At 48.0% G+C, this 72,089-nt stretch overlaps 1 protein-coding gene across 1 annotated transcript; it reads left to right on the forward strand.

Moving 5' to 3' along the window:
- Positions 1–17,154: 17,154 nt before the first annotated feature.
- On the forward strand, positions 17,155–58,606 carry LOC147691903 (uncharacterized). The gene is made up of 4 exons (XM_086938185.1): positions 17,155–18,238; positions 32,076–32,391; positions 41,914–42,177; positions 55,630–58,606. The coding sequence occupies exons 1-4, from the start codon at positions 17,927–17,929 to the stop codon at positions 57,006–57,008; spliced, it is 2,271 nt and encodes a 756-aa protein (XP_086794311.1). The 5' UTR covers positions 17,155–17,926; the 3' UTR covers positions 57,009–58,606.
- The last annotated feature ends 13,483 nt before the right edge of the window (positions 58,607–72,089 follow it).

Below are 72,089 nucleotides of genomic sequence, written 5' to 3' on the forward strand. Positions count from 1 at the left end.
CACAAAATGAGAACTGGACTGGGCCTCAGTCATTGAACAGCGGTGGCTCCTCCGCAGTGGCAGAGGAGCATCGCCCCACTGCAGAATGAAAAATAAAACGATAATAAAAAACGTTATTATCATTTTATTTTTCACTGGCAGACAATCATATTGAGTCTAGAATGCGGTGGGGCAAGGCAATCCTCTGTTCACAGGCCAGGGACTGGAAGAGTGGAGGGCACTTGTCAGTGTGCATGTTAGTTTGGCCAGCTGTCTTAGGCCAGCCAAACTAACATGCCCACTTAAAATTTCTCCACCCAGCTGTACTGGACAGCTAGGTGGAGAAATGACACAGGCTACCAGTCCCTTCATGAGCAACTAACCAGGCCACTCCATACAATCCAGGTGCTGCTCTCACAGCACGAGAGCAGCGTCTAGATTGGGTGGGGAGTCTGGCAGCTTGTGCTGGCCCAGGGACTTCCGGAAGATGGGAACACTGAGGCAGCCGGTAGACGGAGTGGTAGCTGGAGAAGCAGGTAAGTGTGTTTTTTTATTATTATTTGCCGCCACGCTGACCCACCACCTTATTTTGGCAGTAGCCACTGCTGTCATTGAAGTGGGTATGTTGTGGTGGGGAGGGTCTTTGGAGGTCTCAGGGGACATTGACGACTACCTGCCAGAGAAATGGAACATATACGACTCATCAACTGTGCCTTTTTGTTTGTACTTATACCAAAAGGGAGTTACCATTCCTGAGTAGAGAGAGAAAAAGAAGGGAAGTAAGAGGTACTCTTGTTGTGTTCTACTCTAATTGTGGGGGGCAGTGTGTCCTCATCTTGATGCCCTCACGCACCCCCAAGGATATCATGCTTCATCATTGGGCTTTTGCTCCTCGTCGGGCCGGCACTGCAATGCCCTACGTGTCCCCCGAAGGGTCTCTTTTTCTGAGATCTTTTGATGACGCTGTATGGGTGCGTGGGTGTAAGTGGCAGTGAAGACCTAGAAGGTGTATTAAAAAAAGGCTGGAGGTAGAGTGATTAATTTTTATTAAGGTGATCTCTCTGTCATTATTAGATCCAGGGCGCTTTGTGAGGACCGAGTGAGAAAGTTGTATCTACAGCCTTTTATCACTCACATTCTCTTGCATTCTGTTCACTGGCTTGATTTGTTTTAGGCTGTGCAGCTTATGTTAGTCCTTCCTGAGGAGCATAGCCGAATTATCTCCTCCCTGGTTGGCTCCTTTTATTCTTCCACGACTGCTCGCTTTCTGTGAACTTTTTAAAATCTTTTTTGTAAAGCACTTCATGAGAGTCATGTTTTACAGCTGCTTCTCCTTACTTGCTTCTCCTCCCTCCACCGCTCTCTGTATCCCTCCGTATCTTCCTTGCTTATCCCCCTTTGGGCCTTTTTATTAACCTGAAACGGGGCATTGTTTCTGAGAGTGTTTACCCGTTACGATTACTTCATGCCACCTATTATTCTTGGCTTCTGTAGGGCGTTTGGTGGATTCTGAAGTCACTTTTACCTGAAGCGGTTTTGTTTTTTGAGGCACATTTTGTTATGCATGAAAATGCATGTTTGGTTTAGAGGTCGCTTTTCAGAGGGCGTGCTTCACTAGCTGCCCCAGCATGTCTTCCACAGGGATGGCAGGAGTTGTTGTTTTGTTTTTACAACTGCTAAGAATTGTAGGCCGTTTAGCCTGTGGAGATGCCCATTTGCTGCTGGTTTGATTGCCTGAACAGACAGTAAAGTGTATAAATTGTCCTAATGTTTTCTGCTTCTGTTTACTTTTAAAGTTCTTAGCACTGGTTATGAAATGTGCTCTTCCAACACAAAATAAAGCACATGAACACGCTTTTTGTATTTTTTTTTAATCTACCGATATTTTGAAGTGCTTAACAGTTCAATTTAGCTTTCCATTGTGATGCCTTTCTGTTGGATGCTTTTGAACTATGAGCAAGCATTTCTCTGATCTCTTGAAATGTGCTTTCCACTATCTTCAACACTTTAGCTTGAGTTGAATAACTCAGTTACTTTCATTTATTCTTTGGTAAACGAATATGCTGAAAGTCTAATTGTACATTATTTTGATTTTCCCAACACACACAATTTTGCATGTGTGCTTTTTTTGTAAGAAAAACAAAATCAAAAAATCTATTTGTCCTAGTTGGCTTTGAACCCGTCATGTAAGAGAGACCATGTAACGTTGCGGCGAACACCCATGTTCCTCTAAATAAACCCCACAATATTTGGATTATTTGGAACCACATATAAAATAGAACATGTATGCCGTCGGTGAAGGAGCCTGCAGTACACAGCAGCTCAAGGGTCACATCTGCCTCTTGTCCTTATGCCAGTTTATTATTGCTTTTGGGGTAGCATTTCTCTGGTACAGATTTGCAGCCTTAACCATATTATATAATCATGGTCAAAAGACTACAAGTTCAAAATAATGTTTTTGGGGGATTTATTGGACCAATAAATGCATGCTCTGTTATAGCTCTCCGCTATATAACAGAGAGCTTCATTAAACAATTGTTATATTGCGTATGATAACACTGTAGTGAGTACTTCATCAATTCTTTTCCATATGGGATTTCCTGAGTAGGATGCTTCAAGTATATACAAGGAATCTCTCTTGCCACGGTTTAAAAAGCAAGCACTGCTTTGCCCATTCATCAGATTGTTATGGTCATTCTGTTAAATGAATGGGAAGATCCAGAACGCATCAATATGCCTCGCTTCATGGCAAAACTTTATCCCTGGGAGGGGATTGAAGAAAAACTGCCAGAGTCAGATCATGTGGATTTGATTGTGGCCAGAATGGTGGGGAGCCCTTTAATGGCTGAAGAGAACATTCTTAAGGAATGGGCTGACAAAAATGATGGCGCTCATCTTGTCCTTCGTTCTGGAGTATACAGGGCATATGTGGCACACGTGTTACTGTCTGACTTTAAGACTTTGTTCAAGACAATGTAAGAAGGTGGGCAATGTCTAGATCTTGTGGAGTCTATGGAAAGACAGACCGAATTCCTGTCTGATGTTGCTTTTGATTCCATCAGGACATTGGCTTTGTCATGTGGCGCCTCTATTGCGGCCAAGCGTAACCTATTCCTAAGGGGTTGCAACACTGATTCAGCACAACGTATATGTACGTGAAGTAGTGTGGCTCACTGGTTAGAGGCGGCAGACCCGAGAGCAGAGAACGGCCCGGGACCAGGGTTCGATTCCCGACGCGGCAGGTTTCTGGACCAGGGTCAGCGGACTCGATAATTCTCTCGCCTCGGTGCCCACTCTGATCAGCGATCACACTCGGCAACTCTGGGCACTAGCTTGCCTCATCTTCACTAACGGCCCCCCCAGACCGCCGGGGATGCCTGGTCTCACCCTGGAGATACCCATTAAGGGACCATCTCTCAGGGAAGCCAGGAAGGGTTTTGCAGCGGTCGAAGCGCGGAGGTACCCCTTCGGGAGTGATTCCTGCGCTATATAAGCAAATCATTAATTATGTCTTTAAGAATGCATTTACAGGACAAGAGTAGTTTGGCGAAGACCTTGAAGACAAAATCCATAAAGTATTCAAGGAACGGAAGTATTCCTTTTTGTTACGGAAACACCAGCAGACTAAACAATATTTCTTCTCTTCTTCTACTAAATCGTTTCGGCAACCAACTTGTAGACAACAGAACCCTTGAGGGAGGTCAGAAATTCCATGGGAAAGGTCTCCAAGGAAAATTTCTGAAGAAACACCAGCAAGATCCAGGGAATACTAGTCATCGTTCCTGATTATGCCTCCATGAAAGTTCTAACTGGTGGGATACAAAAGGTTTATGGGAGACTTCATTATTTCCTGGAGAGGTGGCGTTTCACGACAACTGACAAGTGGACGTTGAGCATTCTGAGAAGGGGTTACCCAGTCAAATTCTTGTCCCTTCGACGATCATCAGGAACCATTTGGACGCCGCTTCTGAAGGATCCATTCAGATGGAAAGCTTTGAAAGATGGGATTCGATCCTAAGGAAGGCAATTGTTGCAGTACCAAAGACACAGCAGGGACAAGGGGCTTATTTTATTGCATTCCTAGTCCCAAAGGTGACAGGTGGTTTCAATATTGTGATCAGCTTAAAATCTCTGAACAAGTTTGTTCAGAAAATTATGTTCAAAACAGAGATCTTACAACACATCATTCAATTGATCCTGGCCGGATATGTGATGACGGCATTGGATCTCATGGATGCATATGGATGCCATGTCCCTATGGCATTAGGTTTTCAACAGTACCTGCAGTTCTCTGTACAGGGGCGCAATTGGCAGTATTGTTTCCCGCCATTCGGCTTACAATCATCATCCAAGGTGTTCACAAAATTGGTGGCTCCCTTAGTGGCTTACCTGCATCTTCAGGGTATTTCAGTATTCCCATACCTGGATGTCTGGCTCCTCCAGGCTCCATCTGTCCAAGTTATGCAACAACATTTGGAGCAGACAATAGATACGCTAGAGAGCCATATGTTTCTTTTGAACATTCCAAAGTGCAATCTTTAGCTTTCAACTTGGAGAACATTCACAGGGGTGGAATTCGACTCTCTTCTGGGAAGGGTTGTCATTCCTCAGTCCAGGATCCAGCATGAAGAATCTCCTCTGGCATCTCTATTGTCTAAGACAGCAACGTTGTTTCAGTGGATGGAAGTACAGGGCCACATGGGGGCCTCTGTCTTCACAGTGCAGTGTGCCAGATAAAATATACGGCAATTACTGTGGAATCTTCACAGATTTGTGACATTTCCCATTCAGGACAACGACATGGAGGTTCCAATGTCTCTAGACTTTTTTCACAGTCTGCAGTGGTGGTTGGACTCAACCAACTTCAGCGAGGGGATGGTGATGCATCCTGCACCTCCAACAGTGGTGATGACGGATGCAAGTGCCCTGGGTTATGATGCCATGATGGGACATTTGTCAGTCCAGTCTCCATGGGATTGATTGGATACCAATTGGAAAAAACTTTCAGGAGTAGAGAAATCCCACTGGTATTTTGAGTCCCACCTGATCGATTGTAATGTTCTGATACCCTCGGACAACATGGTGACAGTGACATACATCAACCATCAAGGCAGCACTCACAGCCAGTCACTCAATCAGGTGGCTTGTTCGATAACGCGATGGGAGAAACTCCATCTACAAACCATATCTACTAGACACATCAGGGGCATGGGCGCAGATGTGGCTGATGCCTTGAGCCACAAATTCCCATCCTCTCAGGATCTGAGGCTCTCCAACAGGATGTTCTGACTGATCTGCAGGAAGTTTGGATGTCCAAAGGAGGATCTATTTGCTTCTAAGGCCAATGCTCTCTAACCAACCTTCTGCTCTAGGACACCAGAAGTAGGAGCTTGAGGAATGGATGCCTTCTCCATTCTATGGCCTCCAATTTTGCTGTATGCATTTCTTCCCTTTCCCCTCATTCAGTCATTACTGATGAAGATGCTGCGGGAAATAGCACAAGTGGTGGCAGTGATTTATTTTGGCAGAGGAGATCATGGTTCCCGTTATTGAAGCGGTACAAGAGGGGGTGGTGATGGACGGAGCATCTGAATCAATCAAACACTCACACCCAGTCAAAAGATCTGGGTTTAATCCATCACCGTTCTTTAGCCCACTCTGCCACCCCAGTTCAGACATGGCTATATGCAAATCAGTCTGACCCTGTGCCTCATGGGAACAGTCCAGCCCGAACTGCCAAGCCATGTCTTCCCTGGACCGGAAACAAGCTTCCGAGGACCGGTTTCTGGCATTCCAGCCGTCTTCAGCCCGGCTTGCTTGAATCTAGTGGCAAAGTGAGCAAGGGACTCACGTCTGAGCATACCCTGCCACACGTGGCGGCCAAAAGCGGTACAAAAGGGGGTGGTGATGGATGGAGCATCTGAATCAATCAAACACTCACACAAAGTCAAAAGATCTGGGTTTAATCCATCACCGTTCTTTAGCCCACTCTGCCACCCCAGTTCAGACATGGCTATATGCAAATCAGTCTGACCATGTGCCTCATGGGAACAGTCCAGCGCGAACTGCCAAGCCATGTCTTCCCTGGACCGGAAACAAGCTTCCGAGGACCGGTTTCTGGCATTCCAGCCGTCTTCAGCCCGGCTTGCTTGAATCCAGTGGCAAAGTGAGCAAGGGACTCACGTCTGAGCATACCCTGCCACACTTATGGCGGCCAAAAGCGGTACAAAGGGGTGGTGATGGACGGAGCATCTGAATCAATCAAACACTCACACCCAGTCAAAAGATCTGGGTTTAATCCATCACCGTTCTTTAGCCCACTCTGCCACCCCAGTTCAGACATGGCTATATGCAAATCAGTCTGACCCTGTGCCTCATGGGAACAGTTCAGCCCGAACTGCCAAGCCATGTCTTCCCTGGACCGGAAACAAGCTTCAGAGGACCGGTTTCTGGCATTCCAGCCGTCTTCAGCCCGGCTTGCTTGAATCCAGTGGCAAAGTGAGCAAGGGTCTCACATCTGAGCATACCCTGCCACACTTATGGCGGCCAAAAGCGGTACAAAAGGGGATGGTGATGGATGGAGCATCTGAATCAATATATGCAAATCAGTCTGACCCTGTGCCTCATGGGAACAGTCCAGCCCGAACTGCCAAGCCATGCCTTCCCTGGACCGGAAACAAGCTTCCGAGGACCGGTTTCTGGCATTCCAGCCGTCTTCAGCCCGGCTTGCTTGAATCCAGTGGCAAAGTGAGCAAGGGACTCACGTCTGAGCATACCCTGCCACACTTATGGTGGCCAAAAGCGGTACAAAAGGGGGTGGTGATTGACGGAGCATCTGAATCAATCAAACACTCACACCCAGTCAAAAGATCTGGGTTTAATCCATCACCGTTCTTTAGCCCACTATGATACCCCAGTTCAGACATGGCTATATGCAAATCAGTCTGACCCTGTGCCTCATGGGAACAGTCTAGTCCGAACTGCCAAGCCAGGTCTTCCCTGGACCGGAAACAAGCTTCTGAGGACCGGTTTCTGGCATTCCAGCCGTCTTCAGCCCGGCTTGCTTGAATCCAGTGGCAAAGTGAGCAAGGGATTCACGTCTGAGCATACCCTGCCACACTGAAGAGCATGGCCATTTTCCCCTTTGGAGCCTTCCTTTGATTCCCATCTCCTCGGAAATCTATCAGTTCTCAGCTGTGAGTTCCTTGTTTATAGGTTGAATGGAGGGCTCTAGGGAGGCAGAGTTTGCCCGCTCACATTATTTCTGTGGGCCAAGGTTCACGAAGGGATTCTACACTGTCCTCTTATTCCAAACACTGAGCTAATTTTGACATCTGGTTTTCTCTTCATAATGTTTCTCCTATTTCTTGTACAATTTCATTTAGTCTCCATTTTTTTCTGGATGGATTTGGGAAAGGATATGCGCTGTCTACTTTGAAGGGTCAGTGAGGGGCTATCAGAGTGTTCAGAGACTCAGCTTCATTTTATTCGAATGGTGAGCCTCTAGTATCCAGCTTGATTTGAAGGTTTTCTGTAACTTCACCTTCTGTGAAACCTGTTTCTTCTTGGGATCTTTCTCTGGTTCTTAACGCTCTCCAGTCTCCTCCTTTTGAACCTTTAGCATCAGTGGATTTGAAATATATTTTATTTAAAGTGCTGTTTCTGGTACCATCACATCAGTCAGGCGCTTGGGGGAAATGTCTGGTTTAAGGTGTTTCCTACCATTTTTAAAATTTATGGACGATGCAATGGTGTTAAAATTAGATTCCTGATTTTTTCCAAAAACTCACTCTGAATTAATTTTTTCACAAGATCTTCCTTCACCCTGTCTGTGTCCTTCTTATTCTCCTGAAGAACAGATGTTTTACACTTTCGATTTTTAAAAAAAAAAATGTTAACATCGTTTTTATTGCAGAACCAAATCTTACATATATCATACGGTTATGGGCATTTCACCACTGTAGCAATTAGATGGAGAATTTTCTCGAGCGAATCATTTACACAGCCAATAAGCCCACATCCCGAAGGCCGGGCGGCGTCAACTCGTTATACATCCTTCACAGTTGCCCCCGAATTCTTGTATTCCGTATGCCAGGATATCAGCGGTCTGCTTTTGCATTTTTGCCCCTCCCCCTAACTTCCCGCCCGCCCAGAACCCCAACTCTCCCCCCTCCCCCCTCCCCCCTCCCCCCCAGTGCCTGCGCCTGGATTTCTAAGTAGCGTTTGTTCTGGTTGTTGCTAGGAGGAATGTATCATTTGCTAAGAGTGTGTACCTGGTGTGCTAGTGGGATCTTCCGTTTCAGAGTCGGTGTGCCCCCCCTCCTCCTCTCCCGTTCCATCACGGAGCGCCTGCACTAATGTCTCCCATGCTGTCGCCCTTTCCAGCGCCTTTTCGTCTGCAGTGTGTCTGGCCAGTTGATACCTCAGGGTGCTTTCACTCGCCGCCCATTTAAGACATTCATTATACCATCGCTTGTATGTGGGCCCCTTCCTGGATTTCCAGTTCCTAGTGATTTCCCGCTTTGCTAGAATTAAACCCATGTCTATAAACTTACTAGTTGTTTTATTCTTGGGTGTGTGAGGAAACCAGTGCAGTACTCCTACCGCTTTAGTGTATTGCAATTCCCTGTCCGTAGCGTCATTCAATGCCTCCCGCCAGTAGTCCCGCAGTTGGGGGCAATCCCACAGCATGTGTCCCAAATCTGCCTCTACAGTATTGCATCTAGGGCAAGCCGCGTTCTCCACACCAAAGTATTTCCCCAGTTTCCCAGGGGTGAGGTATGCCCTATGGAGGATGTAGAAATGAATCAATTGAAATCTGGCGTTTCTCGTGCTCTTTCTCGCTCGCCGTAGTAGTTGCGCCCAGGTGGTGTCAGGGATCTCCATCTGGAGATCCAGTTCCCATTTAGCTTTCAGTGTTGTGAGTGGTTGTAGAGTTTCTCGTAACATTCCGGAATAGAGGCAGGTTACTGCCTTATAAGTGCCGGCTGCCATCATTGTGTACTGACATGCCATAGACGTAGTGGGTTCCTGCAACCCCTCCCCCCAGTGCTCCTGCATGGCTCTGGTCACAGCAGCATGCATCAGGTAGTCCCCTCTATGCAGATCGAAGCGTTCCTGCAGGGTCTGGAATGGGAGTAATACCCCGTCCTTGTATAGATCGCCTAACATCTGTAAACCCGCATCTTCCCAACCCTGCAGTCGCGACCAGTCTCCACCGTGAGGGAGTGCCGTCACCATACCCAGCGGGATCTCCGGTGCGTACATTCGGCGAACCTCTGCTCTCCGCCGCGCCCGATTCCAGCATAGCCTAAACGTCTGCTCCTCCAGGGATAGGTCTCTGATGAGGAGTCTCTATTGCAGGGTAATATACGCAAGCACATGCCGTGGGGTGCCCTTGTCTCTGTCCGGTTCCAGACCTCGATAAACCTTTGCTATCTCTTGTGTGAAGGCCTGTAACTGAGCCGCCAGGTAATAACACTCAAAGTCAGGCGCTGCCATGCCCCCCTCATCCTTGGGTCGAAGTAAAGTGTCCAGCGCTATCCTGCGTCTACCTGCTCCCCATAGAAAGGCTATCACCAGTGAACTTAGAGGACTGACGGAATATAGAGCCCGGTATCCACACCGGCAACGTGCGGAAGTAGTAGAGCAGCCGTGGAAGCGCTATCATCTTTAGTAGGGAGATACGGCCCGTCACCGAGAGCGGAAGAGTGGCCCAAAAGGCCATGCTTCCCTTCAACGTATTAATGCAGCGGACCACATTGCCGTCCAACATGTCTGCCGCCGAGTGGTATATATACACTCCTAAATATTGTAAACAGCTAGGCTCCCATTTGAGTATCCGGAGGTTGGCAGGTTGTTCCTCCCCCCTTCGTAGCGGAAATAAACAGGATTTGGTCCAGTTAACCTTCAAGCCCGACAGCCTCCCGAAAAGTCCGAGGAGCCGCTTTGCTCCCTCCAGTTCCTCGTCTGCATTTGCCAAGAACAACAAAAGGTCGTCCGCGTATAATGAGATGGCCTGTGGCATTCCCCTATAAATGAGGCCCTTGTAATAGCGCCCCGCACGGGCCTCCTCCGCAAAAGGTTCCATCGCCAATGCAAACAGCAGAGGAGATAGCGAGCACCCCTGCCTGGTTCCACGGCCCACCTGATACTGACTCGAGATGAGAGAGCCTATCCGGACTCGCGCCGTGGCCGCCGTGTACAACACTTTGGTCCAGCCAATATAATTATCTCCCAAGCCGAAACGCTGCATCACCCTGTAAAGATACCCCCACTCCAGGCTGTCAAACGCTTTCTCAATATCAATAGAGAAAACCAGGGGCATGGTCGTTTTCGACAGTTGGTCATCGAGTAGTCGTGTCAACCGGCGTATGTTGTTGGTAGTGTTCCGCGTGTGAATAAATCCTGATTGATCCCTGTGTATCAGCTCTGTCATATGGCTCAGCAGCCTGTTGGCCAGTATTTTGCTCAGGATTTTATAGTCCGTCGTCAACATGGACAGCGGACGATATGAGGAGAGTTTACTGCTCTCCCTCCCAGGCTTCAGCAGCGGGATCATTAGAGTTTCACGCATGGACTGAGGCAGCCTCCCTCTCGACTTTGCTTCATTATATACCGCCTGTAATTGCGGAGCTAGGAATTCCAGATATCTACTATAAAACTCTATAGGCAGGCCATCTAGCCCCGGGACTTTTGTTCCAAGCCATCTGTTTCACTGCACTCCCTATTTCCCCTAGTGTGATGTTCCTGCCCAAATCATCAGCCTGTTCTTGTTCCAGCCGCGGCAATTGCAGCCCCTCCAGAAAGGCGTCAATTTCAGAATCTTGGCCTTCCGACCCGCTCTCATACAACCTTTCGTAATATGCTCGGAACCTATCTAGGATCTCTGTTTGGGTATTGTAGATGTTTCCCCCTTCCTCCTCAATAGCCAAGATCGGGTGGCTGCGCCTAGTCGAGTTAGCAAGCCAGGCAAGCATCGTTCCCGCCTTGTCACCCTCTGCATGTGCCTTAGTCAGGTAGATATTGTGATCAAAACTTCGTAGCCGTTCCATTTCCACCGCCACTGCTTCTTTGGCCTTGCTAACTGCTTCTTGGAGCTCGGGGTGATTAGGGCGCTCCCGTTCAATTTTTCGCAACTCCTTTTCGGCCCTATCGAGGTCATCTAAGAGTGTCTTGCGGGCGCCCGCAGATGCCCCTATGCAATGACCTCGGACAACAACCTTGAAGGCATCCCATTCCGTTGCCCTGGAGGACGTGGAACCACTGTTTTCCTCGAAGTAACGAGTAAGTCTCTTGCCTAAGGCGTCCCTGAACAGTAAGTCGTCCAGGGTGTCTGGTCGCAGTTGCCATGTCGGGACTCGTGAAATTTCGGTCATCCACTTCAGGGACAGCAATAGGGAGTTGTGGTCAGACAGCGTGCGGGACAGATACTCCACGTTCGCTACAGCGGGAAGTGTGAGCGAGGAGCACAGAAACACTTCTAACCGAACGTGCAGGTCATGTAGACCAGAGCGGAATGAGTAGTCCCTCATAGTAGGGTGTAGTGCCCTCCAAGCATCTGCTAGACCCCATCTCCCCTGCCATTCTATCCTGTGTTTCGCTATTCTATGTACTGGTGATGCATTCAGTGGTGGGTGAGACCTGTCTAATGCGGTGTCTGTTACTGAATTAAAGTCCCCTCCCATGAGTATTGGACCTGTCAAGTAGCTCGCCAGCTTGCCTGATAGCTTTGTCAGAAAGGCGGGTTGATCTATATTGGGGGCGTACACGCTGCATAGTGCTATGTCCCGACCTCTGAGCTTCCCCTCTATGGCCACAAATCTGCCCTCCGGGTCTATCACCTGTTTAGTCACTTGGAAGGGAACCCCAGCCCGGACCCATATCAAAGCACCCCTTGCGAATGCACAGTATGTCGTGTTAAACAACTGTCCTCGCCATCGCCTCTGCAGCGCTATGCCCTCCTGCTTCGTTAGGTGCGTCTCCTGCAGTAGCGCTATTTGAACTCCTCTGCGGACCAAATAAGCATGTATCTTGTGCCTCCGTGCCATGGTGTGTAGGCCCCGCACGTTCCAGGTCACACATTTCAATGCGCCAGCGCTAGCCATTTCCCCCTTGCATACTCGAACATGGTAATAACAGTCGTCTTCCAGGCGCTTATGTTGGCACTTCTCTGATCCCCTCTCCCCCCCCAACAACTATTCCCAAAACCCCACCTCCCTCGCCTCGAGCCCCCCGAACTACTCTCGGCAGCCACCCCCCCAGAACAGGAACTATCTTTACCAAAGTAGTTCCCATCCAAACTTTTACCAAAAAGGTGAACCACCCCAGTCGCCAACCCTATATTCCGCAGTCTCCACTGCGGTGACCTTAGGGGCCAGTAGGGCACAGCCCGATTCCGAGGGTGCTTGTTACACTATGACACTCCTGTCTCCCCCACCCCACAATCCCCCCATGAGCACTCACGAGTCTCCATACTTCTACCAGCCAGTCTTTGGCATCTATGGGCACGGCGCCCCCATGTTCAATGTGTGGTGCAGCCCTTCAAAGTCTTTCTCCTCAAGCTTCTACGATTTCCTCCGACGTTTGTGGCGTCACGATCAGCCCTCTAGTCCCACCAAGTTCCGAGAGGTCCGTTTCTGATCCTGTTGCCTGTTCCTCAGATTCCGAGCCCTTACATGACTGGCTGCGGACTGTACCCGATAGGTCCACCACCGCTTGAAGTGCTGCCTTCCTCTCCTCCTCCGTTTGCGACGCCGTCGGTTTCCCAGTCCTTTGCCGGCGCTTCCGAAGGCGCTGCGATTTCCTGGTCGGTTGTTTCCACTGTTCCTCCTCAGCTCTGAATCGAGCTCCATCCGTTCCGGCCTTGTAAGTGTCCCACCACGCCCAGGCATCCGCCGATGTGGGGAAAAAAAGTGTTTTATCGTCCACCACAATTCTGAGCTTTGCTGGGAAGAGGAGTGAGTACTTGATGCCCTCCACACGCAGCTCCCGTTTAATCGACAAGAAGGTAGCCCGAAGTTTATGTTTTACACTTTCGATGTTAAACGTGCATTGACTGTGTACGATGACAGATCTGCAGCATTTTGGACTTCTGATAGTCTCTTTATGACTTTTACTCTTTCAGGATGCTGGAAGGCAGAGTCTACAGTGACTCTCAGTCGTTGGATTAAGGACACCATCTCCTGGACACACCAGGTTCTGATTTGCCTTGTCCTTCTAATATCCAGGCGAGATCTACTACAGCAGTTTCAACTTCATGGGCTGTTTTTGGAGGAGATTCCTTGGATGAGGTCTGTCTGGCTGGTACTTAAGGAAAAGAAAACACTTTTGTTGGACATTATCATTTAAATTGTGCTCAATCCAATCACTTGAAGTTTGAGAGTGCGTGTTACAGGCCTTGGAGGATTCTGCTCCTGTTAGACTGTTTCATTTGTTTTGGAAATGGCATTAAAATCCCTTGGGGGCGCATCATATCCTTTATATCCCTTGTTGTACTTTATTTCAGGTGTTGGCATTTGCAAAAGCCTTCATCTTCCTTGGGTGTATGCTTTGGTATTCCTCATTAGTAAGGACTGGGTCGAGGATGAGCAACGTAGAGGTAATGCTTTGATTACTTACCCGTTATCCTCATTGTCCTACTCGTATTTGACACAGTCATACTTACCACCCTTGGTATTTCAGGAAGTGCTATGCTAAGGCTAGGTATTTATAGCCCTTAGCTAGAGGGTGGGTAGGATCAGAAAGTGTTTTCTGTATTGTTTCCGGTCTCTGATTGAACATTACTCATTAGAAATGACTGGGTCGAGGATGAGTAGGGCTAAGTAGCGGTGGCGGCTCCTCCGCTAAAGATGGAGGAGCGTTGCCCCACTGCTTTTCAGCAGTGCAAAAAAGGAAAAATAAAAATATAATAAGACAATGTTAATATCATTTTATATTTCCTTGCTGAAGCCAGTTTTGGGGCAGGCCTTGGCTGTTACAGCCAGCAGAGAGAAGAGTGGTTGGTGCACTTAAGTGCGCATGACGGTTTGGCTCACTTAGCATGTTCTCCACCTGCCTGTATTGCACAGCCTGGGTGGAGGACATCCACAGGCTCCCACTCCCTGTCTGAGCCTCGAACCAGGCTGCTCAGACCAATCATGACGCTGTTGTCATGCTGGTGACAGCAGCGTTGTGATTTTTTTTTTATTGATTTTTTTTTTAGGTTTATATAGCACAAACTCGACCCAAAGATATCAGGTATCAGAACGCTTTACATGAGCACCTATTTCGTTACAGATGGACACATTCATTTTTGTTAGGCGTGGGGAGATTAAGTGATTTGCACAGAACCATAGGATGTTGAGTGTCCCTGACGAGACTTGAACCCAGTTCCCCAGGTTCGATGTCGCCAATCTAGCCGTAAGGCTACACCTTAGAGAAACTTGTGTGCTTCCTGCTTCTGAGGGGAGAGACGGTAGCCGTGCAGAGGTCAGTGGATTTTTCCACGACCCGGCACCCTTGTTCTGTACCAGACGCAACTGAGTAAGAGTAATGAGGATTACCAGTAAGCAATCAAGGCCAAAATGTGGGATAGGGCAGAGTCAGCACATACCAGAAATATACAACTGTTGCCTGAGTAACGTGTCCCGCTTCTCTGAGCCTGTGTCAGAGGACGTCCCGGACCTTTTCTTAAAATGACTTCATCTTAGGACACAGTGTAAACACACTGATACTTTCAGCATGTTCTGGCTTTTTTTTTTAAGGTAGCAGCACTTCCCATGCTGGGACGTCCAGTGACGCTTTTTGCCATTAACAGGGTGATCAGATAGCTCCATGTCAAAGAACACCATGTTTGCATTCCTGGACATTCTTTTACATATCAGTGTATTCTGGGAGTTGTAGTCTGGGTTCATTTTAACTGGACCAACACAGCTGATAACAATATGTAAGGCAAAGCCCAGCAATGGAAAGGTGGTGCGTGTGCGTGTCACACGAGCATTATACCACCAGGTCAACGTAACCATAAAGCATAAGGTAACTAGATCTAAAAGCATGCACATGCTGTTGATTTAAATCCAGGACTGGGCAAGAGGTGTCACAAATGATATAGATCCAATTAGCAGCTGCGTGCGAAGGCAGTCCGGGGGTGGGAGCGGGGAATAATGCCCATATGTCAAGCATACCTAAGGTTTACCGGATGGCTGCAGTTTACCGAGTAGTCCGTGTTATAATATTTTTTTGCGGTTTTATATAGTGCGAACTCGACCCGAAGGTACTGAAGCGCTTTTACTTGAACGCCAGTTACGTTACACAAGGACACATTTATTTGGGGGGACACGGGGGGATTCATCGATTGGCCCAGAATCACAGGATGTTGAGCCAAATCTGGGGCTCGAACCTGGTTCCCCAGCTCCGATGTCGGCAGCTCTGGTCGTTAAGCAATATCCTTCCCAACTAGGGTCTTTTGGGTCAAATGCATTGCAAATGCATTCTGATACCTAAAGTTTGACTTCAGGTTAATACTATTCGATTATTAGATCACCACTTTATAAGAAACTTCTGGGGCAGGGCCGTTGACCCCTTGGCATCATGCAGGCTTCATGAACTGCGGGGCACAGAGGTTACATTCCCAGTTGGATAGCTGAACTTGTGTCGGAGATCTGGGGACGATGGGCCTGTTGCAGAGGCCGGTGCTAACCCACCTGCTCTGTACACTTATGAACCGCAGTTAGGATGCTCGGGCGGTTAGCGCAATTGCTGCGGAGTTCGTCGGCAGGAATTCATCTGCTTGCTTTAGGTCGGTGCAAAGCCCAAAGTCTTTGTAAGTCAATGAAGCTGCAGCTCCCCGCCCAGCACGACCCCCTCCCCTGCTTGTCCCAGAGGTGGAGGGGGTTACACTACGGCTGCCCCCCGGGGGCTTCCATATTGGCACAGCAGGGTGAACACGAGGTGGGCTGTTTTTCCATTCAGCGCTCCTGCATCCCGATGGGTGATGAGGGCTCGCCTTTGTAATTGATGCTCTGCAGCGAGTAATGATGCACTCATTGGAAGGGTGATCTCGGGCGCAGAGAGGGGTAAATTGAAGGGGACAGGTGACGGGGGAGGGGGCAGAAGAGTGATCGGTGGAGGCATCATTCATGGGGAGAGAAGTGGTGGTAAAGGCCGACAGTGATGGCCTCGGGGGTCTGTGGAATCTGATATGGAGGGGGTGGGCCCAGGTAACGCAAGCTTGGAGGGGCTTCGGGCCAGGTAATGACATCCCCTTGTGAGGTGGGGGAGGGGGTACATGATAGGCAGGCTTGTGTTGTAGGAGGGGTTAAAGGTCACGGGGCCTGTGATTCCTCATAGGGGGGGTTCTTTCTCTTGACTGCACATCGACAGAGGGGTTAGGAGGAAGGGGCACAGAGATAATCCCGTGCACCTCTGAGGGATAAGTGTGTGGGTGAGGGGCGATGCGAGCTGGAAGGAGTCTGAGAGTGTTTTTCTAGGGGGGGGGGGGGAGGATGTGGGGGCGATCTCAGACGTGGTCGATCACTCTGGCAGGTCGGATATCTTATCGTAATGCTGGAGCGCAAACTGACGCCAACATTTTTTCTAGCTCGAGTAATAAGCAGTGTCTCTTTTACTCTTCCCAAGGCACACGTATCTTCCCCCATCAATCAATCAATGTGACAATCAGTCACTGGATTCAACAATGGGGCTCCCTCCATCCCGCAGTCTCGTGTAAACTTGCTATATTTGGCATGACAAATCAGACGAGCAGGCACGTTGAAAGCGCAATACGCAAAATACCACATTATATCTACTTATTGCAAACGTATATAGCTCGAACACGACCCGAAGGTATTGGGGTGCTTTACATAAGCAACACTTACGTTATACACGTACATATTCATTTTTGGTAGGAGCGAGGACATTAAGTAATTTGCCCAGAATCACAGGATGCTGAGCCGACGCCGAGGCTCGAACCTGGTTCCCCCAGCCCCAAAGTCGGCAGGGCTCTTAAGATTGTTGCACCTTTCCATTCCAGTTTGTTTTACAGACTTATTCCTCGCCCCTGCCCCCACTGTCATCTTCCCCCACAAGAAAGTTTGAAAAACTTTGTGCCTTTTGTCCTTCACACTGACCAATCAGAGGCGGGCAGGTCTTCCCGCACCACGTGACGCTCCCCTCCGCAGCCACCCTCCCCCGTTTAATGCCAGCTGCTGCTGCAACAGGAGGAGGGAGTCTGAGGAGAGAGAGCGGAGGAGGAGGAAGAAAGAGCAACAGAGAACCAGGAACCGAAACGTACTCGGGACTGGGAAAGAGGTGGAGGGAAGAGAAGGGGCTCAGGGGACACAACCAGGAGAGACAGAGAGACTGCAGTGACAGAACTAGGGGAGGAAGAGAGAACCGCAACCGAACCAAGTGACAGTGAAGCCAAAGACAAACCAGCCAGATTGTAAAAAGAAGAAACAGAGAGACAGGGCATGTGCAGAAAAGAGAAGTGAGTGCAGCTAGAGAAGAGAAAGAAACATGGGGCCCCGAGTGTGAGAGAAAGAAGACAGAACTAGAAAAGTAAAGAGTTTAGAGACGGGGCAGAGCTAGGGAGTTGAAAACAGAAGGGACCAGGGACAGCAACAGAGGCGGAAACGTGACCGAAACCGAGACAGGATTGACACCCGGAGGCGAGACAGGACTGGATTGGATCCCGTATCAGCGTCAACAATCGACCCGGAAACCTCGAGGTTACCGGGCCAGAGATGGGCTCAGGAGCACGGGACTGGGTGGAGAACCGGGGATAGAGTAGAAATCAGAGTCAGGCAAGAGCTGGACCAGAACCGGGCCCCGAGGCAGAGCTGGAGAACCAGGGAGTGTCGCACCGGATCCCGTCTCGGGGACAGAGGCAGACCGAAGCAGATAGGGACGGGCCTGAGGGGAGGTGGGGGTACCAAAGGTTCCAGGTCCCAGTCATCGGGCAGCCTTAATGTCCCGTAGAGCTGCACCCCCTTCTCTCTGGACCGGCACTGACCGGATCCGGGTCGGACAGCGGCTGCGGGCCAGTTTAGCTGGACTTCTGGAGCTAGAGGTGCTTAGAGAGAAGCACGCCGAGGGTGTACGTGGGGCGCTTGTGGGGCTCAAGGAAGGGACCCCTGAAGATGACAGGTGGGGGGTCGTGAAGGAGGTGTCTGGGGGATCTACCGACCAAGAGGACGACCAGCAGAAGGAACCCGCTAGCCAGGAATGGAAGCCCACGACCCTGAAGCCACCAGAACCAGGAGGAGGACAGATGGACCAGGTATGTATGAAAGAATGCACAATATTATACATAGATATTAATGCAACCCTAAATCAACACACCAGCAAACCCATTCAACACTGAACAAAACTTTCTTATGGTTATGACATGTACTCACCCATCTCCCATCTTGGCCTCTCCTTCTGTTCGCCTGAGTCACCTCCATACCTTCAACTTATCTACTAACCTGTTGACACGTACAACATCTTCAAGCCTTGCACAGATCTACGCTGAACTCCCATCCCACCATCACCTAGGTCAATCCACAGCCAGCATCCATTCGCAGACACATTGTAATATACAGAATTTACATACACATTCAGGTCAACCAATCCATTTTAGTCTACTTTAGAGCATCCTCACACCAAACACAATCCACTAGTCCATAATATATATATCCTCATTAAACTCAGGAACCTGCCCATCTTTAATTTAGGCCATCGCCACATCGATCTAACGGGCAGTCATCGTCCGCAATGTCAGCACACCTAACACTGTCCCACCAGTATCTCTTGTGTCTAGTTAGCTGAAACTGATCTATTGACTTGTCGCCATCCACTAAATCTTCACGTGAAACACTATCTACCAACAGTCGCCCATAGCATCTACACAGAACGATCACCCAACCCATGTCCTACCAAAGTGTCTCAACCCCCAGTACTGATTTACCAACCAATCATTGTCCACTGCATGAACATACCAAATTGTGAACTACAAAACCTATTGGCATTTATTGCATCTACTCATCTAACACTGATCTATTGACTCAACATCATTGTCCACAGTATCTACACAGCAAGCACGACCAACCAACCCATCTTCCTCCGGGCATCTCCACAGCCAACAGTGTTTTACTGACCTTTCGTCCTCCTCTATACCACCTCCTTAATCATTGATATACAACTAACAATCCTCCATGGAACCTACAAGCCCAACTCTGTACCAAACTATTGTCATCCAGGGCACCTCTGTGTCCATCACCCATCTACCAACCATCTTCATGTTGGACACCTCCACTTCAAACACTGAGCTACTGGTCCATCGCCTTCCACCAAGTATGGCCTCCAAGAGCAATTAACTCGTATTGTATGTGCTCATTGCCTTTCTGATGAGGAGGTTACCAGCGGTATACAGAGCTACTGTAGTTCACCAGTATACTAAGGGCCTGTTATGGTACACGGTAACCTACAGGTGGCAAGTGAAACTTACTGAAAGGCTGCCATGGCAACCATTCCAGGTGGCCAATTGAAAATGATGTTTCTCACTGAACCCATGAAACACACAAACGGTGATGGGGGAATACTTGCAATTTGTCTAACCACTGGCAATCACTCGGGGTAGCATTCCAACCCATCGTTCTCTTGCTCACCATGCCACCTCAGTTTGGACCCAACCAAATGCTCTTCGCACAAATTCATATCTGTATTTTGAAAACGCATATAAAAAGTGGTCGGTGTCCCAAGTGGAAAAAAACACCCACCGCGCTTTAAGTGACAAAAAAATAATATACACCTTGGTTTCTCAATACAAGAAGACGACTATTATGTAATTCAAAACGAACCTTTTCCAGTCTTTGAAAATTTCAACAAAGCTGTTACATTATCATTGTTTAATTTATAATGGTCGTCTCCTTGTATTGAGAAACCAAGGTGTAGATTTATATTTTTGTCACTCAGTGTGTTGATTCTATTTTTCACTTGGGACACTGCGCACTTTTTATATGCGTTTTCAAAATACAGATATGAATTTGTGCCATCAGTATTTGATTTCCTGATTGTATTTTGTGTGCTTCTCTCGTTCAAAATCCTTCTCTAGCATTATTAGTGATTGTGCATAATTATCAAGTGTTTTTGGATGTTTACAAGAACCATTGTTTCTCTTGTACATGTCATATGCCCTGGTTCCGTGTGAGTAGGGTTGCCTTTGTTTCCTCAATGCAATCTTTTTACCCAGCGGCACTTTGCATGCTAGAAGTTTTATTTGAATACTTATAAATGGCAAAATGAAAGGTATGCTTAATTGAATGTGAATGCAGTTGAATATTGCCCAGTGTGGTTACTAGTCAAGGCCACTGGGTCTACAGAGAGCAAGTGGAACCACCTGGGAGTAACAAGGGCTGGATAGCAGAGTCATAATATTGTGGCCTACTGTTGATGCCTTCTAGGTTAAACCTGGGCACAGAGTGCTGTCTAAAGGGTGATTCATAGTGTCAAAGCTGTTCTTCATATCTGCAGGTTACTGTTGCTGGTTTGTGAGTGGTGTTTACATGTGGAATCTGTTCTCAAAGGTCATACTGGATCTTGGTTGATCTGAGGGGAGCAGAGGGGGATCCTGTCACATTAACACCTCCACCGACCAGTTCACAATATTATCGAAAAAGGCGGAGCTTCACAGTTAGTTATTAAACAACAGGGGCGGGGTCTGGTGGCAAAGGCCCTATTGTCAACGGTCACACAAAGTTGCATATAGAAAGGGAGACAGATTTTAATCACATTTGTTGGTCTGCCATACTAACGATAGAAATTATGGTGAGTTCTGAGATGATTTTGCAATGTGAAAAATGCTGACCTTCTGCCGGAATTTCATCAAATATGTTTGAGAAAATGTGTATTCTGTGTTGAATTTCTCATTGAAGTTTTACTAAGTACTCCAGAAGCCAAAGTGAGAACACATTTTCTATAATTTCGCAAACGTCCTCCTCGGCCATGTGAGAAAAAGTCCAATAGGGTAAGTATCAAATCTACTTTCAAAAGCAGCAGCCTGCAAGTTGTTTTTATTTTTACCATTTGCCTAATTCCTTTTGTCAATAGTTAACTCTCTCCATGAATGTGTACTGGCATGAAAATCCTTTTATTCCCTTCAAATATAAGGAAATAATGCCCATAGAAATATTACACTCTGTGCATAACAAAATTACTTCATACAAACATAATTAACTAAAATGTTTTAAAATAGGTAGTATTGTAAGTCAGCCAAAACAATGTAGACACAATTTTTAAACAGTCAAAACTGTTATGGACTACTCAAGACTTGGATCACTTTAAATATATAATTGGACCAATGCAAAGAAATCTTTTCGGGGACTTGTGTATTTCAGTAACTTTTAGTGGGACGGATAAACATTTTTATCTACACATACATTTTCAACCTTTTGCCTTGTCATCACCAAAATACCAAAGTTTGTTCGGACCGCAGTTTGGTCAACAAACACTGTTTCCATGCTGATGCAAGATAGCAGCTGGTCTTTTTGTTTAGAGTCCATAAACTATACTAAGGCTTTATGGTACAGCCGGGCCTGATTTATACTGTCTCCCTCAGCCGCCTGGTAACCCAGTTCTCAGCCTTTTCTGTCATCTCAGGTTTCACCCAGCAGGGAAGAGTGTTTTTTCTCTCCTAAGCCGCTTGATTTTTGAAAGTCTGTGATTTCAGTTCAAAGACAGCGTTTCTTCCTATGTGTTTTTTTCCCCTTTAAGGATGAGCTCGTTTTATCTTCTAAAAGACCCATGTTGCTCTGGTTACGGTGCTGTGTCTCTGTGTGAAGGCTTTGCTTACTCACTCCGTTTGTTCCCTGTTTGCCCATGTCGGGCATTCGTAGGTCTCATTAGCTAGTCTCTAGGATACGAACCGCTGTTCAGCCAGCTGTAACTGTTCGTCGTGCTGCGTCAGTGTTTGAGTTTCCCAGTGGGTTACGTAAGACGTTAGCATGTTTGCAGCAGCCGTAATGCCTTCCTCGTGTTTAGTACGTTTTCCCATTTGTCGCGATTGTCTTTACTTTGCAGTTTCAGTTTTTTTAGCTTCAAAGGTCGAACCATTCAGGGGAGGGGTGCATCATTTCCAGGGTGGGTTTTCCATATCAGTAGGGGGCCTTCGTTCTAAGCGCTTTTGACAACATATGCGATAGGAAGGCGCTATAAAAATACCATTACAATACGCTATCAGTAAGAGTGCCTCCTAGCCTCGCAGAGGGTGTTTCCAGTTTCTGCCCCTCGGGCCTGGCCGGGCCTGTCCTTGTTTACCTCGGGTTGGTTCTCTCCGGGGCCTTAATCACAGGGGAGGGCCTTTGCCTTTAGAAGGCCCTTAGTGCACTTTGCTGAGGTGGAGATGTTTATCTTGGGTAATAAAATTCATTGTACAAGGTTGTTTAAGGGGTGGGCAGCCCACTTGGTGATCTGAAGGAAGTGGTTCCTGTAAAGATAACGTTGTAGTGGCGAGGGTCGGTGACCATGTCTTTGGTGAGGCCCTCCTTGCAGCCAGTGCCACCATTCAAAATACCAGTGATTTATTGTAAAGACTAAAACATGTTTGCTCTGCTACAGCTTGGTGAGATATGGTATTTCTTTCACCTGTACAGCAGAGGGGGGGGGGGGGGGGGGGGGGCTGCTATGTACAAATATGTGTAAGTGAGGCGTATTCCTGTAGAACTCCTGGCTGGCTACTGAGTTCCAGGAATAGTCCTGGTTTGCTCCTAGAGTTCATGACTCGGCCAGGAGCAGTACCAGAGCAACTCTCAGCAACATATTTGAGGTTCGAGTCATAACAGTGTATCTACCAAGGAAGCTTAGCGGATCTCTCGCATCGAGGCGCTGTGGTGCAGGCCCTGCGAGTCCTTTCTGTGACCTCATACTGCCCTTCGGCCATCTTGGCTTTGGTTTGCCACCCAGGACGTGCTGTTGGCCCGTCTCCTGCAGGTGTTCCTGTTCCCCAGGCTGGTTGCCTGCGGTCCAGGCCTTCTTTATTTGTTCATGCTGCTTGACGATAAGAAAAGTCGTGGGTAAGGGTAATGACGGTACATATAGGAGTCGGACTGAATACGTGAGGTATGCCAGACTGGGTTACAGAGATGTACAAAGAGGTTGCTGTGTGTTGAGGGGACAACCGAACACCTGTATTAGGTTTTTTTCAGATCTCATATTTATAGTATAGAGTACAAGTATGGAAGTGGCTATCAAGCTGCTGCTGATTCCATATCCTTTGTGGTACTCCCAGTGTTGTTGTCAGAGTACAGCGCCCGCCGCACCAGGCCCACGCAGTGCGCAGAGTGGCCCTGTCCATGCCATGCTCACAGTTGCCATCTCCTTAAGTTTGTGCACCAAGTCCGGGCAGGGTTCAAAGTTGCCTACCTCTGCGGTACTCGCATGAACCAAGGCTGAACATTGTTATTAGACTCTAGATCCAGATAGTAAAAAATAAAATAGTTGAACAAATATTGTCTTAAAAGAACAGAAGAATAAAACGCGCAATAAAAAAAGTAACTTATAAAAAAGGAAAGGTAAAATATATATGTAGTTTTACTTTCTTTCCTATATGTACCCTATTTAGATAACTAAACTTTAAAATACATAACACTAGAATAGAACATTAAATCCCCGTCTCTATTCCACTTAAACTAAGCACAGAACAAGGTAACTTGAAAATGGATTTATCATTCACAAACACTGCACTGAAAATACTTTGACTTCCAGTAACCTAGGTCTTTGCAAGGGCCATTTATGTATCGTGACCCACCCACGAAGATAATGTGACTAAATTAAACAGTTCCCAGGGGAATGCACTTTGTGACTTCATTTATTCACGCAACTGATATTAGCTGTATCCTTTGAAAAGCATTTGTTTGGGCTACATGCACAATGTGGGCGTTGCCGCCTGCTAGTACATGGTTATCTTAAAAAAGATTGTGCTTTGTGTTTGCTGTGCCTTTTTTCTTCTTTTTCAGACCTGGTTTTCTTTTTATCTCTGAGGTGGGTTTCCTTTGCCCTTGGTGAGCTGGTCTTTCTTTTCAAAGCTGTCAGGGAGACACTGATTCCTGATCCTTTTATCGCTATCCAAACTACAAGGAGTCCTTTCTTTACTGTAGTACTTCAGTCTGTCCTTTGTCTCAACCCCCCCTACTCTATCTAGCTGTTCCCACCTAGGATGCCCATCCAGGGTATCCAGGTGAAGGGCAGAGAGCTAAAGTTCGTATTTCCTGTTTGGGTTAGCTAGGGTCTAGAGTTAGAACTCCTGCCCTACTCCCTTAGTTACAGCGTTCAACCTCTAGCGCTAACTATCTTACCTCTTTGAGTGCCCTCAGAAAGCTTATTGCATCCCTCAGGATTGACCACCATAGAAATTCACTCACCTCAAGACCCTCGTAGCACTCCCGCTGTGGGTCATACCATCGCTGTCACTGGGTGACCCTAACAAATGCACTGTGATGGAAATGGCCAGCCCACTGTCTGACCCATACCGGCAAGCCTCCTCTCCACAAAACTAACCACATTCTCCCAGGCAGAGCCCGTAGACCTGTGTACAAATGCCGTTAATAGATTTTTTGAGGTGTAACATCTCAGACTTATGGTAGAGCCTTTAAACCCGCACATGGAAAGTGTCTGTTTACTTTCCTCAGGCCCAACGCTTTCCTCCGTGGGGTGAAGCTTGTGGAGCTGTGTTAGAATGACACAAGTGTACTACCCTGGGGCCCAACATCTTCCGCTTAGTGGTGAACTAAATGACGTTTTCCTGGTTCATAGTAGTTCTATTAGGGTTCCCACATTTTGCAGAAGGCCAAGTGATTAGTGAACACTGTGGTATATGAATACCAATCAACATAAGATAACAGGAATAACGTTAATACAGCCAGGTTTGCGAATGTTTAATAAAAGCTCAGCTGCAGTGGTCCTAGTTGTCCAGTCCTGAAAGATCTTACAAATTCGGTAGTGTTTTCTGTTCCCAGACAATGTAGTGCTTTTCGTTTATAGAGCCCATGCAGGAATTCTGCTCCCTAGATATTGTAATGCTGGTAGTCCGTGTTGTGCTCTGTTATCCTGTCTGTGCATTGTCCGGTGCTTTCAGTTTGGCAGTCTCTGCGCTGCTTCACTATGTAGCAATACCCATACAGTTCTCAATTTGCTGCAATTCTCAGTTCCCCAAACTCTGTAATGCTTTCACATCCACAATCTCTGCAGTGCTGCCAGACAGTGCAGCTCTGTCATTCATTGCTACCAGTTCCTCCATTGCTTCCAGTTCCCCACACCCTTCATTGCTACCAGTTCCTCCATTGCTTCCGTTCCCCATACCCTTCATTGCTACCAGTTCCTCCATTGCTTCCAGTTCCCCATACCCTTCATTGCTTCCAGTTCCTCCATTGCTTCCAGTTCCCCACACCCTTCATTGCTACCAGTTCCTCCATTGCTTCCAGTTCCCCACACCCTTCATTGCTACCAGTTCCTCCATTGCTTCCAGTTCCCCACACCCTTCATTGCTACCAGTTCCTCCATTGCTTCCGTTCCCCATACCCTTCATTGCTACCAGTTCCTCCATTGCTTCCAGTTCCCCATACCCTTCATTGCTTCCAGTTCCTCCATTGCTTCCAGTTCCCCACACCCTTCATTGCTACCAGTTCCTCCATTGCTTCCAGTTCCCCACACCCTTCATTGCTACCAGTTCCTCCATTGCTTCCAGTTCCCCACACCCTTCATTGCTACCAGTTCCTCCATTGCTTCCAGTTCCCCACACCCTTCATTGCTACCAGTTCCTCCATTGCTTCCAGTTCCCCACACCCTTCATTGCTTCCAGTTCCTCCATTGCTTCCAGTTCCCCACACCCTTCATTGCTTCCAGTTCCTCCATTGCTTCCGGTTCCCCACATCCTGCATTGCTCCCAGTTTACTCCCTGTCCTTGCACTGCTCAGTCCTTGCATTTCTCTCCGTTCCCAATTGCATTACATTGCCCTCACCTCCCCAGTCCCTCCTCCATTGCTCCTAGGCCCTGCTTTTCTCTCCACGTTTTCCCAGCTCCGCTATGCGTCATTGCTTCCTTCCACTTCCGCATTCCTTTCTTGCCCCAAGTCCCCACATTGCTGCCAGTGCATAGCGCGTGCAGAGGCTCATGCTCCCGGGAATCAGGTGTGTGGCGTTGGGGGTGAGGTGTGGCACTTATCCATGGACTCCCAATCCAGTATAAAGTATTTTTATAACTGTGAGATATGAGATACGATACTGTTCGGAATGTCCCGCCGTTTCCTCGTGACGCTCCCCTGGTTTGATTGTGCGGCTGACAGAGGTTGTGAGAAAAGGTCAGCCGTGGCGGGGTGGTGTGGGGGGGTCGGTCGGGCTGACGCCGTAGTTTCTGAGCTGTTGGTTTTGGGCTTAGTTTTGGGGGAGGAGAGGCAGCCGCGGTGGGAGTAGGGGGCAGCAGGGGGGATGCTGACGCTTGATATTTTTAGCAGCCAAAAGTCATGAGAAACCCAGGCATCACACTCGGCCCTCCATTACCGCTACGTCGGAGCACTTCTTGACGGCGGCCGCGGACACTCTTCACACCATTTTCCCAGCCTGGTCCCATGAGGCCCTTCAAAGCCCACATTGTATCTTCGCTTTCTGCTCCATGAGGCCCTGGATTACCGCCAGGTGGTGGAGCCAGGGGTGTTCTAAGTGTGCTCTGAGCCCGGGTGCAAAAACACGGAAATGGAGCCTACCCTTTCCCGTGGTTTTGTAGTGAACGACAGGGCTAACTGGGGACAGTGGCTCCTCGCACGCCAGTGACTTCCCTGTGCCACTGCACCTGCTGCACTGTTCGTCACGGTTGATAGCCCAGATGTTCTTTAAAGCACAGTCTCCCCTCTTTGCTCAGTGGTACTTTCCACAGCCTATTCCACCAATTCAAGAAATACTGTTTTTACCAGTGCGAGGAGAAAAGGTCAATTTCTAGACCCCTAAAGGTGTGTGGGCAAAAGCAGACCGGATATAGGCAGGTTAGACAGGCATGTAGCAGACCTTGGTTTCAAAAGTAAAGTTGGAGACTACGTTGAAGGAAGCGGAATGATGGGAACAATATGACGTTATTGGACAAAGTGGATGGGCCCATTTAGGTACAAGGTTAGTTCTACAAAACGAGTGTAAAGCTGGGGATGGCATAGTGTGCTATACTGTCTGTGGTTAGAAGAAGGGTAGGGAATGAGCAGACCCGACGAGCCTGGGGCATGTAATAAAAGCAATGAGCATCCCTGTACCCATAGATCCCTATAGTGTGGTGTCTTGATATCCTGGTGTCCCACCATCTCCACTTTAGGGAAGACCATTTGTTTAAAATACAAGTAGTGCTTGCTTGTCTCCAGGGGTTGTACAGTTGCTATTACTAGATGTACTCAACCATCTTCACCTCATCACTGGAGTTATAGTTCAGTAAGCTGAAACGCTTGCAGTGTAGCAAAACTGTGGGTTCTAATCCTGGAAAGGCTAACTAAGCCTTCCATCCTTTTTAAAGTCAGAAAATTGAGTATCAAAAGTGGGTAATAGTAACATTTGTAATTTAGAGTGCTTACGGAATGCAGAAGGGTTGTGTGAAACGCTGTCTAATGAAGAAAAAAAATTGTCAGCATTGCCACAAATTTGATAAGGTAATCTTCACTGTAGGTGTGAGCAAATAGGCATTTTTCTCACATATGTATCAGCCTCACACCTTGCTGGAATTCAGCTATAAAATAAAGTTGCTGCTTCACCGTAAAGTCTTTAAGGCTTTTTGACAGAAAAGACTGGGCTGTACTAAAACTACAGTGCATTATAAGGGCAGTACTGGAGACCGCGCATGATAGCATGTAGAAGATGGACATGTTGTATGGCTGTTGGGTAAACATCAGGTTTGCAAAGCTAAAGCTTGAGTTTGCAAGGAGTTTGTGGTCTGCAGGTCAGAGGCAGGCCGAGAATACGTCTTGAGAAACATTAGGACTTACTACAACTTCGACATAGTCGAAGGCTAGAGACCGTGTAGGCCTTTATGAGGAGTGCCATGGATGGACTGGCAATAGTTACTTCACCTAGTAAAATCTAATTCCCCATAGATTGGTATTTATTGGGTGTGATAATTACAACTATTACAAGTTCACCCATCAAAATGGGACACCAAAATCGTTACAGACTGTTTTGCATCTGGTTAGTTCTGGCAGATTTGATTTAAAGAAATTTGACAGGTGTACAGACCTTATTGTACCTGGTACTTGCTGGGTTACCATAACGGTTTCACAACTCCCAATTCTGACTTGTGCGTAAACAGGGGGTTATGCAGGGGACACATTTTCCTGCTCACTTGAAATCAAGGCCTTAGGATGTGTGGGTGAAGTCTAGACCGGAAACGGGCATACCGGATCGACCAGGGCATGTACCAGGGGAGTGAAGCAACTTCACTAATTAAGCAAGGATAACATTTGAGTCCACACATGCCCTGAACATAAAAAAGGGCAGAAAGGTATAGGGTGAGCTTTTTCTGGTAATTAATGTAGCGGTCCCTCCATCGCTCTCCTGAATCTTGTCTCTTCTGAATGCCTCTTTGTTTGTTGGCTTCCTGTTGTCATCATGAAGGTGTGGTGAGGGTGAGGCATGGGGAGTACCTCATCTGTCTGGGCCAACAGCCAGGCCTGGCGACAGAAGAGGCGGCGTGGGCAGGTGCTTTGGATGGTGCATGCAGTGATGCCCTTAAGCGTGAGCAGGTATTATTTATAGTGCGGGGTTGATGTGCTTCAGGTGCAGGCATTCTAATAATGCACTTAGGGCGTGGTCGGGATAGGTTGTGTTAGCGCATGCCAAGGTGAGCCGGAAGGCAGGGGATGTTGAGGGCGTGTAGGGAGGGTGCTGTCAGGGTGAGGGCAGGTGATGTGATGGTGACAGTGCAAGCATGTGGGTTCAAAGGCAGATCTTAATAGTGTATGGTAAAGAAAACTTCAGGCTAGCAGTCCTCGGGTACAAGCAGCAACCACAGGCTCCAAACCCTTCCCAGGTAATGCCACAAAAATGTGGAACGCCCAACCTGCGCACAGATAAGGCCGGCGCCACCTCTGCAGTTTTTCAAGCGCCTATTGAAAGAGGACCTCTCAATCAAACAGCTTGGTATAAACCTCCCTATCTCTCAGACTTCCTGACCTCCTTTTCACTCCGCCAGCTTAAATTACATGACTGATTACTCTGACAAAAAGTAGTACTTTACAGTCCATACTTTTGCTTGATCTTTAATTTGTTTGTACTAATTAATCATGCTTTTTCTCGAAATACGTACTCTGGTTTCGCTTCCTTCTAATTTGCTCGTATCATTGCTAGAACTGTTCCTCAACCCTGTAGAGTGCCGGAGATATTTACAACACACACAAGATGAGGTCCAGTAATATTAATGTCTGCAGCTTGCGAAAATGTGATAAAAATAATGCAAATCAGTTCCCTCGTTCTTGGCCCATATCAGGGATGCACTCGGTTTGTACTGTTTTTTTTTTTGCAGGGGTAGCTATAAGTCAGGCTTTTCCAACGAGTAGCCCATCGGCTACGGGTAGCTCTCCAGCTACCTGTAAGTAACTCTCCTGTGAGCCGCCCAGCTAACTAAATAAGACGCCTTTGCTTGGTTTAATTAATAAATGTATGCCAATATTGAAAAGTGTGCATTCAAAATGAAATTGTGTGTATTTTCAGCACTCATACACTGATATTTGGAGAAAAATGGTTGAATTTCCCCCCCAAAATTTACAACTGATATCCAACTGTGTTGGGAAGACATTCCTAATATTATTACTTTGGTGCCAGTGGCATTGCATCTATGGCTGGTATGCATTACCAAAGTAGAGGCCTTCCATGCTGATATATTCCGTATTTTTGTATTACTGCTGGCAACCCTGCCTGATGCACCGAGGTGATCACAGGCGCTAAGCCTGAATTGGGGGGCCACTAATGTAATCTGTTTGATATGGTCACTCTACAATACTAATACTATTAGTATCTCAGAAAGATTTTCAATGAACATAAGTAGCTCCTATTAAAGAAATAGTTGGAGATCCCTGCTATAAGTGTTTTGGTCAACACTTGGTCATGTGCATGCTTGGCACCAGAAGGTGGTGGTGTGTATTTCACTGAGCAGCAGAGGGCACCCTTGGAGTCTTGTACCAGGAGGAGGGGCAGTGTATGTCATAGACCAGTAGAGATCTGTGTTAAGGTCTTACTTAACATTAGGTGCTATGGTTGCATCAGTAGCACTCCAAGGCCCCCAAGTCCTTTCTAACCAACAGACACAGTACACTGCACCAGGCCATTTTGCCCTGCACTTACTCTCTCACCCAGCATAACATAACATCATTCTCTCCTAACAGCTCATGATCCTGAGTGTCTATCTTTTAACCGCCTGAGGTCTGCACCCTGCATCCCTAACAGACCATACACAGGCACAAGCCTAGGTCGGCCCAAGAACAATATGGGGTCCAGCACAACAGCACACTAGGCAATATAGTGTTAGGCCTTGCAATCTGGTCGCCGCCACCTCAAGCTTGGTTAATTCTAAGGCCGGGCCATCTGGATCCAAGGGAAGGCTCATCCTTGGTACCCTGACACCTCTGCCCTCCCAGAAGTCAGAGCACTCAGAGAAACGAATGGCGGTGCATCATTTTCCCCCACTTTGATTTCCTCAATCTCCAACTCTGTATCTCGCCGCAGAGTTACATTTATCAGTGGGGGTGAGGCATCTGTCTGCATTCTGAGTAAAGAGTGACGAAGCAATGTGCTTCCACCTCTGGGAATCCCCTGGGCCTAGTAATCCTCTGTCTTTAATTGTAATCATCCGACAGGCCAACTTATTTCCACCGACACTCATGCACTCATGCACTCACACACCCTGTTTCCATCCGTCTCTGCCTTTTTCTTTGCCGTTCTCTTTCTTCTTACCGCTCTCTCTTATTAACCAGCATACCAGATGCATAACAAAGAATGCCTCCGTTAGGAAAGTGCTTCAGTGCCATTAAAAAAATTATAGGTTCCAAACAAATGTGGATAACCTACAACAACCAATGCCCTGATATTCATTAATTCAGTTTATTCTTTTATTATCATCCGTTATTTATTTACGGCCTTGAGCCTAATCATATGAGTGCTGTAGGGTTTGTATATGTGTGACTGAAGAAGGTATTTCATGCTCTTGTACTTTTCTCCCACAGGCCAATCCAAATAGGGAGTTAAGAAGCATTCTCCAGCACCCCGAGAATGTATTTAAATGACTTTGTTTTTGGAGATTAAATAGTTTTAATCTAATAGCTTCAGCTGTCCAAACTTAAAAGTAACACAATCTGCATTCAAAGAGTATAGACTGCCCCGCAACTCGCACAACCTATTCTTGAGCTTTCATCAAACATTCAGCAGCACTCTACAACCGACAATAACGCCCAACACAATCATTCCAGCCTCGCCTACAGATGGTAAAACTGAAACATTACCTCTAGCCAGACTACCTCAAGATCCTGAGCACAACGTGGCTCCAAAGTCCTATAGTTGCGAAAGCATGGCCAAATGACGCACTGTTGTGCACTAGACCCCAGAAACCTTCAGATAATATTGGCGGAAACTTAACACCCTCAGGTGCACATCGCACTATAGGACACCGACTTGACTTGTGATGCTTGCACAAAAAGCACTAGACTCTGGCTTAGAAAAGAAAAGTGGGACTGCCTGATCCACACCCACCATCAAGAGAAAAGTATTTTGGCACACCCATCTGCACACATAAAACACCACCCAAGATCATCTTAGTTCAAATTCACTGTACCTCAAAACCAACTCCCACAAATCATTATCAAACTCGAGATTGAACAAACTCCATAACCAAACATGAAAAAAATCACAGTACGAACCGTACGATTGCTGGCCTTCAAGACCCACAAGAAAGGGGACCCAGATTGAGCGTGCACTACAATGGTGGCTGGCACCATACAGATAATAAAATACTTGTGGAGTTTCATGCTTGCAATCAATAGGGGGCAATAAATATGGCACACTAACAGTGACTCTGTAACGTTGCTAAACCCACAGTTCACACCTGTCTTCCTCTTTGTTTCTTGCAGCACGAGGGGTCCAAACTGAAGTGTGGTCTCTCAGAAGATATCCTGGAGGGCAGCGATAAGTTCAACTGCTCAGTGGAAACCCTGGATGCTGACACTGTCACCAAGCAGGCCACAGATGGCACCACGAATGCCGCCTTTGGTTTCAGCACTGGGAGGACGGCAGAGGGCAGTTTAGGATCGAGGCTGCGTCTTGGGAGTTCAAGCGTGTTGACTGATCACCTCATGCTTGGGAAGCGACTAATGGTGGCGGCAGAGTCTGGGACAACCCTTGAAGACCCACGGGAGGTGATGGACACGGACTCGAGACCAAGCTCAGGTACACGGGCAGTTCACAGAGCAAGACTATATGCCACTTCTGCTTAATGGGGGAAGGGGAGATTGAAATCTCTTTTATTGTACGGTGGGTGCCTTGGGCTAGATATTTCTTTAGTAGCTGGGATCAGAAGTCGGATGGGAGCACCAGCAGTAACTGGTTCAGCAGTGAAGTACAAGCTCCATCATTGGCTTTTAGGAGCCGGAGATGTAGCTCCTGGGAGCTCCCGAAGAGACAGGTGGGCAAAGGTGGAGTAGAACCACATCACTGACTCTTGAGAACTGGAGACAAAAGCTTCTTCCAAATTTGGAGGCAGCTTGGGATCAAAGCTTGTACTGTATCTCGTGACACTGAGTATAGTCCATATACTTTACCATTAACAGTCAGTGTAAGTATCAGGCACAAGGAAGCCACTCCAGATGAAAGAATGGGGAAAAAGAAAAAGTAAATGGTAAGTAAAAGAAAATCTTGCTAGTCACAGAAAGTAGTGCCAGAGTAAAAGCCCAGAGGAAGATTCGTGGCATCAAAAGTTAATTTTCACGCTGTGACAAATAAACTAATTATAACACCCATGGAACATTGACCCTAGTCTGGACCAACTAGAATCAACTCTTTTGCAAAGATAGCATCGAGCCATAAATCTGTAAATGCAGTATGCACCGTCATGCCGGTGAGAAAGAAAAACAAAATATTTATAGTTCCACTAGTCAAGTGGAGCTGAAGGTTAGGAACCCGCTCAAAAAGCATGGAAGGAAATCAGAAAACAGACCATAAAACCAAGCAATCGTACACTGGACCTTGCACAGTGACAAAGGAGAGAAATTATCGACCTTAACAGAAGCAAATAATTAAATAGCAGGCAGTAACAGATAACAGAGGTGGTGCAAAACACTATACTTTAGCAAAGGAAAATCTCACAGGGAGGAGGAAGTTCTCTCTTTATCCTGAAGAAAAACAGGACGGCTTCCCACTGCAGTCAGAAATGGGGGGGGGGGTAGTGCCACAGAGCTATGTTTATAAAGAGGACATAGAAATGCTGCGATTAGCTTAGATCATGGAAGCCGAATGATTGCATGAAAAACTACCATAGTAAACACTTGATATGGCCAATCTGAGATCGGACATGGGAAGCTAACCAGGCAGTCTAGAAAAAAACCAGGAATCCGGATTGTGATTCCGGGCAGATGTGTAAGGACAAAAGAAGTCAAGCACAGCTAGCCATTCTCAGACTCTCCGGATAATGCAAAGGGAGCATTTGAAGGCAATCTGCAAGACCAGGAAATTGAAAGGTGTCCCCTATGCAAGTCGAGGAACTAGGATAGTGGTCACTCTTGGACCTAGCCACAAGACCGGGTAATTGAGAAATGGTACAGTGGCAGGTGCTGTAGACCAACTGTGACATAGGTCAACACTGCAATGCAGTAACGGAGACAGAGGAATTGGGGTTGAAGCACTTCAGAAGGCCTTAAAGAGCAAGACCCAAGAAGGTAACCAGTAGGAGGCAGCTGACAAAGTGAGACATTTAAACGTTAGGTTTAGATGGCTCTGGTCCAGTACTGTGAAGTCAAAGTGGGCAGATGTAAGCACACTGTTTATCTGAAAGCATAGAAAAGAGAAGAGCCATACCTGGTGAGCAAGTCTCTACATGTGAAATGGAATCCCGGAAATGTCTCTTCTCACTACTTAATCTCACCAGTTCCCTCGTCTGGCATGAATTCATGCTGCAGAACAACACTTAAGTTTTGAGGAATGGAGTCATGAATAGGATGTTTAGGAATCCTTACCAATTTTAAATATTAAGGCCCATACATGTTAACTTATTTTTCCATAACCACTGAATGGGAGAACCCTTTCATTCATCAAGCCCCTTCCTTATCCCTAAATAATTGGCTTCTCTCGGTTGGAATTCTTTGTAATAACATGAAGCACAAGTTACTACTTGTGTAACGATATATCTGTAAGAGACATTAGTTAGTGATAGATTCCTTACCTTAGAATATCCCCAGGCGTCAGACTGGATCCGGAAACTTTTGCGCAGCAATACCCCTGCGCGCTGGTAGGCGTCGTCTGCGGCTCCGCGTCCGTCGTCGGCGTCGTGAGCGCCGGGATGACGTCGTCGGAGTATTTGGACGGCGCCCATGCGCGCTGACGTCAGTTCTGATAACACAGCTTTTCCTCGCCAGATACGCAGAGCCATGATAGAACTAACACTGGTGCCATGAAACTAGGGCCCTGAAAGGGGATGACCTTAACCCTAGATATCGGTTCGCAGAACGGGGAGGATGGGTGGGCGGTAAGGAATCTATCACTAACTAATGTCTCTTACAGATATATCGTTACACAAGTAGTAACTTGTGCATCTGAAAGAGACACGTTAGTGATAGATTCCTTACCTTAGAATAGATACCCCAGCAATACCAACCCCGGTGGTGGGTCTGCGAACCAATATCACACCAGAAAGTCCTGGAGGACGGAACGGCCAAAGAAGCCATCCCTCCGGACTTGACTGTCCAGGCAGTAGTATCTTGCGAACGTGTGCAGCGAGGCCCACGTGGCTGCCTGACAGATGTCCTGCAGGGGGACACCGCGGCCCAGGGCAGTTGTCGTTGCCGTGGCCCGAGTGGAGTGAGCCCGCAATCCAGCCGGGGGCTCCTTCCTCGCCATGGAGTAACATGCTTGGATACACAAGATGATCCACCTGGAGATGGTCCTCTTGTGTACAGCCTTTCCCTTCTTCGCGCCCACGTAACCAACGAAGAGTTGGTCATCCACCCGGAATTGGCGTGTGCGATCTAGGTAGTAGGAGAGCGCACGTTTTGGATCCAGACGGTGGAGCCTCTCCTCCTCTTTCGAGGGATGCGGAGGCGGAAAGAAGGTGGGCAAAGTGATGGACTGCCCGATGTGGAAGGCCGTGACAACCTTGGGCAGAAAGGAAGGTCGTGTACGTAACACCACCTTATCAGGATGAACAGACAGGAAAGGTGGAGAAGAAGAAAGAGCCTGGAGCTCACTCACCCTCCTGGCAGAGGTGATGGCAACCAGGAAGGCCGTCTTTAGAGTAAGGAGACGAAGAGGGCAGTTATGAAGCGGCTCAAAGGGAGCACACATCAGATAGGTGAGAACCAGATTCAAGTCCCACTGGGGCATCACGAAGGGAACAGGAGGAAACATGTGCGTGATGCCCTTCAGAAATCTACTCACAATAGGGGACTTGAATAAAGAAGGCTGATCTGGTAGCCTCAAGAAGGCTGAAAGAGCAGAAAGGTACCCTTTAAGAGTGCCCAGAGCAGAGCCCTGCTGGGCAAGGGAAAGAAGAAAGAGCAGCACTTCCGAAAGGGGTGCAGAGAGAGGATCCACAGCCTTTGCTGCGCACCATGCCACAAATCTGTTCCACCGGCAGGCGTATACCGACTTTGTGGAGGGACGCCTGGCTGCCAGAATGATATCACAGACTTCGGGAGGCAAGTCAAATGGCCTCAACTGCCGCCGCTCAATCTCCAAGCTTGTAGGTGGAGACTGGACAGGTTCGGGTGCAGGACCGTCCCCTGCTGCTGCGACAGAAGGTCCTCCCGAAGAGGCAGACGAATCGGGGGATCGACTGACATGCTGAGTAGCTCGGGATACCAGTATCTTCGTGCCCAGTCCGGAGCCACAAGGACGACCTGGGCCCGGTCGCGCCTGATCTTCTTCAGCACTCTGGGCAGAAGTGGTATAGGCGGAAAGGCGTACAACAGACCGCAGCTCCACTCGCGACGAAAAGCGTCTCCGAGCGAGTGCCGCCTTGGAAACTCCAACGCGCAGAACTGCTGACATTGCGCGTTCTCTTCTGTGGCGAATAGATCTAACCAAGGCTCTCCCCACTGTCGAAAGAGACCTTGCGCCACGTCCGAGTTCAGACGCCATTCGTGATCCATCATGCACCGGCGGCTGAGTTCGTCCGCCCTGGCATTCAGAGAGCCTGCCAGGTGTTGAACCACCAGGGTCACGCCCTGATGTTCCAGCCACTGCCAGAGGCGCAGAGCCTCCTGGCAAAGGGTCCACGACCCCACACCGCCCTGTTTGTTGCAGTACCACATGGCGGTGGTGTTGTCGGTGAACACTTGCACCACGCTCCCCCTGACAGAGGGGAGGAATGCCTTCAGTGCAAGACGAATCGCCCGCAGCTCCAGAAGGTTGATGTGGAGCCGGGACTCCGCTGGAGACCAGAGGCCTCTGATCTCCGCCTCTCCCATGTGGCCTCCCCAGCCCTGGAGGGACGCGTCCGTCACAACTACGTGCTCCGGCTGGGGTAGGGAGAGGGGTCTGCCACTGACCCAGTCGCGGTCCGTGAGCCACCACTGCAGTTGCTTCGCAGTGCCCTCCGAGATCAGGACATGATCGGACAGGTTGCCCTGATGCTGGGCCCACTGAAACTTCAGGTCCCACTGCAGAGCCCGCATCCGCCACCTGGCGTGACGCACCAGAAGGATGCAGGAGGCCATCAGTCCCAGAAGCCGCAGCGTCAACCTGACCGAGACCCGGGATAACGGCCAGAAGACAGGAATCAGAGCCTGAATATCCCGAACCCGCTGCTCGGGTGGGTAAACCCGAAACTGCGCCGAGTCGAGAACCGCTCCGATGAAGAGGAGCTTCTGAGAGGGACACAGGTGTGACTTCGGCACATTGATGGAGAACCCCAGCAAGTGCAGGAGGTCGGCCGTAGTCTGGAGGTGGCTGACGACTGTCTGGGGCGAGCCCGCCTTCAACAACCAGTCGTCGAGGTAGGGGAAGACTGATACCCCTTGCCTGCGCAGATGGGCTGCGACCACCGCCATCACCTTCGTGAACACCCGTGGGGCGCTGGTAAGGCCGAAGGGGAGCACGGTAAACTGAAAGTGCTCTAGGCCTACCGTGAACCGCAGGTAACGCCGGTGGGCCGGCAGGACGGGGATGTGGAAATAGGCGTCCTGCAAGTCCAACGCTACCATCCAGTCTCCTGGGTCCAGGGCAGCCAGGACCTGAGCCAAAGTGAGCATCTTGAACTTCTCCGTCCGGAGGAAGCCGTTGACGTTCCGCAGATCCAAGATAGGGCGTAGGCCCCCTTTGCCCTTCTTGGGTACCAGAAAGTAGTGGGAGTAACAACCACGTCCTACTTCTGGCCCAGGAACGCGCTCGATGGCCCTCTTGGCCAAGAGGGCCGAAACCTCCTCTTGCAGAAGTTGCAAGTGATCCCCCGACACACGGTGGTATTGAGGTGGCATGGATGGAGGGGAAGACTCGAAGGGGAGGGAGAAACCCCTTCGGACAATTTGCAGCACCCACCTGTCCGAAGTGACTGTATGCCAGTGGGAGAGGTGATGGCGAACCCTGCCTCCCACAGGCGTCACATGGGCCTGAAAACTCGGACTAGGAAGGTTTTGAGGCGGGGGCTGCTGAGGGAGGTGTGGACTGGCCTCGCCGCTGGCCCCGACCACCGCCACGGCGGTTCCCACGTCCGCCTCCGCGTTGCTGAACATTCTGCGGCGCGTGGCTGACGGTCCGTGGTGGGGCGCCCCTTCCGTGGCCACGAAAGGAGCGAAAGGCACCCGATTGCTGGCGTGGGGCCGTAAGGCCCAAGGACTTGGCCGTGGCCCTGGAGTCCTTGAAACGTTCCAGCGCATGGTCTGCCTTGTCGCCGAAGAGGCGACGGCCATCAAACGGCATGTCCAGGAGGGTGGCCTGGACATCGGCCGAGAAGTTGGCGGACCTCAACCAGGCGTGGCGTCGAACCGCCACCGTCGTTGCCATCGCCCTGCCCAGTGAGTCCGTGGTATCCAGCCCACACCGGATAGAAAAGCGTGCCGCATCTCGGCCGTCCGCAAGGGTTTGGCTGAGTTTAGCCCTGACCTCCTCAGGGCATTGTGGCAGCACCTCCGCAACCGTGTCCCACAAAGTGTGGGTGTAGCGGCCCAAGAGACAGTTGGTGTTCACAGACCGTAGCCCCAGGCTCACAGACGAGAAGACCTTCTTCCCGAACTGCTCATATCTCTTGGATTCCCTGTCGGGCGGGGCCGACGGGAATGCGGTTTGGGAGTTTGAGGCCTGGATGACCAGACTCTCGGGGGTGGGATGGGTGGACAAAAAGCATGGGTCGCCCGGTGCCGGGCGGTAGCGTCTGGCCACGTTCCTGTCCACAGGGGGGCCTGTGGCGGGCTTAGACCAAGTGCCCAGAAGAACGTCACACAAGGCCTCATTGAACGGCAGGAGGGGCTCCGCGGAGCCGGACTGCTGTTTGAGGACCTCAGTGAGGAGATTAGTCCTCACGGCCGCGACGGGGAGCTGAAGGTTTAAGGCCTTAGCTGCCTTCGTCAACACTACGCTGTAAGCAGAACCCGCCTCCGAAGCCACAGTCGGGGGCGACGTAAATCCAGTGTCTGGCGAGGTGTCAATACCACTGGCCTCCCCAAGCTCATATGTCCAGTCCTGATGTGACTGGCAATCACGTGCCAGAGGGTCCTCGGACCCCTCCCATTGCTCCTCGTCACCTGGCTCCTGGAGACCAGGATTAACAGCCAGGGCCTCCTCGTGGAGATAGAAGTCTCCAAAGGCCGACGGAATCGGCGCCCAGCGGCGCCCCTCCGACTCCTGAGTAGGACCGTAGGAAACATTGGGGGCGGCAACCACATCGGCTGCCGGGGACGACACCTGAAGAGACGGCGCCGGCGAGGTCGTAAGGTCGACCGGCGAGGTCCCGGATCCGGAGCCGGATCCAGCGAGGTCGTGCGGCGCCGGGACCGAAGTCGCCAGCGGCGCCGGGGCCGAAGCACCCGACGTCGTCGGGGCCGAAGCGCCCGACCCGGAAGGACCTCCAGACGGAGCCGATCGGCCCGAAGGCGCCACGGGAACCGACTGAGGAGGGAGGGCCCTCATGGCCATGAGGTACCTCTCGACCTCCTCCTGCGAGGCGCCGTTCCCAGGGACCCGAAGGTGTGGGGCAGGCGGCGACGCTTGCGACTCCCGCGGAGCCGCGTGGGCGGTGTCGCCCGAGTCCCCGGCCGCATCGTGCGAGCGTCGGGGCGGGTCGGAGGATCGATGGCGTCGCTCCGACCTCTCATGCCTCTTACCTGAGGACTTGGAACCAGACGATCGGTGTCCACTCCCGGAACGTCGATGACTCCGACCTCGCGACCTGTCCCTCGACCTCCCGTGGGACCGGGACCTGGAGCGGCGCGGGGCCGACTGCCTCAGCTCGAGACGCTTGCGGGACCGCTCCCGCCTAGCCTTCGACGTCAGGGCCCGGCAGTCGGAGCAGGTTCAATCGTCGTGGTCGAGGCCTAAGCACTTCAGGCACCGGCGATGGGGGTCCGTGACCGACATGAGTCGGCCGCACTTCGAACAAGGCTTGAACCCGGGCATCCCTGGCACCGATAGTCGAGAGTCGACTAAATAGAAGATCAAAAAGATCAAAAAGTTTTCAGTCAAAAAGTGACTGGGGGTAGAGCTTCTTCCGGATCTGCGCTAGCTGGCGCGGAAAAAAGAAGAACTGACGTCAGCGCGCATGGGCGCCGTCTAAATACTCCGACGACGTCATCCCGGCGCTTACGACGCCGACGACGGACGCGGAGCCGCAGACGACGCCTACCAGCGCGCAGGGGTATTGCTGCGCAAAAGTTTCCGGATCCAGTCTGACGCCTGGGGATATTCTAAGGTAAGGAATCTATCACTAACGTGTCTCTTTCAGATACTAAGTTGAGCACTATATTTGGTTCCCAGAGTAGCTTCCATCAAAGTATGAAAACTCCAGCATGCATCAAAGGATTGTTAGATGCTTGGTCTGAATAGAAAAAATAATAATGGATAACCCAGCATTCCACAGGAGACAATTTGCATCTTATTAAAAGGTCATGGTGGCAGCCTGGCAGGGGCAGTATTGTTATCTCGTATCCATGTTATTTTACATGTTGTTATAACTTGTATGTCTTTGAGTAGCTCATCAAATCATAGTCTATTAAGGATGGTAATTTATCTTGCGAGTTAAAAACGTGATCTTAAATGTCATACACATACATGTATATTAAAGGAAAGATCAATCTGTGTGATTTTTCAAGACTTCATTTAAAACCTGTTTGATGTACTTTAGTTTCTGTTCCAAATGTATGTTATTGAGCACGTAGGAATAAAGAAGAAGCAACATAGTTTTTCGTTTTTTCCATAAAGTAGATGCCCAAAGTTCTGTGTAAAATAAGAAAGAGGCAATTGGGATTAACAGGGAAGTGGGTCTTCATTATATTACAGTTTTTCACCATGTACTGAATGTCAATATGTTTCGGCAATCTCATAGTTATTATTGGGGCACCTTCAGGAGCAAAGAGTCGCTGTGCTAATTGGAGCCACTACCTTTGCTCTATCACAACTTACTGTTCTGTAGAAATAGAGGAGAAGGAATACAGTTATCCAGTGTCTCGTTTTAAGAAATATTTAGTGACTTTATTCAAAATCATATGCACAATACTGAAATAAATGCATGCGAAATTATTTAAGAATAATGGACTATGAACCCATAAATGTTCATGGTGCTCATATCAGGGGGATGGTCGTGGGAACAGGCACTCTACTCTATAGGCACAAAAGTCTTCATAAACTTGTAAAGTGGAGGAGAAGGGATCACTTTTATTTGTGCATAGCCCTCTGCAAAAGCTCGTACGCCTCAACCTTGGTGCACATTGGCAGTGGCTGATACATCCGTCAGATAACGCTTGGCCATCTATACTTAATTGCAGTTCTTTAAGTGTCAGTTGAGCACCTGATAGAAACCTATGCTTTAATCAGCATATGGTGTACAAATCGTTGCCACCCTGTTTGTTTTGTTACCCCCATTGTACACTTTAGGCAGAGCATTGTCCCATTTGTGCACATCTCTCCTTGGTCCTTCTGTATGCACCCTGATGAGGTGTTTGTCACTCAGGAACCCACTGGCATTTTTTGTCAGCCTCAGTGTACCCAATGCCTGGGTCGTTGCTCCTTAACATTCCACACCTCAGCCAAAATTCAAGAAGGGTATAAGAAAAAGCTTCTTGCACATGACTGGGTGAATGATTCCCTTACCAAGAATCACTATGCAGATGCCCACTCTTCAGACCAGCACACGTCTGATTTGAGCTGCCATTAGAGTGAATTAGTACTTCAGTCTGTGCTAGCTTAGTTGCAACAGCGGCCTTCTAACTTATTGCAGTTCATCCCTCATTTTTCATTTTTCTCTATACTGTCTTTCAGCCACAGAAATTCAGGCAGATAAAAAGTATGTAGCCAATTTTAGAAAGTTTTGAAAATATACAGGATTTGTAGCGCATTAAGCAATCTATTTCTTCCTCAGAACGAATGTGCAATGCAAATCATAACTGTTGCTAGTCATAATCCTTTTCTTGCGTTGTCTGGACTGGTGGGGCCCGCGACCCACTGGCTGATATGTAAAATCCTTTCAAGCAAAGTGATGACATTGGAAAGGGGAGTCTTGCAGGCGTGGGGAAGGGACTCCAGATTTCTCACCATTTTCCCTTTGTCCGGCAGGCTTTTATGAGACCAGCGAGATGGACTCCTGTTCCCTCTCCACCTCTTGCACATCAGTGTACAGTGAGGGTCCCCAGGGGTCCTGCTGGAGCGTGGACTCTCTTTGCCACCTGCCAGCCTTCCCTGATGGCAAGTCTGCCCGTCCACACTCCACGGATGAGGCTGCGGTCCGGCTCATGGACCTGCGGCTGCAACGGCTGATGATGTCCTCCACTCATCCCACAAGAAATCAGCAGACTGACTCCCGGAGGCCCGTCTCCACCGGTATGTATATCTGAATCCGCTTGTGCCTCTCTGCCGCTTACCTATCTTTGCTCTACTGTTGCTTCCCTTGTCCTCTAACCTGCCATGTAGCATCATCCCTGATCTTCTTCACCTGCCTTTCTGCAGCACCCTTGTATTCTTTTTGGCTGCACCTCCCCACTCCTGATATCGCTGTGCGTCTTTCCTTTCTCCTCATTACCCTTGCTGCTTCTGCTGCCCTAACATGCCCGCTTACACAGGTTACTTCCCCATATCTCTTAGATCTACAGTATCCCCTGCTCTCCTAGCTAGGCAACTTTCTCTGCCCTCTCGTACCCATGTAGCATACCCCCCTCTTACCCAAGCATCTTCCCTACACTCTTGTACCCCTGCTCCTTCCTGTGCCCTAGTAACTGTGTTGCTTCTTTTGCTCTCTCCTGCCCCTGTCCCTACGTGCTCTTACCCCCTCCATCTTTCCTTGTCCTTTCATATCCCTACCACTTCCCTTGTTCTATCCTTGTCTGAGCAGGTTCTCTTACGGTCTTCTTAGGATGACTTTTCTATTTTCAAAGTGTGCTTCCTGAAGGCCAAGCAATCTGTGACTTAATATGTTATGTTATTTGGAGTTTTATTGAGCGCTCAGCTACTCATGCAGAGTGTCCCGGCGCTAACAGACTCACCACAACACAGCCCCCACGGTAAAGGAAGATTAATTGCCGAACAGCCATGTTTTAAGATCTTTTCTGAAAGACAGTAAATTCTCACTCTTCCTTAGTGACAGCGGCAGTGCATTCCAGGCCCGGAGTGCGAGATATTTGAAAGAGCGACCCCCGATCCGAGCACGCCTAATTGCTGGGACAGTGGCCAGGGACAGAGACGCCGAACGTAAGGCTCTGGACGGATAGTGAAATCCCATCCTCTTCCTTAAATAACAAGCGCCTGTGCCATGGAGTGCCTTGAAAGCAGTGTTCAAGGCCTTAAACTCTATACATTTCCGAAACGGTAACCAATGGAGGGATTTCAGCAGTCCCGCAGCATGGGCCCTCCGGCCAAGGCCAAAGATTGCTCGGGCAGCCGAATTCTGCACCACCTGCAAGCGCGATAGGAGATACTCAGGAAGACCAAGGTAGAGCACGTTAGCATAGTCAAGGCTCGAGACCACCAGGGCTTGCACCGTGCTCTTCCTGTGGGCAATGGATAAGAGGGGTAGAAATTTCCTGAGCATTTTTAGTATCCCGAAGCATTGTCCAACCAGGCCTAGAATCTGAGGTTTAAGAGTCAAGCTGTTGTCAATCTTAACTCCAAGATTCTTAGCCAACCTGGAGTCGGCAGAGGGAGGGTACATAGCCGCCGGGCACCAGGACTTCCAACAGGGGTCCAGTGGACAACCAAAGAAGAGAACCTCCGATTTGTCAGAGTTGCATTTCAGCTGGTTTTGTTGAAACCAGCAAAAAACAGCACCCCGACAGCTCTTAATGAGATCACCGTCGAAGTCCTTTTTCTTGCCACAGGTGAAGAGAAGCTGGGTGTCATCGGGGTAGGAGACAATCTGGGCACCATGTGACTCGGCCAGCGCCGCCAGAGGGGACATATAGATAATAAAGAGAGTGGGGCTGAGAATCGACCCCTGAGGGACTCCCACCTCCAGAGGCGGCACCACAGCCGAGTACGGAGGGGCCCAGACTGTCTGTTGTCGGTTAGAGAGAAAAGACTCGAACCATCTGAACACCGTCCCCCTCACGCCGATCTCCAAGAGTCTAGCCAGGAGACGGTCATGAGGAACAGTGTCCAACGCCGCCGACAGATCTAACAACACCAGCAGTGCTTTCCCTCCATTGTCCTGTGCCTCCTTGATTGCTTCCGACACCTCCAATAGAGCAGTTTCAGTGCTCATGTTTGGCCGAAAACCGGACTGGGTGTAATGGAGGACACTATATGCCTCCACAAAGTCCGCTAGGACGGTCTGCACATGCTTTTCTGTCACCTTAGCCAGGGCCGGGAGCAACGATATAGGCCGATAGTTGGCATGAATGCTCGGGTCAAGTGACGGCTTCTTTAATAGAGGGAGAACAAAAGCTTGTTTCCAAGCAGGTGGCACTACCCCTGTCTCAAGAGAGTGATTCAAAATTGGATTGACAATGGGGTTAATGACATAAGCCATTTTGGCTAGGTACTTGGCGGGGCAGGGGTCCAAAGGCGAACCAGATCCCATTTTAGATAGAATTTCCAGCGAGACTTGCAGCTCGATGGGAGGGAAATTCGCCAAAATGGGCTGTCCCGCAACGGGCAGGCGGGGAAGGAGCCCCATCTCAGAGACAGCCACCATTGCAACAGGAGGAAAAGTTGCCTAGATGCTTATGATCTTATTAGCAAAGAAACTGGCCAGTTGAGTAACCCAAGGTTCCGAGAAGGAGCACTTAGGGGTAATAGAGGCCGGAGATGTGAATTCCTTCACAATCAAGAAGATTTCTTTGCTGGAGTTGGTGGTCTCCTCAATCCTCCTGGCAAAATAGGATTTCTTTTCCAAATAGATATCCTTGTGGTATGCCTTAACGCACCGTCTATAGGCCTCCTTCAAAGATTCGTCGTAATTAGATCGCCAAGCTCTTTCGGCCTTCTTACAGAGCCTGTGGCTGGCGTTGAGCGCTGGCGAAAACCACGGTGCCGAAGCACGCGAAGAGTTCTTAGGAGTCCGCTGAGGAGGAGCCAACTGCCCAAGACACTGCGCTAGCCATGTTTGAAAGGAATCAAGATCCTGCTCTAGGCCACCTATCGAGGGGCAGGGAGGGGTCAGCAAATACTGTGCAACCATGTCCGGAGACACTCTATGGAAGGCACAGGGTGTCTGAGGTAGAAGGCCCGTCCCTCTGATGGAAGGGCTAGCTGTGTACTGAATCAGAAAGTTCACCAACATATGGTCGGACCACAACACTGGTTGAGGGGGGGCAACTACAATAGGATTTGTAGAAAAAATTTGATCCAGCAGATGCCCCTTATTGTGGGTGATATGTTGAACTCGTCAATCTTCTGAATAATGTATTTTCAGCATGTGTCGTTGTAAATCCCGTGTTTTGCACTCTCCTGTCATGTAGGGTTGTGTTCAGAATATTGCCCTTTGTTTTTGTTCTGAGCATGCATTGAACAATTGATAATTGTGTCCCCAAACGCCACAAAACTATGGCACCATTTTAGATTTATTTTTTTCACCACCGGAAGCGGTTTCCAAAGGCTCCACATTTAAGCTATTCCTTCACGAATACGCCACACTAAAGACAAGCAATACAGAAACAAAGCAATTGCAGATTAACATATGCAAAGATGTAGCCTTTGAGAAAACTTTCAACAATTTACAGGTACAGATCTCAGGTTGGATAAGAATGGCTGGTTTAGGATGGTCATGGAAAACACTCCAAATTGTAAAATGGTTCCCTTGATTGGAATTTTATTGGATTTGAAATGTATGTCTACCAGGGGACATCTATGAAAGTAATTTGACTATTCGGCACCTTAGAGATAGATGCACTCTGCCATACTGGAGCACATGGAGTCTTCCGATTTACCTCTGGATACATTTGAGAAATAGTATTATGAGGCCAATATTGGCAACGAGAGGCATAGCATTGATTTCAGGCGTCCTAAATCTAAACGAGTGGTGCCAAAAGGCTTTCCATGAATAGGCTGTGATTCCCTAGGCCATCCTGAAGAGATCCAGGGCGTTGTCTCTCTACTCAACTCTGGGAAGACGCCGGGACCCAGAGGTTTTCCGCAGAAATATTATGCGACTTATCGTGACGTTTTGGTCCCTCTTCTGGTTGACCTTTTTCAATGTGTGGCAGAGTCGGGCTCTTTTCCTTCTGAGACCGATGTGGCCACCATAGTGGTCATTCCAAAAACCCAACCCCCTTCCCTTTCCTGTGCAGAGTATCGCCCAATATCTCATCAACACTGCGATGAAAATCTTCACTACTGCGTTGGCGCAACGTCTCCGCCCCTTGCTACATGAGGTGATCCATCCAGACCAGTGTGGTTTCATGCCCGCCCGTGGTCCTCGGCATTGTATATGGTGCCTCCATCTTGCCCTGGCCCATCGCCACCTGCTCACCCCATACTTGGCCCTGTTGCTAATAGACTTTGAGAAGGCCTTTGATACGGTGGATTGGGGCTACTTGGATGATGTAATGGCCACGATGGGCTTTGGCCCCCACTTCTGACGTCTTATTCGCGTCCTGTACTCTAGTCCTAGGGCAGAGGTTTTGACCAACGCTGCCCTCTCAGAAGCATTCCCCATTCGCAGAGGCACCCATCAGGGCTGCCCCCTCTCACAGCTTCTATTCGCGCTGGCAATGGAACCGCTGACATGCTTCATACGTAGCAACCCTCAAATCCAAGTGTGGTCCTGGAACCCTCACCAGACTGACAAAATTGCCCTCTATGCAGACGATGTGCTGCTTTTCCTGGCCAATCCGTAGACCTCCGGCCCACGCTGTCTGGAGGTGCTTCAGAATTTTGAGACAACCTCAGGTCTGCGCCTAAACCCGGCGAAGTCCACATTGGTCCCCCTCCATCCCTCGAGGTCCTGCTTTGATTGGCAGTCCTCTATCCCTCTGCGGAGGCAATCGTTCAAATATCTGGGGATTTGGATAACCCTACTTCCCGAATTGGTGTGGGCTCTTAACCTCACGCCCCTGGTCACAAAAGCCAAATCTGACCTGAAGCGTTGGCAGTCCCTCCCACTTAACCCTCTGAGCAGAGGGGCCCTTTTTAAAATGATGACCCTCCCCCATTTTTTATACATCCTCTAAAATATCACTTTCCATCTCCCGGGTAGTTGGTTCCGTTAGTTGGACGGGGTACTGAGCAAATTTCTGTGGGGGAATGGGTGACCACGCATGGCCTTGTCCTGCTGTCGGATAGCTCCTTTTGATGGGGGTGACCAACCTTCACCTCTATTACCTGGCCACCGGTATTATTGCTATCCATGACTGGTTTGCTGGAGGTTGGTCTGACCCGGCCTACGGAACTGAGCTCAGAACTAAGGACTTTCCACAGATTTTAACCTATCGTAATGGGATAAGAAACTCACTGACACACGCCCTTGTGGCATGGTACATGGCTGTGCGACGAACCTGCTCCGAGAGTTCCAAAGATGGGATAGGATCGGGATTACTCTCCTTGGTGGACGTCTGGGTGAAGGCCACATCTGGGCCTTCTCTGACCTGCCGCAACGATACTCCCTTCTCAATTCTACAAATATTTGCAACTTCGTCACGCCCTTACTACACATGTCCCAGCTGTTACCTCACTCCCTGAATTTAATCAGTTTGAAGCCCAGGTCATGATGGGCAATCTGGGTAAAGGGAGAGTGTCACAAATATATTGCTCTCTAGTGAATAGCGGCCCCATCACTTTGGATGCTTTGCGGGCCCGCTGGGAGGGATGGGTGGGTCCCCTGGAGGAGGTGGACTGGCGAGATGCCTTGATGGCCCCCAAGCCTCTGACATGCGCCTCATCCAGCTGTATTACCTCCACAATGCATTCCTCACCCCCGTTCGCCTGCACAGGGCAGATTTCCGCCTCTCACCGAACTGCACACGTGTCGGCCAGGCCCCGGCAGACTTTTTCCATATGGTCTAACAATGCCCAGATCTCGCCTCCTTTTGGGTGGGTGTAGAATCCGAGCTCACACACACTCTGGGGTGGCAGGTTCCACCTGATCCAATCCATCTCCTACTAGGGGTGTTTGATGGCCTAGACGGCTCCCGAGACATAACGGCAGCCTGGTCGCAGGTAGGGCCTGCCACCATGCGTAAGTGGCGCAGGCGGGTGGACTGGTGCGCGGCCCAAGAAGAACCTTTCTTTGAGGCCCGGCGCTGCCCTGAGAAGTTTGAGAAGGTTTGGGGCAAATGGCTAAACATATTGGGTTGACCTCTATGGTGACGTCTCACCTGCTTTGTTGTTTTATTTTCCATCCAAGAGGGCTATTACACCCTTGTATTTCGAATGGGCCCCCCTATTATCAGTTGATGATGGATACTGATGTATTGTGCACTGTCTCGCTGTCCTCATGTTTTTGTTCTTATAAATGCTAATAAAATTGATTATAAAAAAAATACTTAGGCCAGATACTGCACCTACACCAGTTAAATTGCTAAAAAGTGCACATAATTAAGTGGCTTTAAAAACACTGAAGACCGGCTTTGAGAGTTCGGGTTCCAAAGCAGTCTCCACACCATGATATGGAGTCGGTCTCAAAAAGGTCCTCACCCTTTCATCCCAGTTGGAGGATTGTCATTGAGGCGATGACTGCCCTTGACAAACCAGCAACCAACCTAGAAATAGGTAGTTCAACCTAGAAGAGTGGCTCTGAAAATAAGCATGGTAAGTGCTGCCTCAAGGTGTCAAAACAAGAAATGTTGGGGATTACTAACTTTGATTTTTATTTTTTATAAATCTTTTTATTTAACAGAACGTAGGTCGACTTTACAATATACAGTAGTTGAGGCAGAAACCAATATCACATGCCATCATGATTACAGAGTACATAGGTAAATCATAGTAGTTAACAATGACTATGGGAGAGCCGGGTCCTCTTGCTCTAGGACAGTGGGGGGAACGCAGATATCGCCTCTATATTTGTTCCATTTATTCCAGATGGAAGACCACTTTCTGGGGCACTCCCGGCAGACATACACCGTCTTCTCATGGAACATGCACCAGTCCATGTCTGCCCTCCAGAATACTACCATGGGTGGCTCTCCCGCGCCCCACAGTTGTGCAATATTCCGTTTGGCCACCATTAAACCAAGTGTGACTCATATTCTGTCTTTGCTGCTGAGATCGGTGGATTCCCATATGTTCAATAAGCATCGTTTGGCCTCCGGTCTCAAGGCCATCCCCATCAACCTGTTCATGCATTCATGTATTTTCAACCAGTAGGATTGGATGTACTCGCATTCCCATATTATATGCTTAAAAGAGCCCAGCTGACCACATCTCCATCTACAGTTGCCGTCCTCTACTTTCCCCATTTTGACTAGGGTTGGTCCGGGGACATATATTCTATGGAGAATTTTCAGCTGCACGAGACGGAACCGGTATGAGATCGCCACCTCTCTTGGGGATGCGACTGCCTCCTGCCATTCTTCGTCTTCTATGTCTAGCCCATCCCTCTCCCAGTGCTGCCTGAGTTTCGTCAGAGGGTTTGGAGAGTTAATGATCAGCTTTTTATAGGTCAGGTATATCGCTTTGTCGGGCATGTACCCATCCAACAACCAGTCCTCTAGTGGCGAAGCGCCTGGCAAGGTGGTGCCTCTGGAGTATATTTGACAGTAATGTGTGTCTGACTTGTAAGTAGCGGAAATGCTCTGAGTTAGCAGGCTAATGGCTCTGATGTAAAGCGGCGAAGGTGACCTCCTCTCCCATGTCCCATAGGTCCCCATTTATTGAGATCCCAATAATGTCCCATTTGTCAAACCCCTTCGTGTTGCCTAGTGTGCCCAGCTTCTCTGTTTCCCATAGTGGGGTGGCTTGTGTGAGGTATTTATCCCACCCCAGGCATTTGGTGGCCGTGTGCAAGACCCATACGGAGTGATTGGTTGGACCCGTCTGGGAATATTTCTGTGGTCTAGAGTAGAGAGCTCGGTGATATGTCCCTCCTGGGAGTAGCCATTTGTCAAGCCTATACGCCGGGCGATACAAGCTGTGGTTAATCGCTGCCAGATGCGTGGCACAGTAGTACTTCTTGATGTCGGGCAGTTCAATTCGTCCCTTCGTCCCAACCCACGGTCCGTGTCTGAAATGCTATTCAGGGTCTACCTTCCCACAGTAAATCTCGCTGTATACTTTCTATCTCACCAAAGTATCTAGCTGGGACTGTGTCTGGGGTGTTTTGTAATGCATAGAGGAAACGCGGCAATGCCATCATTTTAAACAATGCCGCTCTCCCTAATAGTGAGAGCGGGACCACCTTCCATGTGTCCACGTCTCTCTTGGGTGATTACTAACCTGATTCCTCCGAAGGATGATGGAAATTTAAAAATATGAGAGTTGAACAGGAACACATGCTCACACCATAGAACAACCACAGATGCAAGATCACACAGTATATACACAGATCAGAACACATTACTGCAGAGTTACCAGGAAGGCAACTTATGTTAAAACCTCCACAGAGGAAGGGAAAAAGTTAGCATTTGAAAAAACAATATCTCCTGAATTTAGTGTCTATGTTACCAAAAAATACCATCCCTTAATTCGCCATGTTAGACCTGGCACCACAGTCTGATGTGATGAAGGAGCTTTTGGAACATTTGCTGGAACTACATCGTAAAAAAGTACTCAACACAGGAACCCAAAACACTGGCATCGGGAGACATTTTTATCAAACCTTGAACTTTCCAAGATAACCAATGAGCAAAGAGTTTTATAGCACTCATTGAACAAGGAGATGTCAGGAAGACCATAAAAGAATTAAAGTCACATAGGGTGGAAAAACCAACTGGTTTAACAGTGGAATTTTATAAAGCCTCCATTGGCCACCTAATATCGATGGTTGTATGACGGAATCATGCATGCGTTTAGCACGCATGCCTTTTCAATATCGGCATTAGAACAAACGCATTGTTACGATCCATTCATTTTGTACGCAAGTTGTTACAACAACTTGCTTTAGGGGGGCGCTGGACTTTAAATTAGTATCCTTTACTACTCCAACTCCAGTCTGCGCAACAGTAGTGAAGGTGTTGAACTTTAAACCCACCATCACCACACCAATGCGCCCTCTAACGCAAGTCATTGTAATGATACATTCGTTCTATTTCTGGCGCTGTAAAGGCACAGCGTGATTTCCGCTTCGTATTAAAGGATGTTTTTCAATATCGACCGTGAAATGGCTGGTCAAAAAATAGCAAAGAAAGGAATAGTGTCTGCTGCCATGAACAATGAATGTGACTGTCCTCCCATAACAAGAGAAAGACGTGTCTCTTGGATTGTCATACAGACCCAAAGCCCTTGATATTGATCATTAAATATATATGCAACTACTGGTGCTTATTAATCCATCTGAACATCATAAATGAAGAGCAATCTTGGTTTATCCCAGAGCGGCAAATGTTTGACAACAAAACACAACTTAGAAAAGTATGTATGTATGTATAGGCATTTATATAGCGCACTACTTACCCGGAGGGTCCCAAGGCGCTTCGACCGCTGCGAAACCCTTCCTGGCTTCCCTGAGAGATGGTCCCTTAATGGGTATCTCCAGGGTGAGACCAGGCATCCCCGGCGGTCTGGTGGGGCCGTTAGTGAAGATGAGGCAAGCTAATGCCCAGAGTTGCCGAGTGTGATCGCTGATCAGAGTGGGCACCGAGGCGAGAGAATTATCGAGTCCGCTGACCCTGGTCCAGAAACCTGCCGCGCCGGGAATCGAACCCTGGTCCCGGGCCGTCCTCTGCTCTCGGGTCTGCCGCCTCTAACCAGTGAGCCACACTACTTATATAGTAGCAAATAACGGGAGCATCCCACTAGCCCTATTGCCTTTGGATGCCATAAAGACATTTGGCAGGGTCAGATGTGAATTCCTGACAAAAGGGATGGGATACGTCTTGCTAACTAACGCTGTAAATGTGCTTTTTCAAACCGTGGGGACCCCTTGATTAAATGCTATTAAGAGAGACCACGCCCAGCTATAAAAGGGGGACTTCATCCTGCTATACACGGGAAATGTTTACAACTCCTGAAAGGAGGGAAATTACGGGATGCTAGGAGACCTGTTGACAAAGGGATGATCAGTTTTAAGACTAAGAGACTGAAAAGTTTAGACTTCAGGAGTTGAAACACTAGCCGACCTATTCCTCAAACAAAATGGCAGCCACGTGGGGCTAATTGGGTTTGAACATTTGATAAAGACGATAGAGGGAATTCATGGGGCAGTGTCAAACATCCATAAACTGTTTTTAGAAGGACCAGAGCCACAAAAACAGGGATACAAGGAGAAGTAATTATCGGAGTGGTATCTGAGTGGGAACGGTTAGAGCATTGGAGAGACAATGTGAGGTATAAGATGTCCATGCTACAACAGGGAATCAAGTCTTAAAATAATTAGATACTGGTGTCTGGAAGCTTGTAAACTAAGTACCTGTAAGCTTTGTAACAACAACAGCTCAAGCACCTCAAAAACACAGCAGGGGCCGTTTGTGAGGCAACATAAGATAGGGTGACCAGGCGTCCCGGATTTGCCGGGTCAGTCCCAATTTCCCACTAGCTGTCCCAGCAGATTTCAAGAAATTAAGCTCCTGTCCCGGTTTTTAGAGAGGCTTGGCTGAAAACGGTGGGAGGTATATTTTTATTTTTTGCAAATCTGGGATAGTTAGCAGCTGTTTAAAGAAAGTAATTTCATTAACAGGCATGCTACTGGCTTTAACAATGGCATTTTATGTATGTTCTTAGACACTCTGTGCGCTGGGTTGCTCAAGGAAGGCCTGTCTTCAAAACATGACTAGTTACGGATTCCTTCCATAACACAATACCTGTGCAAAGAAGACTACGGTTGTTTGCATATCAAAGGAAGACTATTACCTCAGGGTGCGTTCTACAGTCAGGAAGGGTACTGCTTCTAGTTCAATCCCTAAATTGTGCTGGTGATTTCAGGTAGTAGTCACCAGCACTCAAATTTGGGGACGGGACTTATTTTTCATCAACTACCTTAGAGCCATCTCCTGTATGACACCCTCAAAAGAAGGACAATACAATCAAAGCTCATCTTCCACTACTTATGGAATATATTATCGCATTATTACAAAAGGAGCACTGAAAGATGTGCTACCTGAATTAAAATGGATGTCGTGGATTCGGTTTATTTTGGTGCCCAAAAAGGAAGAAACATTAGGTTCAACCCTAGACTCTTCAACATTTACGTAAAAACAATGTACTTCAAAATGGCAATGCTACAAGAATTTATCCTAATGCTACGTACAACAGTAGCTCTATATGGTGACACTAGATCTCATTGATAAGTACTAACATATACTGATCTTCCAGCTCCCCTCAAACAAACCACAAAGTTCACACCAAGTAAATGTCAGCACATATTTGGAAAGCTAGCTGGTATGGTGAGAGCATAGCAGACATGTCAACTCACTTGCATAAGAGATGACCTACTTACTACCTAGTTTGGGTTCCATGTTAAGAAATCCCATTTATGACCACAGGAAATGCAAAACTTGCTAGGGTCCAGGAAACAATCTCTGGAGGCTAAACATACCCAAACATGGATAGAGTACTTGTGTTTCACATACGGGTGTACCGTTACCTGATTGTGGGTCCTCTTACAGTGCAGAACATGATGACATTACTATGTATGATGGCTGCATGCATTACTCTGGTTCCAAATTCATGCTTACTCATTTGTAAATCACACTAATGCTTGGAACGTCAGTTGTCACAGGCATCTGGAGCTTGGGAGGTTCCAGTGGTATTGGAGTCCAGCTATATACAATACAAGCTTCAGTGGTGGAACAAGAAATATCCTACTGGGCTGATCTTTTCTAAAACCAAAGACACAGGTGAAATGTTATATGCCAGGAATGTCAATTACAGGCAAGAAGTCACAACACAAGGGCTCACACCAAGGCTGTACATGGGAAAAGCTGTACAACAAAGTCGTTTTTATACCTGTAACCATGACAACCATGTACCAGAGTGAGACATGTGAAGATGGGGCAATCATTCTCCCAGATGACAAAAAATACACATGCAATTTGTCGTAGGGCACAATGTCGAAAAATATATCTGCTGGCAGAACAGTTGAAGGGAGTTGACCAGGACTTTGTGGATATCCTAAGGAGAAGTCCCCAGGAGACACAAAATTGGGGAATCGACCCTCCCATTTCATCACAGTACTTTCAAAAATAGGTGACTCTGCAAATCAATCTGTTTGTCAGATATGAATATGCCACCCTTGCCACATAATCCATCTTTTGCTGCATAAGTTGTTGGAAAAACAATTCTAGCTCATATTTATTTTTAAGCTATACAAGTCCACACTGACTAATGCTACACCTGACATTTTGAAAAAGTTAGCTACTGAATATGTGATCTAAACCGTACAGTACCTATAAGTTAGAAACTTAGATAATACATACTAATGTACTATACCATTCTACAGATCTGTTAAATGATGTAAAAATTATGGTTTTGGAGGCCCTACAGTGTGAATGTAGAGTAAATTCAAAATTGGAAACAAGTTTTAGACAATAACATGGGTGCATGCAGTCGATGAGGCACCATCTTTTACTGCATGAAGTGCGGATATGAAGATGGTTCAGCTGAGTGCATATTTATAGTACCCGGATCCATCTGTATCACTATTATGGTGTCGGATAGCCGGATAATAATGTCATGGGTATGCACCTTCTCTGCTGCAAAGTTCCAGTAGCCAGGTTTATCAGCTGGCCCAGTGCCACAAATGTTACTGTCCTCAACATTTTAAAGATCAGAGTTGGGATTCAAACTTTGAAATGCTGGTTGCTTATCAGGTACTTGACCCAGCAATCTATCATTCTGGCTTGATGCCAGAATTAATAGTTTTATATAGCTATTTATTAGTCAAATAATGTAAAACTGCTCGAAGTGTTTCGAACCACTCTGGTTGTGTAAGTGGATTGAGCTATACACCTGTGCTGGATGTGTGGTTATGTGTGATTGCATCTTCTGTAACTAAGATTGGTTCCTAAAAAGTGTGATCTGAGGCAGTGTTATCAAAAGTGCCCTGGGATCAAAACGGGGAAAAGCACCTGCTTTTTGCTGCCCCTGACACAATGGTATTATAGGAGGGACCTCAGATGCTTGTGCAGCCCTTTTGTGATACAGATAGCGTCGCAAGGTTTTGTTTTCTCAATTGCATGAAGGCTTGACCCGTGCAAATGAGGAAACACTTTACCTCAATGCCCATGCCACATTTAAGATGGAGACGCAAAGGAGCTGTCATAGAGTGCACTGACTGCGACATAAAAAGATGGCACACAGTCAATGCGCCCTAACCGCACACCTCTACTCTCCCCAGCGAGGGTGCATTTTGGAAAGGGGCTTCTAATAACCCCTCCAGATGGGGATATTTGTGGATATTCACTGTACCCGCTTGCAGGGGGAGCTCAGCCCCTCTTTAAAATGCAGGCTGGGTTGTCTCCTCCATAGTCAAAGGCAGACCGCCAGCTTCAAACAGGCAGTCTGCCTCTCACTATTGTGCTTCCCCGGGAGCAGACGCAGGTTTGTGACGGCACTGGGGCAAGTACATTAATTGTAATAGGATGCATTGACTCAGTCTGTGCTTGGTGCACCGACTGTTAAAGTTGTGTTCATAGCAGATGGAAGGGAGGAGGGGAAATGTGCCCTGGTGCTTTAGATAATTGATACTTGATCCTTTATTTACTGTGGTTAAGGTTCTAGCTGCACTAACGTTCTTCTGTTCCATTGCAGGTGACCTGGACTTCTCCCCACTGCAGACATTAGGTGACCTCCTTGCTCCAGGACTCTCATCCCTTCCGTACAAGTGTGACCTGATCTCCCGCAACACCAATGAAGTTTACCACTATCCGAGCCCACTACATGCTGTCGCCCTGCAGAGCCCACTCTTCACCACCAGCCCCTCAAATGAGGAATTGAGTGCAGCCGCAGCCTGTTCCTCTGAGTCACAAGGGCGCCCGTCCTCAACCCAACGTCCACGCTCTGAGGAGCTGCTACGCTGTCGGCTGGACCGCTACATCTCCAAGCTGGTGCTGCAGCATCGGTGTCGCTCTGTGGCCTGTGGACTCTCCTTAAGCCGCTCCGAGCCAGGCTCACTAGCAAGCCACCAGAAGAGCTTATCCATGTCATCAGTCTATAGTTCTCCACCTGCTGCCGCCCAGCTGAGGCGTTCAGGCTCCAAGGTCCGCAGACGCATCTCAACATGCATTCACATGAGATCTGCAGATGGATCAGCTGGAGTTCGGGACTCACAGCGCAGCCGCGACTCTGTCATCTCTGTAGACACCAGCTCTAGCACCACAGATGGGCCCCAAGGAGGACCATACACTGATGGCCAGGAGACACACGTTGAGCACACTTCGGCTTTGGAGGACTTAAATGAGTTAGTCAGCCCGGATCCTATTCGCCGCCTTGTCCTCGTGCCACAGCGTTCAGTGTCCAGCGCAGACGACCTGTACAAAGGTCGTCATGCCTCACGGGACCTGGTGAAGGCAGCACTGCCCAGCTCTGAGCGGAGCTGGCTGAGCCCCAAAGAAGTCTTTCGGAGACTGAGTCTGCGCAAGAAGCGCAGCAGCGCCCGCTGCGCCTCTGAAATGAATGTAAGTGCTGCAGCCATCTCTTTCCCACGGCATGAGGCCTTGTGCAGGTGTGGTTCACGACTTAGCCTGACTGCAGACAGCTGGAAAGTATACGCCAGTGCCCGGCACCAGTGGACATCGGTGCTAGAGATTTCTGCCAGCCAGGATCGAGACAGCCCTAGGAGGCTGAGGAACGAGTTCTGCCAGGGTCCTGCTGTCTGGGCCTTCTCTTCTGACTGCCATAGTGGGAATGGCCAGGTTGTGCCACAGCCCTCCATGAAGGTCGGATACCACTTGTGCAGCAATTCTGGCATCAGTGATGTGGATGCCTGTAGCGACTGTAGTCTGAATAGTGACTGGTGCGTACAGCAACATGTGTGTAATGGTGCCCCCTGCCATGCTTTCAACTCTATGGATGATACAGGCCCACGCAGTCCCAGAAGCAAGCTTCAACGTGCACGATCCTTTAAGGAGCTGAAGAAGATGATGTGCAGGTCCATGAAACCCTTCCATCCAAGGGGGTCAGCTAGATGACATCAGTGAAAGAACCATGTACTCCCCTACACACACATCAGGCGACTTCAGTGGGTCTGTTAAACAGGATTCTGTACCCGTAGATAGGTACTCCTCCCCAGTGGGGACAGTGAAGATGACCCCATTAGAGTGGGAGGTTTTCCATTCTGCTGTATTCTCGCATGAAAAAACCTGCTTGGGATCAACATTAGACATAACTCAAGGTACATCACCCTGTCTAGAGGAATCATCAGAGGTGCAATCACAAGAGGAGACATGTACCCGAAGACGTGACAGTTCCTTTAGAGTTTTGATCCAACGGACTCTGCCAGAAAGAAGGTTGTACCGCAAGATCAGTCATCTCATCCAGTGGAAATCTTCCAGGTGATAAGATGTAATTTCTCTTTCCTCAAGCATAAGGTCTTTCCCTCCAAAGACTTCTTCCAAAGTGATGCCTGCTTGGGAGAGACTTAGAGACTTATACAGTGACATGTATCCATCTGTGGATCATCTCCCTTGATCCCTTTGCAGGACGTGACTTCATTGAGACTGCTCATTTAACATTATAAGATGAGACCCCACCCTTGGACAAAGGCGTGGACTGGGTCCTCGCCAATATGCACCTATCAGGTGACACACTCCAGGAGTGGAAGATGTCTTCCTCCATGAAATGAGATGGGACCTAACAGGTGGTACCCCAAACTTCCACAGGCATACTCGCACAAGAAAGGTTTACCCCCTTCCAAGGACCCTTGTCCTGTAAGATGGAAGGTGTACCATAAAAGAGGGCTTTTCCTTCACAGAACAGTAGCTGAGGAACCCAATTCCAGACGCATACCTCAATATGATTTCAGAAGGACCTTTGCGGTGACCATACACCCCATGCACAGGACTATACCAGTCTTCTCTTCTGAAATGTTACCTCGTCTTGACAGAGGGCTGGCTCAGGTGCGGCCTCTTGGGTCAGTGCAATTTATTTGAACAGGTTTGAGGGAGGTGTGATTAAGCATTACATCTCTGTGCTAATGATGGCAACTCAGGTCCTCATCACAGTTAGGGGCTGATTACGAGTTGCACAGTACGGGGCAGGGGGTCTCCCGGCATATGGTGAGTGGGAGAGCCAATGCTGGTCATTGGGTTGGTGGTCGAGAGGGCGTGTATGGTCAGGCTCTTCTGTGGTAGAGGGAGAGTACCATGCTCCCTCTGTGATGAAGGAAGGAGCATGGTGGGGGCCTCACTATGCCTTTGCCCAAGGTTATTTTACACACCCACAATAATGTACCAGTAAAATGGGGCCAAATCTTTCTGCATGCAATATTTTGGGTGCAGGAACACTGGGCCACATCGAATGGGTCCAGGTGGTATTCCTCCAGGGATAGCGCTCCAGCTTATTCCCAATCGGACACTTGTCAACATGTCATGCTGCCTCTCAGAAAAACACAAAGAATTAAAAAGGGCTTGTAGCGCCTGAATAGTCTGCCCAGACTCAAGATTGCTGACTACCGAAAACAGACTATATAATTTTATACATATCAATGTTATTTTTCTTGCCTTGTTTAGGGGCATTAAATGGGCTGTGAAGCCATGTATTTAATAATAAAAAAAAGAGTTTATTTAAATAGTGAGCAATGTTGTCTTTCTGCAAGAGTTTCCAGGAATGGGGGTGAAGGTGAGTGGAGATGTTTTGTTTTGTCTTTTAACCCTTTCAGAGTTCTCTCAGATGAGAGCTGAGTCTTAGCATACCCTGAGCTTTGGTGCATGCAACGCATGTTTATCGTACATCTGAGCCCTTGCATACTGGTTGCATATTGGTGTGTATCCTTCCCTTTTACACTCACCAGAGGCTAGCACTTATCCCTTGCTTGCTCATTCAACATTAGCCCTCGCACGCATTCCTTTTGTGGTTGATGTAAACTGGTATGGCTCTCTTCCCATAATCGAGCCATGGTACCTCATATCAAGGATCCTTTGCATGGCCCCTAGAATGGGTTACTCTCACACATTCCTTCCATTGTTTTATAGATCCCTTGCACATACTTCTTGCCCCGCACCCTCATGTCGGGGATCTCTCGCACAAACCCTTACATGGTCAGCTCATGTCAAAGATCCTCACACAGTCCATTTATGGTCCCATCAGGTAATGGATCCTTTGCCCACACTATCAGTCTATTGCAACCCCTCCTTATAAATCCTCCCTCCCCCTTTTTGCAGAGCCACCACACATACAATATGTGTAGGGTCAGCTGATGTCATAGATCCTTTGCAGATTGATCTTGCTTGAAGGATCTCCTTGCGTTACTGATCTCTCATGCACACCCTTTGCAAGGCCCCCTCATGTCCTGAACCTTGCACACACACTCCTTGTATGACCAGCTTATGCTATATATGCCCGCATATCCTTGCACGGTCACTGTAAACTAGCACGTACCCTGCACCAACTCCTTGCATGGATCCTTCTCACACATTTCCTTGTGTAGAGTCTTGTGTAATAGATGGCCCTCATGCACTCCTTACATGATACCTCACTGCATGACGCTCTTATACACTAACACACACTCACTTGTTGCACGGTCCACTCATGTCCTAGATCCCTCATACACAGTGCTTGTATGGTATCCTTGTGTTACTTATCTCTCGTACACAGCCATTGCATGGCTCCTCATGTCACGGATTCCTAGCACACACGCTTTGCATGGCGACTAAATCATGGATTCCTCACTGCCCTTGCACAGTCGATGTCAATTGATATGGGTCCTCTGCACAAATATTTAGCATGGTCCCCTCACGTCACTGATCCCTCACTGACCTGCAGTACATTGATGCCTCTTATACATACATTCCGTGCACAGTCCCTCGCCACACACAACTCAAGCATACACTCCTTGCACAGCCCGTTCATGCCTTCGAGCACTCACCCAAAGTATAAACACCGCCTCCAGAGTCACAGATTCCTCACATACATTCCTTGCATGGTCTCATGTAAAGAATGTCCAGCAAACACTTCTTGCATAGTACCTCATTGCATGAATCTGTTGCACACATATCATGTGCGGTCCCCTCATGTCATACATTACTTACATAGTCCTGCGTGCTCCCCTCATGCCATGGATCTCTAGGCACACACCCCTTGCAGAGCCACTTCCTGTCATACATCCCTTGCACTGCCCCAGTGTCCCGTATTCTTTACACACATTCGGTGCATGGTACCACATTTAGTAGAGGTTTGGCACACACTTGTTGTAAGACACCTCGCTCCATCAGTCTCTTGTGCATAAGACCCGTAGACCCCCACACCTCACCCCACCACCCAAGGAAACTGACAAGACATTGCACCATGGTGTGGGTATTGGTAATCTTTATTCACAACACATAACAAACGCGACATTGTTATAGAAGTCAAAGTATCACACCACAAAGAAAACATTAGTCTACGGTTTATTGAACATAGCACCACATAAAATGCCCGGCAAGCAATCAGTGCAAACTACATGCAAAGGCTGATGAATCAGTTGAATGAGGACTTCCTGATGGAAACAGAAAGCCGCAGCAGAATGGACTTGACCCTTAATCCTAATTATTTATTTATTTATTCAAAGTTTTATATAGCGCGAACAAGATCTTAACAGATATCAGAGCGCTTCACAGGGGGGGGGGAGTGGGCAAACAAGAGGGTGAGTAGACATAATAATTGGGTACAGTATAGTGAAAGGTAGCATAATAGGATAACAGTCATGTGCTGATAAGATACAGGTAAACACTCAGATAGACAGTAAAATAAGGCGGTGCAGAGTCTTTGATCTAACTAAAATAGAGATCATGAAATAGCAGAGAACACTCAGATAGACAAAAATATAAGACGGTGCTGAGTCTGAGCTAGCTACAATACAGTTCTAGAGATAACAATAAGCATTCAAATAGACATTATGATAGGGCGGTGCAAAGACTTTGATGCAGCTGCCATAGAGATCAGTGGATACCAGTAAACCCTCAAAAGACAATACTATAGGACGGTGCATAGTCTTTGATCCAACTGCAAAAGAGGTCAGTAGGTCATGAACATAAAGTTATTGGAACATTAAGTATCCAACGTTACAAGAACGGTGCAAAGTCTCTGAGCAGCAACAGTAAGGATCAGGTGAACTTGGCCATAAGGATGGCTTTCACTTCTTTCTTGAAGAGTACAGTGGAGGAGATAATCCTCGTTTCAGGAGGGAGTGCATTCCAGATCCTGGGTGCCATTCCTGAGAAGGAGCATTTGTAGGTTTTTTCCTTACGGAATCTGCGAGGTTTCAGGAGCAGACTTTTTGTACTTCTATTGGATCTCAAACCTCCTGATATAGTCAACTTTTGAGTGAGGTAGGTGGGAGCCTTGTGCTGTATGGCTGAGTGTGTCATAACCGCAATTTTCATTTGTATTCTGGCTTCGAGGGGAAGCCATTTCAGGGATTTCAGGTCAGGGGTTATATGAGAGTGTTTCCTTGAGCCCGTAATGAGTCTCGCAGCAGCATTTAGGGAGGCTCTTAGGGGTGCTGTAGTTGCTTGAGGGAGACCGCTGAGGGCCACAATTCCATGGTCTATGCGGGGGATGACTAGTGCTTGTACAGCAGTTTGGAAGTCCTTGGCTGGGAGGAAGGGTTTGAGTTTCCTCAAAGTGTTGATTTGAAAGTTAGCTCCTTTCGTTTCTTTGCTAATGTGCTGTTGCATATTGAGCTTTGCGTCAAGTGTGATGCCTAAGGATTTCGCAGAGTCCACGACGGTGGGATGGACATTGAATGCTGTTAGGTGATTGAGCCATATTTGGGTGGTGGTAATTTTAGCAGGGGGTGATATCAGGAGGAACTCAGTTTTCAACGCATTTAGTTTGAGGTGATTGCTGGCCAACCAAGATTGGGTGTTCCTAAGTGTGCAGTTCAGAAGTTTGATATCTTCCGGGGATTGTACCTTTAGGTAAAGTTGAGTGTCATCTGCATACATGTGGAAGTGTACATTGGATGCCTGGAGCATGGTAGCGAGTGGTTCCATGATGAGGTTGAACAGCGTGGGTGAGAGGGAAGATCCTTGTGGGACGCCTAAATCTACTGGCACTGAAGAGGACAGCACGTTGTTGATCTTGAACTTCTGGGATCGGTTGTGTAGGAAGGAAGTGAACCATTTGAGTACAGTCCCGGATAAGCCCATTCTGGTATTCAGGAGCTCTAATAGATTCTCATGTTTGACCGTGTCGAATGCTGAGGAGAGGTCCAGGAGAATGAGGAGGCATGAGTCGTTGCAATCCAGGATTTGGAGGGCGTCATCAATTATGTGTGTCATGGCCGTTTCCGTGCTGTGTTTCGCTCGGAAGCCTGATTGATGAGGGTCGAGGAGTTCGAACTGGTCAATGTGTTTTGTTAGTTGGAGTTGCACACATTTTTCCAACAGCTTGGCCAGAGTGGGGATATTGGTGATAGGGCGGTAGTTGTTTAAGTCAGCCGGATCAGCTGTAGGTTTCTTGAGTATGGGCGTGACTTGCCCCACTTTGAGGGAGTCTGGAATGAGACCTTGCTGAAGGGAGCTGTTAATGATTTTAGTCCAGAGTGGGAGGCAGTGGGTCTGTGAGGTGATTAGAATTGAACCACACAGGCAAAACACCCTATGTCCCTGAGGGGCGATAGCGCCACACCGAGCCATTGACCACCTGCCATGGTCCTGCCCCTCCCCCGACACCAGCTGCCTCTGGAGTCCCTAGGATGTGAGACCAGGGGCGACAGCTCTATGCCCTACACTGATGAACCATGAGCTGATGTAAATGGCCCTACTACGACCTGGTTATTGTTCCTCTCACCTCGGCGCTGACTTAGAAATATTGGAAGAATAGTTCCTCTATTGCGCAGATAAGTTATTGTTCCGAGATGCTAACATGCCACAAGGGAGACCAGGGCAATGAAGTCCTACGCCCTCTCCACCAAAGTACAAGGACTGTGAAAAACCCCAAATGCCATCACTGAAGAAGTTGGTCCATGCATCGACAAATGCACACCTGTGTGAAACATGGGCACACCCCTTTATTAATTTGCGAGGTATTTTCCATAAACGCCTAGGTCCCAGGCACAGTTTTGAAGTTTCGGCATTCAGTTGCCAGACTGACACATTCATGGACCAATCTCTCTACCCCAAATGCAACGTGGCAACATGTGGGACCAAGTGACGATAGCATTGGGAAATGTACACCCAAACCAAGCAAACCTTTGCAGAATAGACTCTCTCAGTTCTTTCCTACTCAGTCGAATTAGCTCATTACCCTCAAGATGCACAACGACCAGGTCTGTGAACTTCAGTCCTGCACGATCTTGTATCCTCCACCAGTCCTCACAGCTGTGTAATCTTGAGTCCCCAACACTGCACTAACTGAAGAGATCATTCTGGGGGGAACTGGCTAAGGCTTATGGAGCTGTTGCAACCGGTCTGTCGAAAAAAGGAGTAGCCGTGCAACCAAACAACCTTGGACGTCATACCTACCAAAAATCAAAGAGAGAAGAGTGATAAGCAACCAACAAAGACCAGACAATGAAACAAACTTGTTTACGCCCAACAGCTTCACCTCCAAACCCCCTCCCTTTCACCCGAACTAGGGAAAAGACATTGACGTCTGGTGAAAAAAAGAGGTGCTGAGGTGAGGTCTTTCAAGGACTGCCTAATCTCACCCAGGCCACGAAGCACCTCGTCAGATTCGTTGTACCTGGGAGAAACAATGAGAGGCTCCGAGGGTGGCACTGTTATGCCTGCAACCCTGGCTGTGTACCAGAAGATAAACTGGGCATTGGAGCCCAACCTGCCCCAAGGAACTAGACCCTATCTTGGATGCCCCTGCATGTGATGGTAGCTGGGATGCCGTTCATCCAGGGAGTGTTGTGATCCCCTAGAAAATAACCTGGTTTTGCCTTTTCCTTCAGCCTCTGTGACCAGCAGGAAGGCTGTCCTTGGGGGCACACGAGACAGCCAAGGACAACTAATAACTTGGGTGTCTTAATCCTGGTTGGTGTCCAACCCAAACTGGAGGACCCACTCTCATCCTCTAATTTGACTGGTACAAGTTTTAATAAATGAGGTTCCTGATCCTGACCCTTTTCTTGCCCACACAGCCACCCTTCCCTGACATTGTGACACTAAAGAGCACCAACAAATAATTAGAGTAGGAGAATAGAGAAAACTGCTAGAGCTAAGAAATCGAATCATGCTAAATAGGCGATGACATCGTAAGAAACAACAACTCTCATCTTTCACTTGATAGGGAGATTCTAATCCGGCGGATTGGGGCTGGGCAGACCTGTGATCCAAGCAGAATTCTTGGGCTACTTTGTAGCAAGATACTCAATTGGCCGGGAATCCTACTATATTGTCGGGCCAAGGAAACTGGTTCAGGCCGGGGTTGCGCCGCTCCAGGTCAACAGACACTGCTGCAATCAGAGTCCTCATCACTCCACCAGCCTCAATCCTTAAGTCATATAAACTAAAAAAAAAAAGGACATTGGTTTTACCAGCAGGCACAATTTTGGTTTGAGTAGTACAATGGGTCCACTGATCAGAGCTCAGGTTTACTTGATTCTGGCCCGGTGAGACCTGCCCAGAAGCGCCCATGCTTTGTCTTTGGAAGTGAGAGCAGGACACTCCGAGCTCGTTATGTTAGACGGGTGCCAGCAAGTTAGCGAAAGCCCAGTCCCCAGCTATATACCTGTGTTCTTTGGGGCGCTATGTCTCACTCAACCAATGCCCCATCTTTTATGGACATTTCGAAAACTTTGGGGGAAAATGCCCTCTCTCCTCCACATTAACTCCCTCCCACATTCTCCTTCCTCTTCCAGGCAGGCTACTCCTTACATCATATTATGGATTATTCGGCATTGAGGTATCATTGGAGCGCTCTAGAGAACACCACTGTGGGCTAGAGGGCTGGGCTGTTGGGGTAACTGTGTGGTTCAATGCAAGTCCTTTATTTATGTCTTTTTAATACAGATTACTAAATAAGTGAGTGTGGTCAAACTCTGTTACACCATAGATACAGATAGCATAACATGCTCCTCACACAGTATTTCCAAACACCTTGAGGAGCTATAAGCTGGTTCATTGGTCACAGTAACTGTCAAAGATGAGGCATTGACGATTCTGGGATCTAATGTCATTCTTGTCAGCAGTTGCATCTCCCACCAGTAACCTTATGGGATTGTGAACTACCAAATTTGGAGATGGCACATACATTCTGCAGCTAACTAACAGTCTAACGACTGGTCTATTTTCTGTCCTACATATTCACACTGTTGCAAATTAAAGGTGGAAAAACTATGTACCCAACATGGAAAGGGATTAATGTAGCAGTTCTAAGGCACTTTCTAGTCCACAATCATGCTTTTAAGAAGGAAATATGGAAATGACAGCTTTGTTTTACCCTCGATAAAATGTCACACAGTGTCACATATACACCTATTAAAACATGTAAATGTCGAACATAAGCAAATTAAAAACTTTGAGCTATGCCTGCCACATATCCCACGTCTGCTGCACTCCCCACCTTGTTCTCCCATCATCAGCAGTCCACTTGCACGGCTGCCTTTTGATCCCAAGCGAAGTTAGCGTGCTTCGTGGGCGGCCCCGCCCGGACCATGGCCGGGTCAATCATAACAAAAAAATGAATAATTGGCCTGCCCCTCATGACCACATTGGTCCACACACTTTGGATGCAGGACAGCAGCATGAAGCAGGGCCATCATAGGTAGCGCTTTTGCAGCGCTGTCAATGATTGACAGCCCTGCCAAGCTGCGTACAGTGGCCTGAGGAATGTTTTCCCTGGAGGAGGCGCTGCATCCAAAAAAATTGTGCACAAATGGGCAAATAAAGCACACATTTCTACAATCCACTAGGGGAGTTATTCCCCACACAAATGGGCAAACATGTTTTCCATTTGTGTGGGAAATACCCAGGGCCGGACTAGAAGCAAAACCGGCCCTGGCAAAGTGCCCCGTCGGCCCCCCGGGGGTAGCGGGTGTGGCCAAGCTGTTTGCCAGGGCCGGTTTCTGCCGATTTTGTTACAGAAAGCGATAATGTAGCTATGCTGCAAAAACGGTCCTGTAACTAAACAGCCCTCAGGGGCCCAAAACCTGTCCCCATTCTGGCAGCCTACCGGGGAAATGCCCGGTGCCTGCTACAGCCATCATGGCCATGGAAATACCCCAATCTGACAACACTGAAGCCCAGTCAGACTGGGCCTAAAATAGGCACCTGACCCCACCACTGAGATGACTGGGGCAAAAGTGATGTGCAATTCTTGCACCCCTTTGGCCAAGATGGTCACTAAAAGTTGATGCACCTGGCTGAATGTCCTGTCACAGGAAGACCTATAGGTCAGATCTTCGTGCACTCACACACCTGTTAGGGCATCATGCTCCATCAATGGGCGGTCCTCATCAAGCTGGCGCTGGAATGCCCGACTGGCCTGGGGGCTCTTTATCTGAGCTCTTTAGATCCGAAACTGCTGTGTAGATTAATGCATGTGAGGGGGCTAACTAACAGTGTAACTAGTGATGTAAGTGATGCACATGGGTGGTGGATAAAATAGGCTCAGGTGTCCTATAAATGAAATTTCATAGAGGAAGGACACTCGGTCTAGAATAGATAAAAGCAGTGGTGCTATCATGTAGTCTGATGTACCAGGATAGCTTTGAATGCAGAGTGGTCAACATGTTTCGTGCTTCAACAGCCCAAACATCTGCTCCCTGTGAGGAGTTTGGGTGTAGGACCTCGTAAAAACATCTTGCTCTTCCTTCCCCCCTTTGATTTTTTTTTTTTGTAAAATTTCCCCTTCCCCCCTTTGATTTTGTGTAATTCTTGCACCCACTTTCCTGTTCCCTGTCCAAAGCCTCCCATGACTAAGAACTGGAAATGCCTTCCCACACAATCCCCTTCCTCCCCTGCCATGGGCTAAAAAGTCACGGGGTCGGGGGCACGGTCCACAGGGATCCCAGATCCTAGTGGCGCCCACCCCAAGGCAGTGATCTCAGTTCCCACTCATTGCATTTTCCTCGTGTCAGATCCTCGCAGCCATTGCACGCTGGATCTCTTACATAGTAAATAAATTGTAATTGTATTTATGTAGTGCTTACTACCCCTACTGAGGCGTCGAGGCACTTTACGCTGGCTAGCACGCAGCTCCAGAACCCAAGGTTAGTGGTTAGTCCAGTGTTATGGGTTACTGTTAGTTATTGAACGTTGTCTTGTGCGCTCAAAGCAAAACATTCCATGTCGTCATTTCCGTTTCTGTGCAATGCTTTTTGTTTCACAGACGTCCTCGCACGCAACTTGGCCAGCTCGGGTCACGCTTCTGTCGCACAGTCCTTCAACGCCCCCTCATGCCACTGATCCGTCGTGCACACGGCGAGAACTGGCACGGATCCCTGGCACGCCCCGTGCCAGCCGTCGGTTACCAAGCTGCGCCCGGTGTTTAAATCAGGAAGATGAGATTATCTTAATTGCTGTTTACTGAGCTGCGCGGCAGGTGGTGGGGGGTTAATTACGGCCCTTGGAAGGGGAGAATGCGTGCTTTACTCCTGCCCAGGAGGCGTGGGCATGCTTACCTCATTTTACACTGAGTGTTCCATTATTTCACTGCTGCTGGCTGTGGTTTTTTTTCTTGACTTGTTTTGGCCACTCCCTCTTACAAAAGCACACCACCCTCAAGCTACATATTTTGAAGGGCCACTAATTAAGCTGAACAGGTCACGCAGGCATCCTTACCGCCATCTCTGCTTTAATTGGATGTATTTTTATGTTAATGTTAAATGTACTTGTATAGCGCGCAGCTGCCCCAGCAAAGGGGCGTCCCGGCGCTTACTCTATGAAAGGGGACAGAGGATAGGAAGGTAGGAGGGAAGGGAGAAGTTAACCGAAGAGGTGTGTTTTTATTGCTTATTGTGAATAGCGTAGTAAGGCACAGAGTTGATGTGATCTTGCGTCACACGAATAACCCAGCAAAGGACCTTGGGAAACATAACTTTGAATGACATTGTTATGACATAAGAAAGAATGCAATATGGGGGGACAGAAAGGTGTTATCGATGCATAGAGTCAGAGGTCAAAATGGGCGGGAAACCAGGGATCGATTCTCCCGCGCCTTCTTTTAAAACTATCGCACTTCGTTTCTTATACTTCATCAAAATGAATTGTTCCTGAACGACACCGACTGCATTGCTGCTTGTAAATTGCCTACAAAGCTTGCGCTGAACCCGGAAAGTTGTACCATTACCAACACAAAGGATCAAGACTTTTCAGTCACAACCCACTTCTGTTGTAGACCTGATCACTGAAGGGGTGGGGCCAGTGCTTAATTTGAGCCGGTGGTGCCGGCTCTTAATTAATACCGGCGCTTGTATTATCTGCCACAAGGTGGCGCTGGCTGTCTAATTTAGAGATGAATGCCACGACAGTTAATTATTAATTCTATATACATTAAAAAAGGGCTATCACCTGCCGCCCAGTCCACTCTTTTAGCTTCGGGGGCCGGAAATAGTTCGAATTGTCACACTTGAAGGAGTGTGGTGGTTAGTAGTACCATTGGCAGTATGGGATGGCCAATGCGTGGTGCAAGCTGCAGCGGCCTCCCGAGGAGAGCACTGGCACGTAGGTTATTTTTTTTTTTTTACTTTCACAAATTAGCTCTGCGTGGTGCCCAAGCCCTACGGGCTCTTTTTTTGTGCTCCGCAATAAGGCTTGTTAGCAAGCCCCTTGTCTCAGTGTATAAGTAAATGTTTTCCCACTATCATTTAGATGTGGCCTTAAGCGCTTGAAAGCCATCTCTTCACCGCTCGCTCTACTGAGATTCAACTCTGATGGCCTCCAAGTAGGTGGTCTTTCCATTTCAAAACCAACGAGTGTCTGCTTGTTTCAGGTGCTGTCAAAAGGCCCCCGTGTCGTGCGAGACTCCTTAACCCGGGCGTGGATTGTTTTGCTAATGGCACTTTGCATTCAGGCACTTTTTTTGTTTTTACTTTTCAAGTTCTAGTTTACCGTGCAGTGCATTATGTCAAAGTCAAAGTCATTATGTTGTCTAGTTTCCTCTGCCTATCCGTGCTGGAAATGGAAAAAAACAAGAGAGCCCATAAATTTGGGGGTAAAGTGGAAAAGTGGCATTAGAAAGGGGGCGGACTCGGTGAGTGTTTCGCTGTATTATTCCTCCTTCGCTCTCTGTCTTTCCGCTCACGTATACCCCATGCTCCATGTAAATATATATTTTTTTATATACTCAATAAAAAAGTACAGAAATAAAAAAAAAGAAAGGGGGCGGACTCATGATAACCAGAGTCCCGAGGAGTGGAATCTGATAATCAACGTGTACGTTTATTTATTACATTTTTTTAAACGCCCCGAAAAAAATTGACAAGGACAAATGAAATAGTAAATCTACTCTAGAATATGTAAATTCTTACAGGCGCTGCATTTTAATATATATTACAGGTTTGGAGCGCCTGCTTCAGCGATCTGGTAAGATAACTCTGGTGGTTAATGCACTGGCTGGAGAGCTGTGTGTGCAGTTTAGTCATACCTTTGACTCCTCATAAAATAGCATAGAAGGATAATGTGCCTGTCCTGAAGTACAGCGTGTAACATACGCGTCACCGTTTTGTATTTTATGTGTATAGTGCAGGATAACGGATATCCACCGAATATCACCAACGACATAGATGAAAGGGTGCCGACGGCATGGATCAAAGAATGTGCACCTGGGGATGGAACCTTGAAGGGAGATGGAGATATCTCCCTTTGAGTTCTACTCCAAGTGTCACCATAAATTTGCAGAAAAAGACAGTCACATTGCCTGCAACCTCTATCTGCCCATAGACTGCAGTGCAGAAGGCTGTGAAGTGTGCGCTCAGTTCCAACAGGGCTGGTTCTAGGAATTTTCATCTGATTGGGCCCGCATTGGCCCACCCAAACAACCCGTTTGGGTGGGCCAATGTGGGCCCAATTTTTGTCAATTCTGTAGGTAGCCTACAAACCCAAGATTTTCATTATATCTTCTTCCAAACAGGCACACTGTGTTTAGAGAGTTACTTGAGAGTAAGAGCTGATGTCTATACTCAACAGCCCAACTCTTTCATTTCCAGTGGGCTGACATTTAGCACCAGCACTAGGATTCCCAGCAGAGTGAATGAATGAATGACAGAATTTATAAAGCGCTGGAATCGCCCCGAAGGGGTATCTCTGTGCTAGTGTAATAGTAGTTCAAGGTTAAGTAGGTCCCTGTTACCCCACTGAAGCATTGACATTTTGCACTAGGAAGACTGGCACTGGAAGCTTGAGCCTGAAGGCCCTCCCTGGCTCCGCTTTAGCTCCTGTTGGAACTTCAAGCCCATAACAAGCTGAGCTTTCATGTACCTTCTGCCTGCCAACCTCAAGCTACCCAGGATGTGGCATTACGGCGAGAGCTTCCACCTTTGGAACTGAACAAGCTAAGTTTGAGTCTCAGCGTTGGCTCAACATCCTGCAATTCTCGGCAAAATCTCCAGTGCCTAAAAGCAATGAATGTGACCATGTATAATGTAACTGGTGTTCATGTAAAGTGCTTCAGTATCTCCAGGTTGAGTTCACACTATATAAAAACCGCAGCAAACTGCACAAAGTAGTAAAAACAAAGCATTAACATAAAAAGGAGAAACAATTAGATAGCCATTTAGTGGGTGATTTGTATGAAGTGAAAAACATAAAACCTGGATAAATTGGAGCTTCCCCACTCAACTTGCGAGAGCTTGGGCAAATATTTTATTGCACTAAAACTTGTTTTTCTTCATATTTGCCCATGAAAGCACATTCAAATACATGAATCAGAAAACCAACTGTACAAAAACCTATTGTGTTTGATTTAATAGACTAATGTTGCTCTATAATAGTCTGGGCCACACACAAGGTCCACGTGGCAACTGCCTTGCGGTTCACTAATGGCACTATTACAAGAATCTAATCCAAGAATTCTCTAAGGGTTTAATCAGCACCGTACCTTGGTTTAAAATGAAGGAGGTCTAGTATCTCTCTCTCAGGACTCGATTTCCCAACAACCTGCAAGGGTACGTAGGAAACACTGGAGCTGGATTTCTCGGCAAGAGAAAAGACAGAGTCTCTCTTACATCTTAAAATAAACTTTGTTTATAGTAGCGATCATGCTATTCTACTAGCAAAAACAGAGTGGACAACTCTATCCAAAGTCTCTAGCCAAATGATGTACAAACACAGCTCAGTACTAGTGAACCCTAACCAAAGAAGTATTCACTGGAACTCGGCTACATTCAATAAAATAATCAATATAATAGACTCAATGCAACTCCTACAGGTATCTCATTCAGCAAATCCGATAAAAAACTTTGAACTGATTATCAAAAATTTAAAACAAAAATTGCAGGAAAAACTAAACCAACCAAGAACAACAAAGAATCTAAATAAAAGGCCAAAGCTAGCAACTAACACAAAACTTTTGAATAAACTGATCAGACAACAGTTAGTAGAAAATTCTCCATCTAAACAGGTTGAAATCAGTAAACTAAAAAACCAACGCAAGAGAGAAAAGGATAAAAACAAGAGAATAGCACAAGATCAAAATTAGATAGATCTGCAGATCGCAGCAAAGCAAAATACCCAACGAGCATACTGGAATATAATCGCCAAAGAAACGGGTACGAAAAAAATCTTACAAGCTATCCCGGTCCCCCCAAAGGAATGGGATCGCTATCTCGCCAATTTATACAAACTAAACACCAACCCGGAAATGATCCACAATCTTGCCATGAACGAAAAAACAAATCTTTTAAATAGTGGAGTAATGAGTCCTCTCTCAATCGAGATACACATAAGAAAGGCACGCACAACAGGAGCATCAGGCCCAGACCAAATCCCGATTAAGGTGCTCCAGTGTAACCCTAAAGAATGGAGCAAGGTGTTATCTCCCCTTTTTAATTACATTTACACCACTGGAGAAATTCCCAAATCATGGAAGGAGAGTATAGTAATACCTTTACACAAAAAGGGCACAAGACTACTTCCCGGCAACTACAGGCAAATAGCCCTCCTGGATGCATCAGGAAAAATATT

Source organism: Lissotriton vulgaris, chromosome 9 (assembly GCF_964263255.1).
Source record: "Lissotriton vulgaris chromosome 9, aLisVul1.2, whole genome shotgun sequence".
Taxonomy (NCBI): Eukaryota; Metazoa; Chordata; class Amphibia; order Caudata; family Salamandridae; genus Lissotriton; species Lissotriton vulgaris.

Bases quoted from the DNA above. Each gene is read 5' to 3' on its own strand.
- LOC147691903 (XM_086938185.1), top strand. From the start codon at position 17,927: ATGTCCCGTAGAGCTGCACCCCCTTCTCTCTGGACCGGCACTGACCGG. The intron at 18,239-32,075 runs GTATGTATGAAA...TGTTTCTTGCAG, and splicing joins GAGGAGGACAGATGGACCAG to CACGAGGGGTCCAAACTGAA. The intron at 32,392-41,913 runs GTACACGGGCAG...TTTGTCCGGCAG, and splicing joins GGACTCGAGACCAAGCTCAG to GCTTTTATGAGACCAGCGAG.